This window comes from Euphorbia lathyris, chromosome 3 (assembly GCF_963576675.1).
Source record: "Euphorbia lathyris chromosome 3, ddEupLath1.1, whole genome shotgun sequence".
Taxonomy (NCBI): Eukaryota; Viridiplantae; Streptophyta; class Magnoliopsida; order Malpighiales; family Euphorbiaceae; genus Euphorbia; species Euphorbia lathyris.
In genome coordinates this window covers 74,263,879-74,335,967 of record NC_088912.1, presented here as the reverse complement: position 1 = coordinate 74,335,967, position 72,089 = coordinate 74,263,879, and the positions used below count along the sequence as shown (strand labels likewise).

The 72,089-nt window shown below is 36.4% G+C and overlaps 2 protein-coding genes across 5 annotated transcripts; both read right to left on the bottom strand.

Moving 5' to 3' along the window:
- Positions 1 to 41,149: 41,149 nt before the first annotated feature.
- On the bottom strand, positions 41,150 to 44,208 carry LOC136223862 (uncharacterized). Its single transcript, XM_066012034.1, has 3 exons — positions 44,097 to 44,208; positions 41,889 to 43,710; positions 41,150 to 41,719 (listed from the first exon to the last, which is right to left on the bottom strand). The coding sequence occupies exons 2-3, from the start codon at positions 43,707 to 43,709 to the stop codon at positions 41,531 to 41,533; spliced, it is 2,010 nt and encodes a 669-aa protein (XP_065868106.1). The 5' UTR covers position 43,710; positions 44,097 to 44,208; the 3' UTR covers positions 41,150 to 41,530.
- Positions 44,209 to 47,664: 3,456 nt separating this feature from the next.
- LOC136222266 (transcription initiation factor TFIID subunit 4b-like) lies at positions 47,665 to 60,671 on the bottom strand. Of its 4 annotated transcripts, none has more exons than XM_066009845.1 (16): positions 60,367 to 60,671; positions 60,013 to 60,278; positions 59,808 to 59,907; positions 58,292 to 58,719; positions 58,104 to 58,199; positions 56,135 to 57,019; positions 55,784 to 55,924; positions 49,846 to 49,970; positions 49,636 to 49,723; positions 49,400 to 49,535; positions 49,256 to 49,311; positions 49,131 to 49,187; positions 48,888 to 49,028; positions 48,726 to 48,791; positions 48,447 to 48,654; positions 47,665 to 48,367 (listed from the first exon to the last, which is right to left on the bottom strand). In XM_066009845.1, the coding sequence occupies exons 2-16, from the start codon at positions 60,049 to 60,051 to the stop codon at positions 48,192 to 48,194; spliced, it is 2,742 nt and encodes a 913-aa protein (XP_065865917.1). In that variant the 5' UTR covers positions 60,052 to 60,278; positions 60,367 to 60,671; the 3' UTR covers positions 47,665 to 48,191. The 4 variants fall into 4 exon arrangements, with proteins under 4 accessions (XP_065865917.1, XP_065865916.1, XP_065865918.1 ...); XM_066009844.1 differs by having other exon boundaries at positions 60,013 to 60,224; XM_066009846.1 differs by having other exon boundaries at positions 47,665 to 48,364; positions 60,013 to 60,224; positions 60,367 to 60,670.
- Between the last annotated feature and the right edge of the window lie 11,418 nt (positions 60,672 to 72,089).

Genomic DNA, 72,089 nt, shown 5'->3' with positions numbered 1-72,089 from the left:
ACTTATCCTGGTTCGACCTCTCTGCCTACGTCCAGTCCCCAGAGTCCTCCGGGATTTTTGAATCCAATACTGAGCTCTTTAAAGGTAGAGCACAAACCAATTACAAGGCAGTTGAATATGCAAGAGTACCTTCCTCTATTCGTCTACTCAACTCCTACTAAGTGCTACAACCCAGCACCTAGATTTCTCTACCACTGAAATGCTTACAACCAAGCACTCAGCTTTTCACTCTCAATATTCCTATTGATCACAGACTTGTTCTTTTTGAACTAAAGAACACTTTAGATGATTACAAATCAATCTAGCATTTACACATAGAATAGAAAAGTCGGTGTAAGATTCTTTTTGTATTTGAGTGCTTTTGAAACTTTATCTCTTGTATTTTTCTTTCAATGCTTCAGTGTGTATCCAAGTTTTTCAATTGTCCTTTTATAGAAGGAATTCTGTAGATTTGATCGTTTGAAATGTCTTAACCGTTAACATCAAAACGGCTCTTTTGGGGAACAATTTCTGGACAGCTTCAGACTGCACCGCCATTCCCTTTCTCTGTTTTCTTCAGGCGTCTAGTTTGTCTGTTTGTGCCAGTTGTCTTTTTCCAATAATCCAACGTCCCATGACTCTTGGAATTAGTCTTCTAGGTGTTTTCGAGGTTCCAATTATTGGTGCAGAAGATTGGCAGACTTTGTCTTTTAGTGAACGGATCCTTTATGCTGTCCTGACTGTTACTCAGCTTCGTTTGTTCTCATCGAGTATTCAACGTTCAAGCTGAGTTCCTTCTAGGTCAGCTTCGTTTTGTTTAACCACTCCTGAAGAAGTCTTCAACTTTAGTCAGCTTCGTTTTGCTTCTGAATTTTAACTCCACTCAGCTTCCATTCTGTCATGCTGAGTTCCGTTCTACTCAGCTTCGCTTGTGCTAACTTTTGTCCTGTCTTAACTTTATATGTTTTTGCACTCAATATTTAACAAACATATTAGTCCAAATAAATCAATGCATCTAAATTTTATTGCCTCTTAATCATGGATGATTTTGTCAAATCAAAATCTTGTGGAAAGGTGTTTCAACACACGGCACTAAGCCCTTTCCAAAGGAAGGAACAATTGACAACTCTCTCCTTTGGACCCCCGAAGATTTTATCTTTCCGATACTTACCACAAAGAAGGTGAACCCAAAGAGAGGAGGGGCATTGCCACATACGCCAAAGGAGTTTCATTAATAAAACTTTATTATTGTCCTTAGCTTTCCTAATGCCCAGACCACCAGAATCTTTCGGCTGACACACCTCACTCCAAGGCACAAGATGGATCTTTCTTCCCTCCGTAGCTTCCCCCCACAGGAACCTACGATTAATCTTATCAAGATCATTAAGCACAGGATCCGGAAGCTGACAAGCCTGCATAATGTGATTGGGAGCTGCACAATTAACTGATTGAACTAACGTGAGTCGGCCAGCGAGAGAAAGAGTCTTAGCTTTCCACGTGGCACACTTCTTATTGGCTTTATCCAAAGTATCTTTAAAGAAAACTTTAGACACTCTCTCACTCTGGAGGGGAATACCCAGATACTTCCCAAGAGATTCAGTAAGAGGAATACCTGAAAGTTCACTTAATCTTTTACAAACTCTCGGACTCATATTCTTAGAGCACATCATCCTAGATTTCTAGATATTAAGTTTCTGCCCAGAGGCCGAACAAAAACACTCGAGAATATCCATAATGACACTCAACTGCTCCTCATTACCTTCCAGAAAGATAAGGACATCGTCTGCAAAGAATAAGTGAGTCACCTAGGGACAGAATCTATTGATAGCCACCGGGTGGAAACTCCCATTATCAATTGCATCTTGAATAAGGTGAGATAACCTCTCCATAGCAATAACGAAAAGGAAGGGACTCATAGGATCACCCTGACGGATTCCCCGGCCCGGGGAGAACTCCTCAGACATATCCCCATTAACCATAACTTGAAACACATGAGAAGAAATACAAACCTTAATTAACCTTCTCCAGCTTTCCGGGATCCTAGCTCTCTCCAGACTCTCCATCAGGAAATTCCAGTTGATGCGATCATAGGCCTTCTCCAAGTCCAGCTTCAGAGCTACAATGCCTTTCTTCCCCTTTCTAATCTTCATCGTGTGGACCATCTCTTGGGCAATCACCACATTATCCATCATTTGTCTACCAGGCACAAAACTACCCTGATTCTAACAAATGATCGCAGGGAAGAATGCCCCGGATTCTGTTAGCCACAATCTTTGTAATTGTCTTATAAAGAACATTACAAAGACTGATAGGTCTCATATGTAAAAAGGAAGAAGGTTTATCAATTTTAGTAATCAGAACCAGGAGGGTTCTATTAACCAGCTCAATATCCTTCGACCCATTAAACACACCTATGATAAAATTATAGATGCCTTCCTTAACAACTTCCCAATGCTTATGGTAAAAGCCAGCAGGCAGACCATCAATCCCAGGAGCCTTAGCCGCCCCAATGCTGAAGATGGCTTGGTTTGTCTCTTTTCAGGATATAGGTTGAAAGGCATCCTTACTGCTTTCCTCACTGATCAGAGGAAAGGTAGCAACAGAGTGAGCCCTCTCCAGCTGGACAGGTTCCTCTTTGAATAGATCCTTATAGAACTCCAAGGCCAAATTCCGAATCACCTCATCTTCATACACCCAATCACCATTAGAATCCTTAATGGCATCAATTCTATTCCTCTGCATTCTGATTATGGTAGAAAGATGGAATTACCTGGTATTACGATCCCCATCTCTAATCCAAGATTTCCTAGACTTCTGAAACCAGAGAAGCTCCTCCTGCCTGAGCACAACTTCCAGCTCATTCTGAAGAGTTCTGAGAAGGCCATCCAAGCTGTGATCAAACCTCATCTCCAACCTACGCTGAATGCCCTCCATCCTGTTAAGTAACTTATTCTTCCTTCTAATAATATGCCCAAAGACATTCCTATTCCACCCCAGCACATTATTCCTATTCGAATGAGGTTTCTAATTCTCTTGAACGAACTCCTTGAACTTAGGATGGGACTCCCAAGCCAACTGATACCGGAACGATCTCTTTCCCCTAGGACGGTTACCTCTCAAAAGTCTAAACAAAATAGGACAATGATCCGAATGACGGAATGAGAGGTTTAACACAGAACTCTCAGGGAAAGAAGTCTGAGCTAAAACATTAGCGTAGACCTTATCTAAACGAACAAAGGTATTGTTACGTTTCCAAGTGAATCTATGACCAGAAGTCCCCAGATCGGAAAGCCCACATAAATCCATACTATTCTTGTGGTTAAGGCAGCGATTAACATAATGGTTGGAGCCCCCTCTCTGATCACTCATAAAGGCGATATCATTAAAGTCACCCGCCATAAACCAGGGCTCAGAGATGTTGCCACTCATAGAGTAGAGAACCTCCCAAAGCCGTTTTCGATTAGCTAAAATAGGGTCAGCATACACAAGGGTAAACAAAAAAGGATCATTACCGGATATCCTCACTTTGCAGTGAATAAACTGCTTATCCATGCAAATAATATCAAAATGAATCCGATCTAGCCTCCAGAAAAGCCAAATCCCACCAGCCCGGCCAGTTGACTCCGATCTAATACAGTTCCAGATCTTAAACTTTTTAACCACCTCATCTGTTTTACCTCCAGAATAATTTTACCATTAATATCATAAATATACGATTATATAGGTTAAATATTAACTATTAATTTAAAAAGAAAATAACAATGGAAGAAAATGAAACAAAATGATAGAAGTGGAAGAAGTCCAAAACGAGTTAACCAACTTAATTGGATAGCACCCACCAATTTTAATGCATTTGTTTTTGTTACCTGGTGTCAAATTTGTACACAAATTTATAATTGGTTTTACTTTTTTTTTTTTTTTTTTTTTTTTGCTGAAATTAGTTCAAATAAAAGGCTATTAAAGCTTAAGGTGCCGAATAGAAATATGTACAGATATTTGGGTGGTGAGTAAGAGATGTAAGAGATTGAGAAACACTGAGTTTAGAATTCTTTAGACCTATGGATTCAGAATGTGGTTGGTCATATGATGCGGAGCATCTCTTTTGAGGATTGAGTCCGAGAAATTCTATTATGGTCCCGGTCTATTGGACATTGTCAATAGAAACACGACAATTGTGCACTTTCTTTCCTTACACCAATCATCTCCCAATGAGATAGCATGATTTTCTTTTTTTTTTTGGGTCCATTGCACCGGTCCACCATAGAAGTCTAGGCGAGCGAAGTCGGAGGAGGGACCAAGCACGGACAATCAAGTGATTAAAGGGGCTAAAAAATAAATCCACGCTCCGCTTGACTTAATCTCACGCTCCGCGTGGAGCCTGGGTGATCCAGAGGAAATGCCACTTAAAAGATCAACATCCAATCCACGCCCTGCTTGGCTTTTCCATGCTCCGCGTAAGTTAAGTCACGCTCCGTGTGGATTCACTTAAAAAGTCTTACTCCTTACTCCAGCTTCCTCCTTATTTACAACTCTACCACTCTTTAATTACAACCCATGTCACTCCATGTTTATACCCATGTCATCCCTTTACCCTTATCCCATTTTACCCTTAACATTACCCTTTAATTAATTATGCAAGTTAGGCTTTTATGTAATTTGTTTTTTAGGGTTTTGAGATGATATAAATGCATCTCTTTCTTTGTAATTGAATTAACTTTTATCAATAATTTTATCATCTTTTCATTGAAGTTTTTGTTAAGGTTTTCACCTCCAACAATGGGGAATTTTTTATTTCCTACGGATTTAATTCATAAACCCCGGGATTAACTTCTCCAAGTTTACGTTGAAAAGAACCTCTTTGCTAATTTAAGATCAAAACTAACACGTCCCGAAACCGATCTGTAACTGTTGGTATTAGAGCCGATCGTTTTCCTAACAGAGACTTCTTTCGATAATGATTCAACCGAGTTTTTCACAAGCCTTAAAGGAACGGCTTGAAGCCGAGACAAGGGAGATAGAGCTTGAATATGCCGAGATGATGAGAAAGACAAGAGAGAACTTGGAGCAAGAAGAGAAGGAAAGACTCCAAAGAGGAACCCAAAGTAGCCGGAGACGGCAACGTCGAGTCCAATGAAAAAGAGATGGAGAAACCACTATCTCACCTCCTAAAGATTCATCCCAAATCTGTCCTCTATTGCACAAGGAAGATGTAAATCCAAAGCTTTCAATTCTTGATGTGGAAGTTGTGGGTATGCCTATTATTAGTGAGGATTTGGTTATTTGTGATGTTGTTGGTCATTTAAGTTCTCATTGTGGAGTTGTTGATAATGAATTTGTGAATGAGGATTTAAATGTATGTGTGGATGAGGAGGAAAGGGTGTATGTAGGTGAGGATGTTGGGGAAAGCTATGTAGCAAGTGATACTCCCCAAGTGTTTGATAAAATGCCTCTTAAGCATAAACTTATTTGTATGTTTGAAGAAAGTGAAGGTATTATTCTTGAGGAAGGGGAAAAGGAGTTTGGGCTTGTTGATCTCTTTGAGGAGCATGATGAAGTTAGTCTATGTGTGGAGATTGATGTCTATGGTGATGGGAGAGATGTTGGTGGTTCGACCATGTCGGGTTGCTGCATGTCTTTTGAGTCGGGCGACTTGGCACGTGAATTAGTCGGCTTGAATTATAAGGAGAAGTGGGAGGAAACGAGAGGTTATGGGAAAAGATGGATCGTGGACGAAGAGGGAAATGAATTTGAGTAAGATCATGAAGAAGAGGAGATTGATTGAGAGGAGAATCAATCCGAGAATAAGCTAGAAAGAAATGAGGATCATGATTATTATAAAGGTGAATTCCATGATGAGGTTGGAGAGAGAGAGAGAGAGAGCGCTTCCGAAGATGAAATATATGAGGATGGTGAACTTTGTTATAGTGTAAATGAGTTTGATTATGATGATAGAGCTTACCATGATGAGGATGCATGTCGAAGAGCTTACCATGATGAGGATGCACGTCGAAGAATTGAGTGGAACCAGTATGGGGACGAAGATGGAGTCTATTATGATGAGAGTGAGCGTCGGTGTGTTGAGTTGGATCGATGCGGGGCTTGTTATGAAGATAATGAAAGTAGATTCTATTATGATGATGAGTTGGATGATGTTGACCGGTCCTACAATGAAGATATTTATGAGTATGATAGAGGTAGGGTCGATCATGAAGATGAGTTGGGAAATGTTGGGTGGAACCGAAATGAAGAGAACTATGATGGTGAAGACGGTTGGTTCCAAGATGAAGATGAGTCGGGAAGTATTGAGTGGACCCAAGATGTGGAGAACTATGAAGGTGATGATGATGGCGATGAGCATAATGTACATTTGGGGGGTGCTAGTGCCTAGTGAAGAGAAGCATATCAATCGTCATTGATTATTTAGAACTCGGTGCTTAGTTCTTGAGAAGAAGTTTGAGATGGTGATCGACGGAGGAAGCCAAGTGAATATCATTAGTCGGTCCGTCTTGAGTAAGTTTAGGTTGGTTCCCGAGCCGCATCCTAGACCTTACCGTCTTGGTTAGGTCAACGAGGTGGAAAAGCTTCAAGTTACTCACCGGTGTAAGGTTCCTTTCACCATTAGAGCTTATGGGGATGAAGCTATGTGCGATGTTGTGGAGATGGATGCTTGTCACATGCTACTAGGTAGGCCATATCAATTTGATTGTAATGTCTCACATGCGGGAAGAAGCAACACCTACACCATACGTAAAGGCAGAGTCCGGTGCATCCTTACACCTTTGAAGAGTTCTCCTAGTGAGAAAAGAAAGGCCACTTTGGAAGCTTATCCAACTCGGGAATTGAATGTGAATGGGTGCATCGGTGGAACGGGTGAGACATTGAATTATCTTGACTTGGGTTCCATAGATGTTGGAATCTAGAGATTGAAATTGAAATTTTTTGGAATGCAGAGATGGATGTTGGAATCTAGAGATTGAAGTTGAAAATTTCGTTTCGTAAAATTTTGATCGAGAGTTTATATGGAGATAGAATTTTGTTATAAAAGGAATATTCATAACAAAATTTGATATTTTAGGAAATGTTATTCGAGAATAATAATTTAGAAATTTATGTTTTGGTTTAATGGTATTTTTTAAATAATTTATGTGTTTGGTATTTTAAAAATAAAAAGTTTTTTTCCCTGATATTTATTCATCTAAATGAAAAAGTCCTTAATTAACCGATTTCAATAACAACTTTGAATTTTCTTTTTTATTTTTTTTAATGTTGATATAAAAATGAAAATTTGGAGAAACAAATTATGAGTCTTTTATTAATAAAAAGTAACAACAGAGTTAACAAATCTACTAGTAGGAAGAAGATCAACTATATGCTTTAATTTGTAGAGAAATGTGTGTACCCTTAAATGACTAGTCTAGTCGTATCTTAGTTTTCTGTACACACATTGCTATGTAAGGGAATATTAATTTTCTGTCCATTAATAACTCTTTGTGCATGATCGTGAGCAATCATTGACGCAGCCTTCTAGTTCATCCAAATCTGAACAAACACATAATTAAATAGAAGTTTAGAACGGTGGAGAAACAAAAAAATTCACACAAAAATACGAGACGTTCAACATTGGTTTCAGACTGCTTAGATCGGGGGAGGAACTACAATTCCCACGACCCCGACTCTGGGAGAAAATTACGAAAATTATATTTAGGGACAAAAGATCCAGTCACTAAATATAATTTCATCACTTATCCGGGACTATAGTAGAAATTTTGTAAAAGATATAATCACTACAAGAAACTGAATTTTTATGGGGAAACATAATTCTCCACTAATTATTATATATTTGTGGGGAGTTTGGAATATATCCCCACAAAAGATTAATATTTGTGGTGAATTCCAAATTTCGTCATAGTTAATATATTAACCTGTGGCGATTTTATAATTTCCCCACAATATGTATATATATTAGTGGTGATTTATTCAAGTTCCCTACAAAAAATGAAAATTTAGTGCGCCACATTTTGGCTGTAATAAGAAGTATTGTAAAAAAAATATAATTATATATAACTCTTTGTCTCTCCTAATAATTTATATAATATTACATATTGTAGGATCTTCAGAAATCGCCACTAAAATATATAAAAATTAGTGGGGGATTTTATTTGATTCCCCACAGACTGACGAAATTAGTGCGGGAAGTTTAGGCGCCTAGATTTTGTTACTGTAAACTCAAAATTGAGAGCATACAGTAATGAAACCAATGAATTATGGAGATATAAGAAAGGAAAAGAGGAGAAATATTTATGATACTTGTCTTTGGTGATAAATTTGGAGTACACGGTGGAAGCAGAACTAGAGGTGCAAAACCGTTGGCTATCATTACTATTAGCAGTGGTTTGTTGAGTCGCCCAGATTAGGCACTTAGTAGTATAACTTGCAGGGCAAATGGGTGTCCATGGAGGAAAAATACATCCAATTAAACAACCCTCCATGCATTTAGCAAAACTCATTGCTTCTGTTTCCCCAAAAAATGACCCAATCACCACTACCATAACCACAAATGTAGCCATTTTGTTCTCCATCTTTTTCCTCGCAACTTAAAAAACCTCAGAGTATTGAAGTTTGTAGGTAGTTTTGGATGCATCACATGGTTTCGATATATTTATACATAGCAGTGTGCATGTATATGAGTATATATATATGGAAATAATGTTTATATGCTATTTTAAATATAAGTGATTTTGATGGGTTCATGTTACCTTATATTGTTGTTTTCATATAACTATGTAGTAGGTCAACCCTCACAGGGTTATAATAATAATAATAATAAACACATGGCTAAATTTATTTATTTTTTCTCAACCTCTCTTTTTATTAGATTTGTATAATTACTAATATAGTTAGTTCTTTAAATTATATTAAAAACTCAATTATATGTTCTTAAGCTTCTAAAGTTGTCAATTAGGTCATCGACTAATCGAACTCTGACCTTCTAAAATCATCAATTAGATCCTTAGTGTATGTTGAAACTACTAACTGGATCTCTCATTTAATTGAAATAAAAGCTCGATTCATTTTTTTATATATTTATCAACTCATTTTTGCCGCCCAAAGTAATTAAAAAGGAGTTCACCAATTCGAATGTCAGTGACGCCAACCAGCATGCCCTGACGCCTAGTGATGGGGCGTAAAGTCTAGTGGTAGAGTTTCTCTTACGACGATTGAAATGTGTATTGCGATGAATGTGCTATGTCTATGGATTTGGTCTTTATAAATTGCTCTAAACTCTACTAGACGCTACGACTACTTCTTAGGGGCAAGTGTACCCCGTCGTATCAAGTAATAATCCGGTTAAGACCGGGTATCGAATCCACGGGATTTATAATTACAAGTATTAGACGACTCGGTTTCGTATGTTATTTAAGCGGTAATTACTTTGGGGTAAAGTAAGACACAACTACAAACTACTCCTAACCTATTGGCGAGATAGATTTATGTAATGGAAAACTCCAAGGAATGATATGGGTGACGATAAGTTATAAACATAATATGCAATAACTCCGAATATATTCGGTTGACAATTTACTCTTGCAAAGACGACTACGTGTAGTTCGACCGACCCGTGAAGTACTTAGACTACGTGGTTCCTAGTCAAGGCGTGTCTAATGCTGGGGATCAGAAACTAGGGCCCGTAAGTTCCGTGGTGTGTCAATTCCTACGGTTTCCGGTTTGTCACTTCCGGTAAGGCAACACCTATATGAATCCCTAAAGATAGCCCGAATGGCGTCGAAAATCGCGTTCCCCTACACAATAATCAATTACGAGTATCAAAGCAAGAAATAAACATCAACACGTATATAGAAATGGAAATTGCAAATCATATATTATAAATATGGAAAGCGTGAATAAGGAATACAACCAAGCCTACTACATAGGAAGAGTGCAAGCTAGTTAGCAAGTGAAGAGGGAAGAATCGGCCCTCGGGACTAGCCAACCGGACTCAAGGCCGTCTCTTAGGACTTGGAGGTGGAACTCTCGAGCTTGGTGACGAATGATGGAGCGGAACGTTGATGGAACGCCGGAATAACCGAACAAGCTCTCGAGGTGGGAGAGTTTTATTACATAAACCGAATCTAAAACCAAAACTATACAAAAGGTAGAAGATAGAAAGTAGAAGGTTTTTTAAATGAGTGCTAGTCACTCTTATTTATACATCAAGTTAGGGGTAGAGTTGTAACTTCATAAGGTACAAGTATGGAGCAACATCATTGAGTGCAGAAATCCCATAATACGCCCGGCGTATGGTGAGGCACGCCCCGCGTATACGCCCATTCCGTCAGAAATCTCCTGCATATGGACCAATTCTGTGTCTAATTGTCTCAAATACGCCCTGCGTATCTGAAGTACGCCCCGCGTAAATGAGTCTCTGATCTTTTTACGTTGAAGAACTACCTTTTACGCCCCGCGTATATGGTGATACGCCCCGCGTATATGGTTTTACGCCCCGCATATATGGTTTTACGCCCCGCGTAGTAGAGTTGACTCCGGGAGACAGTGCAGTGTGACTTTCAGGATTAGGCCAATCATCTCCGACATGTGTCATACGCCCCGCGTAAGGTGTCATACGCCCCGCGTATGCTGAGTCATTTCCACATGGTGCCTGCGGATAAGGCAATTATTTCTGACACCATGTTTTACGCCCCGCGTAAATGACGATACGCCCCGCGTATTTGATGATACGCCCCGCGTATTTGATGATACGCCCCGCGTATTTGAGCAGATTTTCACTCATTCCTCGTACCTGAAATACAAATCTTTAGCTTGACGTTTTATTTTCTAATATTAATCAAAAATAAGGAAAATTAACCGAAAGTAAGGAATTTATTTTTATTTTGTTATTTTATTAAAACACTCTATTTTTGTACTTAAACTTATTTATTTCTTCTAAAATTAAACCGTAAATCACGCTAAAAGATAGGGACGAAACGCCCCTATCACCTAGCAGTAATGTGCCGCCCAAAATACATATCTGACTTCTATCAGTTCACCTGTTGACCTGAAATTAATCTAAAGAAAAAAAAAATACATCATTAAGAATATGAATATTGGTCAGTTTAGCCATACAAAAGACGAGAACATCATCTGCATACAGTAGATGGGTAGGCATATTGCAAGACCTATAGTAGGTCATAGGCGTAAGTTTCCACTGGTTAACGAGACTGCTCAATAGGCGGTTCAAAAAATCCTCAGCAATGCCAAATAAAATTGGCGAAAGCGGATCCCCTGTTTAACTCCGCGATAACAAGCAAAGTAACCGTGAGTCCCCATGTTCATCAAGATCAAGATACAAGACGATGAGAGAATATTGAGTATCCAATCTCTAAACTGCAGTAAAAACCCAAAAGCATGTAAAAGCTCCAGTAGGAAATTCCAATCTAAAGTATCAAAAGCCTTTTTTATATCAATTTTCATGCACATGTTACCCCAAAATATTTCCTATTCAAGAAGTTCACCCCCTTAAAAGTAATTGCAACACATTGATGGATAATGCGTCCTTTTATAAACCTGAATTGATTATCAAAGACAATCTTCCCTGCAACCTATGGCAGCTTGTTCGTTAAAAGCTTGGAAATAATTTTGAAGCTAAAATTGCTCATAGCAATCGGTCTGAACTACTCAATTCGTGAAGCCCCTTCCAGTTTCGGAATCAGTACTATAATGTTAGAATTAAGGCCAGGAGTGACAAGACTGTGACTAAATAACCATCAAACCATCTTGCAAACATCTTTACCCACAATACACCAAAAGGTTTGAAAAAAATGACATGTAAAGTCGTCAGGCCCCGGAACATTGCTATGGTTCATAGCAAATACCATTTGCTGAATCTCAGTGTCATCCGGGTACTGGAGAAAAATCTCATTGTCTTCACCCGAGACGAGCCTTGGAATGACTTCAGAAACATGGGGCAGATCCGCAGTAGTATGATTTGGATTGGTAAATAGATTGGAGTAGAAAGTAACAATGTGATCACTGATTTGGATGACATTAGTAGAAAGTACCTCATTAATATGCAGAGTTGTGCTTCCATCATTTTCCTTCCTGTGCAAAGCCATTCTATGAAATAAGGCAGTACTTTTGAAGAAGATGCATGTCAGCAGACAGACTCATAGCTACAATCTCAGTTTGAAAATTATTTAAAGTGGTTTTACTGCCAGTAATGTTTACATCGATATGCCCAAAAACATCCTTATTCCACTATCTCAAGATCGGCCTTAAGCCCCGTAGTTTATGACACAAGAACTGCATTAGGGCCAAGGCAAGGTGTATACCATCCCAATCTGTGTGGACCACCTCTTAGAGCCCTGAATGGGTGGTCCATATTGTTTGAAAATGGAATCAACGACCTTGAGGTCAAAGCCTTATCTAGTCTGCTATCAACACTAGCATGGCCCTATATGTCGTTGCTCCATCTAAAAAAGGAACCTGCTGCCTGAACATCCACAAGATCAGAACCCTCAGTGAAACTCCTATAGTCATGACAAGGTCTTGGAGTAGGGGCCAGCCAGTTTTTTCATGGGAACCCAGAATTGCGTAAAAATCACCAAGAACAAGCCAGTTGCCCTGTAGTGTTGACCTGTATGTCAAAATGCTCTCAAACAGATTAGTCCGCCTATTCTCCCAAATGCTACCATAAACCAAGCAAGCGAAGTGTGAAACTTCCTGCAAATTAAATTATATTAATACAAACTGCTCATGATAATGGAAACTGAATACGTGAGTCTCACTGATTTAAAGACCTGGAGGGATGACCTATCGCGCTAGGTAGCTGCAATATAGTCCATTCCAATACTTCTCCCAAAAGATGGAGAAATTGAATCAAACTAAACCATTAGCTCGGCAAGACACAAAAAATCCAGTTTATGACGGTTGCATAAATCAAATAGGTAGCGTTGGGTATCCAAATTGAGGATTCCCCGACAGTTCCATTAAAGGACATTCATTTAAACAACGTGGGATTTTGCTGACTCACTTAGGGTGAGGTGGCATTGTTGGTAGGGGTGAAAAACTCCTATATTTTAGACAATTTTTAGGGATTATTTTGTGCCTTTTATTGTCTTTTTATTTACTTTAATATTAATTTATCTTTATTTTGTCATTTTAGATTTTTAATTACTTTTTTAGTATTTTGTTAAATATTCCTAACTTTTGTCAAGTATTTTTTCACTTTTAATAAATTAATTTTTCATATGTTATTTTGAGCTTAATCTGTACCCAAAATTAAGAAATTAAATTACAAAAAATAAATCAATTTTGACTTGGTAATTAAAAAAGAATTTTGGTAAGATTATTAATTAATTTTGGATAAATTATCTAATAATATTTTATTAGATTATGTGCAAATTTTTAGAGATAAAGATAGAGATTTTTAAGATTCGGAATCAGATGAGTTTTTAAGTAGATTCATTAGATCCAGCCTCAAATTTGAATAAAAATCCTGCAGAAATATTTTGACCGATTTTTAGGATATTTTTTTATTATTATTTAAAGACTTGGTTTCTATCCTCAATGAGAGGAGTTCTCATAGATAATTAGTTTTATTTTTAAGCAATTTTAGTTCAAAGTATGTAATCAGTTTTTCATTAATTAGTTTTTAGTTTTAGAATTAGTATTTATAGAGAAAGAATCAGCTCATAATTAGTTCTTTGTAGAGATTGATTTGTAGTTCATAGATTTTTATTAGTTCATAGTTTTTAATCAGGCTGTATTAAATTTGAGCAATTAAATTTCAGCCATGGTTAGCCATTTTCTATTTTATTTGTAAGTATTTTTTTTTTAATCCTGAGTATATCTTGTAAAACTCCAATCCCTTTGAAAATTAATTCATCTTCTTCCATTGTTCATCTGCAAAAGCTTCATCAACCATTATTCCGCAGACTTTCAAGTTCTCATCAACGCCAAGTTCAGAAAGACGACCGCTTGAGTCAACATGTTCCAAAAGGGATTTTTACCCTCTTATTTCTATTTGCTTTTATAGATCTGTCTATGAATTCCGAATTGGTTGTATCCTAAGACACTTTAATTCTTCATCTTTAATACAATTATCTATTCAGTTTAGCTTCTATGTTTATGAGTCTTTAAAGTCTATGTATCATATTGATTGAATCATTAAAAAGTCTCAATATTTTCTAGGTTCATATTGTGAGTCTAATCCGACTGTTTAGATCGAGACTGTAGGTATTGATGATACCACAGTAATAGACCCAAATTTCTGAACCCTTAGAGTTAGTCAGAGCCTGTAACAAAAGGAATTGCGTGCTAAATACCCTAGGAGGATAAGTCGGTTCAATCTTTAAGTATGTTTATGCCGTATTGAATTCCTTATAATCATAAATCGAATGTTGTTTGAATGTTTGTTTTATCTTACCATTACCATCTATATTCTTGGGAATTTATGAATTACTCTGGATCACCTTAGGAGTAGATTAAAAATATTAGAACAAAACTCAAATCAATTTTCCACCGTCTAAATAACAATCCAAAACTGAGTAGTCCGGTAATTGCGGTATAAATCATGTGGATTTAATAAATGGACTTGTCTAGATTATTACTTGATAACGACGGGGTACACTTATCCCTTAGTGAGCTTTGAGCGTCAACTCGAGGCGCATCAACAGTCTCCATTTGATTTAAGTGCTTATCCTTTTTACGAATTAATTTTGAGATTACCGTGTGCCATTATGCTTCCTTTGTCTCAACTTGATCAAACTAGGAAGCATTTGTTAATCTCAATGCCAAAAAGTTCAGTTTGTCGTTAGAAAACTTATTAGAAGGAAGCATGTTAGCATTACTAGATGATGGGGGACGGTCTAGATGCTCTGTAATGTTCTCATCTCCCTCGCGAATCTATGGGCTGCCCAACAAAATACCCTTGACTAGAGCAATAACATCACCCTACTCCGTCGAGCTTTCGACCACTACTAGAGCGTTGCTGTCAATGGCATTAGAATAAACTAGATTTTATGGGGTTGTCAATGCTGTAAGAATTCAGAACTTAGCATTTGCAACTGGTATCACCGCCCTTGGTTTTTCAGCCCACATCTATCTTGATCTTCCACAATACCTCTGTGTCCTGTGACGTCTTGGGGATTTAAACAAGTTCCTCGTCTCAACCTCTTTATCATGTTCATTTGGCTACCAAGTGTCCTCTATTGTAGGTTTTATATTCCTTTTGCAGTCATAAGTCATATGACCGATGCTAGAGCATACCTTGCAGAAGCTTGTTAACTTTTCATAAACCGCCTTAATCTAGAACTACTTTCCTTTCCTTTCAACCCCCAATTGAGTCGGTAGATCTCCATCGAGATCAATACCTAGCAACAACCGAGCATAGTGTCCAAAATCTCCATCTAGAGTGGCTTTATCTAAGCCGAGTAGACCGCAAATACATCTAGTAATATCTGCAAGAATCTAGGTGTCCCACTATTCCCATAGCAATGAATAGAAATGAACCCATACTTGAGCATTGGTGGATTTCTCTACATATGGATCAAAATCAGGCAACCATGGCTAAAGTTTGAACATTCCTAGCTTTATGGCAACAACCCCTCTCCCGAATGCTAAGTCTTTAGCCTCCTGTGATCACAGGAATACCTGAAATTATCCCCGTCCAATCGAAATAAGACACCATGGTTCCTCGAGGCCCCATATTGTTGTCAAAGTGTCTATTAAGGTCAGCAACCCTCAAGGGGGAATGCCCTTTTGAGAGAATTAGTCTACCAATTAGTGAAAAAAAAAGTAGAGAGTGATGCGTTTCTCGTATGCGACCTGCAAAATGTTGACTAATTTGACACCACCTATATCAGAGACAGTGGCCATTGATGGAGGTGTTATGGTGATGTCTTGCTGCAGGATGTGCGAGTAGGAGGGTGGCTGTTGTGTCAATGCATTCTGCACTTTCGAGTCTATTGACTTGAGAGCGCTATCGTAACGAATATTTGGATTGAAGAGAACTTAGATGCCCAAGTAATAATCAAGATGAGAAGGGTCGGGGGATTTTGGCCTGCCATGGTGGCGTAAGAGGAAGAACCGAGCAGAACAAAGTAGGCGATGCTTAGTGGCTATGTCATCTCCTCTATCAATTTTTCCAAATAGAACCACTTCTATGAATAAATTAAATGGGTAATCGAATTCCTTCTTGTTGCGTGGATTACTTACGCTTTTTAGCAGAAGAAATCAGACTGTGATCTTGTATTATCGGTCACACAATTCATATTTCAAATGATGCAAGTATTTGGCATATGGAAGTTTAAGTATATTAAATCATAGTATATTAAAATGGAAGTTTAAGTATCGATCCACAAGGAGAAATATGGGTAAATGTATTAAATTCGCTTAGATTTAAATGAGAAAAATTTCTAAAAATGATTTTTTAAAAGGAAGTTCAAGTATCGATCCACAAGCAGAAATATGGGTAAATGTATTAAATTCACTTAGATTTAAAAGAGGAAAATATCTAAAAATGATTTTTTTTTGAGAGTTTTGATTATCAAAAACTGAATTAACTAAGAAATAGTAAATCATATAGTCTGACATCACAGATCTAAGGATAAATAAACTAATATGATAAAGGTTTATGGAATAAGCTAAACATGCAGAGCATAGGGCAATCTATGATTGAATTGGTACTTTCGTTCAAGAACAACAAAGTTATTCAAACAAGTATTCCTCCCACATTTCTATGGTCAATGAATCTAGCCATACCTTTATGCATTCTTGTAAGCAACATTCATATTAACATAGTGAGATATAGATTTATAATCTCTTATCAAACCTATCATCTATCTAGCATTTTAAGTCGATATCTCTATCCAACCTTATGCTAAACATCTTAGATAGTACTCTATAGTGATTATCTTTTTCTCAAATCAACAATCAATAAGCAAGAAGTGTTAATGGTCGAATAACGGATACTTAATTCATAACCTAAGCATACTCTTTAAGTAAATACCCAAAAGAACATAAACCTTACCCAACTTCACCTTTGACTCTTACTCCATGTTAATGGACCTACTCACTCTTTCTGATAATGAAATTACGAAGAACAAGTAGATCACATTAACTCATATCCACATAATATAAAGAATAACTTAAAAGCTCCAATGAATGATAATGGCAGAAATAAAATGGACTATTATAAAAAAAAATGTACTAGAAAATATTGTTTAAGATGGAGGTGGCATGTATGCCCTAAAGGATCCAAAATGATTCCTTAAATCAATTACTTCCCCAAAAAGTAAACCTTTGCCATTAAGTAAAAGGCTAGTAATGTACCAAAAATGCCCACATCAGAATGAATTTCTGCTGCAAAAACAAAATTGTTAAACATGTGGCAACCCTACATGCCACCACACCTATTACATTGTCTTCATGTTTCTTTGTCCCCTCCTTTACACAATTGTCTCTGTACGCCTCATTTTCCTGCCCAAAATTGTCTCTTTCTGTTCAAAACGCTTTTTTATCCCGTTTATGACTGCGAAAGTAGAAAGAAACACAATAAGCCCATTTATATTGGCCCGATGATATTGAATTATGAGTTTGCATATCCTATTTTGGTTGTATTTTTAGCTGAGATTGATTCACATCACCAAACAACTTTGGGAAGAAATGTGATAACTCCACGAACTAAATGCAAACTCAAGTATATGTTACGAGTACTTATTTTTGTGGATTGTAGAGGAAGTTCAAGCCTATATTTTTATATGCTTCAAAAGAATAGATGGAAATCTCCATTCTATAATCTATTAATTCAAGATGATTGCACTATAAATTAGGTTTAGGTAGGTAAGGGATATTTTGGTCTTTTATCAAAATACCCAAAAATTTAGTCGATCTGTAATTCAGTCTTAACCTATCCATTTCAATTAAGGGAGGATACGAATTTAATCTGATTATAATGTTAGAAATCTTAGATTTCGTCATAATATTAGATAAACACTAATTGCCCAGATGTTCGAATACGAGGATTTTCACAAAGTGCAATTGATCTATCAAAGAACCCAATTCAACACAGCAGGATGAAACATGTCAGCATAAGACATCACTTCATTAGAGACCATGTACTCAAGGGTGAGATAAAGCTGACCTATGTCCCAACGGACGAACAGCTTGCGGATATCTTCAAAAAGCCACTGGCTCGTGAGCAGTTCAGCATACTGAGAGAAGCCATTGGTATGTTTAATCCTCTTCAGTAAATTCCAGCTCTTAATATATATTCATGCTGAGTGAATTAACATGCTGAATGATCCATTATTTGCTGAGTGAATTGATGTATGCTGAGTGTTTAATGCTAAATGAATGAACATCACATACTGAGCAAATATGTGCACTGAGTAGTTATCTCAAACTGAGCAACCAACTACTTAATCCATCCGTTTGTATAAAACTGACTACTCAGAATATAGAACGTTTAGAATCTAAACGCTGAGTACAAGATCCGTTGCATTTAATGCTAAAGCACGCGAATAGCCACCTAGGATGACGTATGCGCCGAATGTGTCATAAAAGCCTGAATCATTGTCGGTTGACAATCCCAAGGCAAAACTGACACATGGATTCTATAAGATCCACCTTTCACCGCTATAAATAATGGGTAAATCCCATTTTTATCTCTTTACACTTACCGAATTCTCTGGCATAAGCTCTCTCTCTCTAAAAACTCTCAAAACTTCCAAACCCCTCTCTGAAACTATGACTAAGATTTCAGTGAACATCTCCGGTGTCGGTCACCCTAAGACTAGTTCCGATGAACCTTCTAAGCATACTACTCTGCCTGAAACGACTAAGGCCACTACACCGAGCAAAGGCAAAGCTGGCCAAGCTACCTCCTCTAAAGGAAATCTGACCAAAGTAAGAACCTATACTAAGGTTTTCGAAGACGTTAGAGAGTGGAAGATAGACTTCTCAAGATGGTTCTCTGAGGCTTTCGTAACAACCGAGCAACCATTCTGTGAATAGATATCGAAGAATGGATGGACGGAGCTCTTCTCTATCAGAGATTCAACTTACCCTGACTTAGACGTAATGACAATCAAGAGAGCGTATCTTGATCCATAATGATAATAATAGAGTTTTTCGGGAATCACCGAGAATTGTGTTTCTCCTGCTTAACCCTTTAGACGTTATAGATTTTCTAGATGGGGTGACTTTTTGATATGTTAGAGAGAGGACCAATTTTGATTTGTGCGCAGTAAATATATCTTCCATCAAGATATCTCTTCATCTATAAGACACATTTTAATTAATGAACCAATAGGATTCAACTACCTTTTCGTTAACCGAACAATAGGATTTGTCCTTTTATTTTATTAAACCATATAAGTATATAATATGCTAGGAACATATATTAATATAATGGAAAATCCAACATATAATTCCAACAATTATTGATACTGTCTAGGGATGGCAACGGGTAGGGTACCCGCGGGTAATGTCAATCACAAATACTTACCCTTTTATTTTTTAATTACTCGTACCCGTCCCATTACCCTAACGGATATACTTTTTGCATCCCATACCCGTCTATTTAATTCACGAGTACCCACGGGTACCCTTACCCGTTAGGAATCAATAAATAAAACAAAAAAATATTACAAATTTAACAAAATATAAATTTAATAAATCATCTATCTAAAAATTGAACCTTGATTAATAAGAATAAATTAGTTTAGTACGATCACTCAATGGTTGAAAAGCAAAAGGTTGGGGTTCAAGTCTTACGTCTTACATAAAAAAACAATGATATTTATTAATATATAAAAAAATTTATGACGGGTAACGGGTACCCCAAGGGGTATTCCCATACCCATCCTATTACGTACCCTAACGGGTAATGGTTTTGATCTCATACCCTTCTCATACCCTTTTATACAGGGTACAGATAGTTCTAATAGGGTCGGATAGTGTCGGGTACCCGCAGGTACAGTACCCATTGTCATCCCTAATACTATCAAACAAGTTAAATAATTTCGATGAAATTGGATTAATTCATTGAAAAGAACTGATACAATGACTCATTCTCTTAATAGATAGGACATATACACTAGATTAATTTCAACCACTCAATATAAGATAAATGATTGAAATTTAGTTTTTAAATTTTTGCAATTAATTATGAATTTATAGAAGACTGAATTCAAGCATTTATTTATTTTGTATTTAATAATCGAGATATCGACTTCACCTCTCCCATATTCACTTTAAACATGAGATGATCCTAATTCAATAAAAATACATATAATTACATTTTCAGACACAAATCATTGTATATACATCATCCATTTTTGCTTTTATATTAATTTTAAAAAAAAAAAAAATTGAAACCTTAATTTTCTTTTTGAATTTTTATTTTCTTCTCTCCATATAATGAACATGATCTTAATTTTTCTTCATTAAAAAAATATAAGCAATTAAGCAATAGTATAAGATCCTAATCTGATAATATTGGAGGTTCAATGAATCCATTACATTTTAGTATCAAGCCTTCGTTGTTAGATCTAGCCCTAAATGGAAATCTGATTAACTCTTAATCTATATATATAAATGATAGTTAGGTGCTAATAATGAGCATAAAAACCCTTCCAAACCTATCAAAGAATGCCAGATACTCATATCCATAAATGAAAAAAGAAAAGGAATTTTGAGGCCTATAAATTAAGGGTAGAAATCAAAATATGATCATATTAAAAAGTCTTAAGAGGTATAGCAGAGAGGTAGAAATATGAAGGGATTAGTAATATTAATGATAGTATTTGTTGTAATAAAAGGAATAGAGGGTGAAGGTCCAATGAATCCTCCAAGTCCAGGTATGAATGGAAACACTTTTTCTGCAGAGTTTACATAATCATAATCATTTAGTGCTGATTTCGTGTTTATTGTTAGGGATTTATGGTGAGCAGTCGATATTCTCATTTTATAAATGCTACAAAGGATGTTATTCTCCATGTGTTGCTTCGTCGTCGCCTGCAGCATGTGCTTTTAAGTGTCTCAAACAATGCAAAGTTTATGATTCTTCTTCTTCTTTACCCTCTCATTTCTACTGCACCTTTGGTTGCTCTTCCAAAATGTGCACCAACATTAGTTCCAAAGATAATCCAAATAATTAACTCTCTTCCTCTTTTATTTTATTTTTTAATTTAAAACCTGTTTGGTTTATATGTTGTTTGATGTTACCGTTTATTTATTATTTATTGTATGGTGATGTTTTCCAGATGAAGTGAAGGTGGAAAGCTGCGTGGGTGCTTGCGCTACTTCATGTGACAAGAATTATAAGCCATGATCGAATTTTTAATTGTAGACACAGAAAAAAAAAAGTTAATGTTAGTCCGAGAATTATTGATGTAAGCTAATAAGTCTTAATTTAATGATCAATAAAAGCTGAGAATTATGAGTTTTGTAATTGGATCTGGTTGAATATATATATATATATAGAGCTCTTTCGTTATTTTTTTGGCAAAATGGTTCTCTAAACTCATAGTAGAGCTCTTTCGGTTATTAGGAGAGAGGTTACTTAAACGGTACATGAAAGAATCTCCAACCATTAGCACGGGAAATAAAATTTGGATAAACAGAATATGCTTTCAGCAGATATATTACGTATTACCAATTAAAATGAGTATAGTTTATCAGGAATTTTCACATGCACCTTAATGAGAAAGTGAATTTGCTCATTCACCGTTAGATATAGGCTTATTAAATCTAAGCATCAGGATGCTTTGAATCTCCACCTTAAGATTCTAATAAACCTAGATCTAACGGTGAATGAGCAAATTCTACATGCTTATTAAGGTGCATGTGATCAAGACTATTTATTTATATATCACGTTTCACAAAAGAAAATCGATCCATAATACAAATTTTTTATTAAATCTTTATACAAAGTTGCATTGAAATTCAAGGTATTAACAGTTTAACCGTGATTTAATGGTTTTTGTTTTTGAGAGGATGGTTGGAATCTACAACCTCTCACCTTTAAGAAAAATTGTTAATCATCGATAATTTATTTAATCCATTAAATTAATTGACCTCAGTAACTGAATTTTGTAAGATGTTTTTATTTCATTGACTGTTTATTCAATAATTTATACATGTGATTTTACTAGTGAAAGTGATTGATGGTCTAAATATGTAATTAATTAATTAATTCATATATAGGGCAATTAATATAAAGTTATTCTTGGACTTTACACAGAATTAAATCTCGCCAGTAAAAAGGAAAAAAAAAATCAACCTTAACCCTGAAACTTGCAAAGTGGAGCAGTTTAATTAACCGCTATTCAAAGCATACCGAACTATTAGGACTTAGAGCATTTCTAATGGAGTATAATGAACCACTCATTATATTTTTTTAATAAACTCTCTCCTATTTAATTGAGTTTAATATATTGAGCTTTTATCAATCACACAATGTTTATTGAGTTTTTTATTATTTATATATATACTTTTTTATTTTTAAAATAATATGATTGATTTAATTAATTGGTGGATTCATTATGATTGGTTTAACTAATTGGTGGATCCTTTATGATTGGTGGGTCCATTATGATTGAGTGGTTATAGAGTTTAACCATTGGAGTTAGATAGTTTAAAATGATATCGTGAATTGCTATTCACCGACCCCTAATTACCACTTACCGCCCCCTAAATGACCATTTCGCCCTTCCCCCTAATATTTCAAAAACATAATTCAAACTCCAAACACTAATTTTCCTCCTCACTTCACACCCGAACAACAATCATGGCTAAACGTGGAGGCAAAGGAAAAGGAACAATTATCCCCCCTATAAACGTTTGATTATTTTCAATTCGTAACATTTTTTTATTTCGATTTCTGTCCCCGAAAATCAGGGACAGAAATCGCATGGATTTTGCGAGGGCGGGTCGGGTCCAAGACCCGCCATACTTCTAAGAATGGCGGGTCCAGGACCTGCCATCCTATAAAGAAGGGCGGGTCCTGGACCCACCCTTCTCTAGGAACGGGTTTTGTCCCTGAATTTCGGGGACAAAATCCCATTGTTTTTATTTTTTTTACCGTTCAATTTTTTAAATAACTTACCGTTCAATGTCTATTTTACAGTGTGACGTTTTAGAGGCTTCCGGACATCACCACACTTCTAGACGTGGTATCACGGCCTCTGCCCGGAGGGAACGAGGAGTAGAGAGGCTCATGGCGGATGCTTAGAGGGCGCACGAGACAGTGCATCGGCCTATGAGTGACGACGAGGATTATGTCACCATGGATGATGGTGAGGATTATCCTGAGGTCGACCCTATCCCAGTTCGTCGGACGGCGAAGGGGATAGGCGGTCGTTTTAGTCGTGCCGAGTCATCTGGTAAATAATTTACATTCTTCTTTTATTTTGTTATTAGTTTACTTTAATTATTACTATAGAACTTAAAATGTTTAAATATTATACGTGTAATATAATTGTAGGGAGCAGTAAACGCTCAAGGGATGCTGTAAACGATGACTGGGTTGTGACGGATCTGGTCCTCAGTGGACCAATTGATGGTACTGTGATTCCCAGCTTCTTGTGACATGTTGCTTCTAGGATGTGGAGCGGGCAGCTGAGGTCACAGCTCAGGGGCCATACTAGAGGGAGATTCTGTAGGAGACTGACTGAGTGGTATAAGGGCGTTAGCCCAGAGATCAAGGCGTTTATACAGGGATCGAGACTGTCACACCTCCCATTTACCATGTACGCGCACATTGATATTCCCCTTATATGTGCTTTTGTGGAGCGGTGGCAGCCGCATACGTCATCATTTCACATGCCATTTAGTGAGATGGCGATTATGCTGTATGATGTGTGGGAGATTCTACGTATCCTAGTGGATGGGCGACTGGTGTCTGCTGATATTGGGGGGAATAGTTTCAGACGGTATTGATGGAGTTGTTTGGGGTGACTAGGGATGTGCTGATGGCTTCCCATTGGAGAGGTGGAGGGGTATTTGGCAATTCAATCGTCTATTTATGCTCTATAGGTCGGATGTCTGATTCTGAGGCGATCGGGTGGATGTTTTTTATGTTCGGTTCCACCTTGTTTATAAACAAGAGTGGCAACCAAATCCGACCTGCATGCTTACTATAGGTGCATGATGGGGTAGAGGACGTGGCTAGATACTCCTAGGGCACAGCTACATTAGCATACCTATATCGGCAGCTAGGTATTGCTAGTAGAGGAGATTATGGATAGATAGCGGGATGTCTGACTCTTCTTTAGGTGTCGATATACGAGTATTTCCCATGTTTCAGATCTCAGCGAGAAGGACTCACACCCCCGATCGGACGATCCCCGAGCTCGTATATGGGTCCCGACACAGTAGCCCAGGACAGAGGATCGATTGAGAGATTTGCATCTTCGTCTTGACAGATTGACTACGGTAGAGGTACGATTTCTACTTGTATAGCAATAAATTATTTAAAATATATTAATTTACTTTTATATTAATTAACTTGTATACGTGTGTAGGTGATGTGGATGCCCTACGGTCCTGATATAGTGACCTGTACTCTTAGGACTATTTATAGAGGATGGATACGATATCGGGATGTCATAGAGCCGTATATGCCCGATCAATGCCTCCGTCAGTTGGGGTATGTCCAGACTGTACCCATGCAGCCTTTCAGGGCCATGAAGGTTGTACGTCCTTACAGTAGCGGTTGGTATCGGGTAGAGCATCCAATTGTGGTTGCTAACGATGGTTGGGGATTTTTTCCAGCGGCGTCTACGCTCATGTCTAACGATATCCCACAACTCTAGCTATTCTATCCCATTGTTCTCGTTGATCTGCATACAAGAGGTCCCATCCTTCAATGCTATGGTGACGACATCTGTTCCAGTTAAGTAATATAGGAGGCATAGGAAAATCTCTAGATAAATCTAGCTGAACATAATGTTCGTACGTATGACCTAAGTGAGCTATAACAATCTCTCGTTGTGGTCGTGTAGCAGTTGAGGGTGCATACAATGGTAGCACAGTACCACATGCAAATAAGCTCGCTCCATTCCCGTACCCAAAAAAAAATACAGCAGCATTATATAATGAAGCAATTGGATACAGGTCATCCCAAGCTGTCATCCAATGTTCTATTGTACAAGGCCCACCATCCTAAGCAATCCGCCCAACTGTCGCTTCAATCCTATTATAGTAAACTGCCTCGTATAAACTACGTTTAGCAATTATTTCATTTACTATAGCCGTTCTTACAAAATACCAACTTTGTTGATCATCGAATACTCGATCCTCCACAACACGGAACCCGCAGTTGCCATCACCTGTGACATCGAGATACGATTCAATATACGGCTTTATGAGTTCAACGATTTTATCGGAATTATAGTAATCTGAAATATCACATGCAGTCCTAGCAGTACCTATAATAATATAATTTTAGACTTAATAAACATTTAATGTTGAAAAAATATATGTGTGTGTTCACAATAATAAAGGAACACAACTGATTCTATTCAAACATGGTACGTACCAGTTGATCGGTTAGAAGAGCTACGCCCACGACTCCGAGACGAATTGGAAGACTAGGCCCGTCCACGATGACTGTCACGGTACTCCCACGCACTCGGCATACGTTTGGTTGATAAACTCCCAATGACAAGTGTCTTCCAAAATGGATGTATCTTAGAAATACTAACCAGTTTATGTGAATGAAACGCTCGGCTAAGCTCGCATGCACATGGGATCTGGTAAGAGGTTCTCAACTTGTGACCACAATGTTCATCCACTTCATTGCTTAATTTTTTTTCATACGCAAATATTCAGCACCGAGCAATTCCAAACAGTGGTGGGACACTTTGCACGTCAAGCATTCGAACGGAAATCCAGAGTGCAATACAAGTTTTTTCTGTCTTGAAGACTCAAGATTACCCCTGATACGAATAAAAATGTAGTATCAATCAAAATATATATTACTAAATGCAAATATAATAATAACAGTAACAAAATGGAATAAAGGTATACCTGGTATTGATTACTTGCAATTCAATTTCGTTGTGAACCTTGGTCCAAACTGTATCGATGGCTCCAGTAGAGGAATTCAGCCATTTTTTTAAAGAAGAGTGTTCACTCTCCACTCTACAAGTAGTTGTGTTGCCAAAATGTAGGAAATCTTTTGTCCACACAATAACGAACTTCTCTTTATGGATTAACCACGTGTTCTCAACATAAGCTATCACATGACCTAGCATTCTTATTGTATCCTTCATCTTGGCCACATGCAACTCATATTCATCTACTATTAGAGAATTTATTATTTTCTTCCATCCTCCATTCTTGAATTGTGAAGCAAATGTCATATCTTCACCCATGAGTTTGTAGACCCTATTTTCTACATTCTTTTTAATATCCAAGTACATAACAAGTGTGCAGAATCTGGGAAAACCTCTCTAACAGGCCTCATCAACCCCAACTCTCTATCAGTCAAAATAAATGTCAGGTTCACATCAAACCCGATCAAAATTCTCAAACACTCCATGACCCAACGATAGCTCGACTCAGTCTCGTCCTGCATAATCGCATCTTGAAATTGTTGCTGCATGGAGTCATCCCAACAATTTCAAAAAATGGCATTCTATACTTGTTGGTTTTGTAGGTTGAATCCATGCCAATATACCAGTAGTATGTCTGTAATAAATCCACAAAAGCTGGATGTGCCATAAATACATGTGTTAACACACCAGTTTCTGAATCAGCAAGCGAAGAATGATAATACTTATTCTTGACGGCAAGATGGAAAAACTGACTAATCACATCTCTACCCTCAAACCCATCCTTCGTCAACCGATCTCTGTAATTGTATACATGCTTTATTGTTGGGTTATCTTTTGGATGTTTCTTACGAAGTGTCGTTATAATAGCACACGACTTTGCTTGATACAAACTCATGGCACACACAATTTGCTTCGCTGCAGGACTGAGTTTGCTTATCTGTCGGTGCCCCTCTGGATAAACCGTCAATTCATGGTTATGCATACCCTTCTCCCTGACATAAACAACGATCTCCCAACCTAAAAAATCTAGCACTTGTCTGACTTTTAGCCAGAATTGACAGCCGCATGATTTAGTTTTTGTTTTCCTACATAAATCATCTTCTAAAGGACTAGTCAATCCTCTATACCGTTCGCCACGTGAACATCTCGGAAGCTTTTGTTTACCTCCGTGTTTATACGAAGATATAACGATCTCAAAACAATTTTTTATTACAATGTCTTTCGCCCACTGAATTGCTTCCATACTTGTTTGAAATAATGTGCTTGTTATGAAACATGGACTATAATCGATCCCGTCTCCAATCCAAACTCCAGCTGCCTCCTGGAAATGGATGCAATTTATTAATATATAAAGTCTAAAATGGGAAAATCGGGGTAAAATTAGGGTATAAATGGGTCCGGGAACCTCCTACCCATAGGCAGGCGGGTCCAGGAACCCGCCCACACTTAGAGGAAGACGGGTTATGGACCCGTCTTTCTCTCAGTAAGGGCGGGTCCGTGACCCGCCATCGCTAAAATCAGAATTTTTTTAAACACAAAAATAAAACAACAAGCTAGATCGTTACCTCGTCTTCGAAATCCTCGTGTTCCGGAGTTCTCAAATCCATAATTTTCAATTTTGTGCTTTGTTCGGGAGAGAGAGAGAGAGGTTAGTTCAAAACTTTTTTGGGAAATAATCGGAAAGGCATAATGGGTATGTAGGGGGCGGTAACAGTAAAAAGGGAGCGGTAAATAGCAACACCTTTATTAAAGTGATGATGTGGCATGTATATTGAGTGGTTGTGGGTATAAACCATTGGAGATGCTCTTATCAAACCAAATAATTTGGATTTAGTTACATAAAACTGACCATTACTATTAATAAATACATATGTCTAAGATTAATTATTATTATGTAAATGTAATCACACCTAAACCTATGTTGAAAATATTAAGAATAATTCCCACGTCTGAAAGATACGGATAGAACGAGAAAGATAAGGATAGATCGATTCTAGTTCTTGTGGGATCTTGATCAACTATGGAAATACATTCGACTTCGCATTGGGAAAGTAGAGAAAGATTTCCTCATAGCCCTAAAGCGAGGAAGATTACTACTGTCGATGCAAAGGCCACTGTAGCAGACAACACACTGCATCAGGTTTTGTACCTTGACCAGGTGACGCACAATTGCATATGCATCATCCCATCTTGCTAAAGTAGTCATCTTGCAATTATCCAGCCTCTTGTGGAATCTTTTCAATGTAGCTTTTTGGGCCGGTGTTCTAGGAGCAATTGGCACGAACACAGTTCACACCGTTGCTGACTTATCAACAAAAAAATGAAGAAGAAGTTAGTGTACTTGTACATAAACTTATTTCTTCAATCAAAACACGTTTTGATCGTAGTGGGGACCTTTAAAAACACAATAATAATTTTATAAAACTTTGATAAATTTTTCTTAATTTTTGGTAAAAAGAAAAAACAATTTCCACTGAGTTTTATCCTTTTAGAATATCTAATACGGTAAAATTAAATATTCCGATAGTCAAAAATTACTAAAAAAATACCAAAAAGTCCGAAAAATTATTTATAGTTAATCTGCCAAAAACAGGGAAAACAGACATTAGGAGGTGCTGCACGCGCCTAACGCGCCGCTCACGCACGGCGTATGCGATGGCGTGTGGGGGCCACGTGCTGTCCTCCCAAACTCCATTCGGGCTTCGTAAGATGTTGGTCCTAGGGTTTTGGGGTATTCTAGACATGATGGGTGGGTCGATTTTCTTGAAAAACGTGCCGAATTTTTTTTTCAGAGGAACAACAGACAAAAACGAATTTAAAAAGACATTTTTTTCAATCCGTGATTAGATTTTTCGAGAAACATGCATCTCAAGGCTGATTCTAAACTTGAACAATTTTGAAAAAAACGAAACATAAAAAAATAGATTCCTTTTGAGTTTCAATCATTTGTAGAAGATCAAAAAACATGTTTTTTTTATAAGATTTTCTTGATCGGATCAAAAACTTATTTTAGATTGATAAAAAGATCAAAATAAAATAAAATAAAAACATGTTTATACCAAAAAAAAAACCAAAAACAAAATCAAGAATATATATAAACACATCAATACAATCATTCTTAGAATGATCTCGCAGAATTTCTTCATATCTATTGATACAAAAAAAAAACCACAGAGTACAAGATATGTGGCTTTGATACCAATGAATGGATTAACGGCAATTAATCCATTTGAGATATACGGGTTCGGACATACCTTATTGAATAGCAGAACCTGTAGATCTCTCAGAGTAGCGAAAGAGGTAGCGGAAGCGGATCTTAGCACTATGATCTTGTACCACCGGTAACAAGCAACCACACAACGTTAGCCAATGAAGACTGAATAATCCACAGACTAAAGTGAAGAAGAAGAAGAGAGAGAGAGAGCGAGTGAGTGAGTGAGAGAGTGAGAGAGAGAGAGAGAGGAGACGCAGGAGGAGGCAATCTTTTTCTTATGTTATTTTATGTGGTGATTAAGGTTAAGCCTATTAATCCTAACATTTTGAATTTGTTTATCATTCTAAATTTGTTTAAAGTAACATATTGCATCCATGAACTTGTTTAAAGTGATATGAGCATTAATTTGTCTAAATCTTCATATTGCTCGACCATTTAGGACCCAATGGATTAATAATGCCACTTTAGCCATTTATTTCTACAATATTTATTAAAATTTAAAATGAAAATAATATTAAATATTTAATTTAGTTTATATCATAAAAAGTACATATTTATATTTATACTATTCATAATTCATTATTAAATTCATATTTATATTTATACTATTCATAATTCATTATTAAATTAAAATTAGCTTAATGATTAATTATATTAATGTATTTTAATTTTTGTAATTCCAATTATTATTTTTGGCACATATAAATAAAATTAGTTTAATAATTAATGTATTCACATGTGTTCGTTGCAGTAAATGCTTCCATTTACAGCAACAATATATAGTTGTTGCTATAGATGCTTTCATTTATCCCAATAAACTTATTGTTGCCAAAGTTGATACTTTTTTCCACAAACCCAACAAAAGGAGCCAAAAATTTATCGCAACAGTCTTTGGTAACAACACGAAAAATTTCGTTGCTAAAATTCATTTAGCAACACAATTTTCATTATTGCCAACACTTGTTGCCAAAAAGTAATTATTCTTTATAATTAGTTTTTAGTTCATATCAACACAAACTAACTTGGAATACTAGTACGTCGGAGAAAAAGAAACTACTGGATAAAAAGAATTTGTGAGTATAAATTTATTTATTAATAAATATGACATTGTTTTCATAGAACAATTTCAATCGCTCTCATTTACTATTTCCTCAAACTACATTTGCAGTAATCCAAGCGAGCTGTAGATATTCTTCGAACAGTTATTGGTACATGAATCCATACTTCGCTCATCTGACACATTAATTAACACTGACATTAGTTTATACACTTCAATTTAACTATATATATATATATATGGAGAAATAGGGAAATAATGGCTTAAAATATGTTCATCCTCCTCAAAATAAAATATTAGAGAGAGAAAAAAGAAAGTTAGAATAGAAGAAACCATACATACATGCGCAATTAAGTAAGGCAAAACCAATGTAAGGAGATAGAGAAATAAGAGACTGCTCTAGCTCGGCTTGAAGAAATTCAAAATTCTATTTCCAGTGAAGGTCTCAATGATTCACGTTTTGATGAAGAAATGTCAGCGCAACAGGATCTTGATCTTCAGCTGTACAGACAAGAGCTATTATACAGAGACAAAAGCAGAGAAAAATGGCTTGCTGCCGGGGATAGAAACACTTCCTTTTTTCACCGGGCTGCCAAAATTAGGAAGGTACAATCCTCTCTTAACAGCCTTCTAATAGACAACGCATTGATCAATGATGAGAATGTAATTACGCAGCATGTGGTCCATTACTATGAATCTCTCTTCACTGGCAGCCTGAGGCATGTGAATTATGAAGCGATTAGATCGGTTATCCCTCACACTGTCACTTATTTGGATGATGAGTCTCTGACGCAGCGTCCCTCATGTGGGGAAATTCGCAAAGCAGTTTTTAACATGAATAAAGACAGTTCGCCAGGTCCTGACGGATTTAGAGGTATGTTCTACAGACACTACTGGGATATAGTTAGCAATGATGTTTGTCAAATGGTCTTCAGTTTCTTTGACTATGGTTACATGCTGCCTGGAATGAACTCTAGCATCATTTCTCTCATCCCCAAGATTGAGGGGGCCAACGAAATACATCAATTCCGTCCTGTGGCAATGGGAAATTTCAGTTACAAGATCATATCGAAGATTATAGCTGACAGACTTGCTCCAATTGCCTCCAGGATCATATCTGACAATCAGTTCGGTTTCATAGCAGGTAGGAGCATTCACAATTGCATTGCTGCAGCTTCTGAGGGAATCAATATGCTGAAAAAGAAGTGTTTTGGGGGCAACATGGCCCTTAAAATAGATATCAGAAAAGCTTTTGACACTCTTGATTGGAACTTCCTGCTTGCTGTCCTTGAATCTTTTGGGTTCTCGCTGAAATTCAGAAACTGGATCTGGAAATTCGCAGGTCAGCTAGAATATCAATTGCTCTTGGAGGAGGAATAAAGGGCTTCTTTGGCTTCTCTTGTGGAGTCAGGCAGGGCGATCCACTCTCTTCTATTCTGTTCGGGATTGCTGAAGATTTCCTTGGTCGATGGATCTCTAAACTGTCTATGGAGGGCAAATTTGACCCAATGAGGTATACCAGTACAGCTGCTTTTCCTTCACACCTTCTTTATGCTGATGACATGATGATTTTTGCCAGAGCTTCAACCAAAAACATGAGATGAATTAGAGACTTTTTTCAGTTATATGAAGAATTCTCCGGGCAAGCGGTCAATTGGAATAAATCCCAAGCTCTCTTTGGAAATCACATTAGCGCAATGCGCAGGGTCAGACTTGCAGACATTCTGGGTATCAGGCTGACCGCCCTTCCATTTATTTACCTAGGCGTTCCTCTGTTCCAATGAGCTCCTAGAGCTCGGTTCCTGAATCCAATGATTGACAAGTTCCTCAACAAGTTCAGTCTCTGGCGGGGTCAGTCTCTCTCCTTTGCTGGTCGGCTCACTCTGATTAAGTCTGCTCTAACTGGTGCCCTAGTGCACTCGTTCCTTCTTTATCGCTGGCCTGCAGCGCTAATTGACCATATTAACAGAGCTATCCGAAATTTCCTGTGGACTGGGGACAGGGATCGCAGGAAGCTGATTGTGGTTCCTTGGAAAACTTGCTGTCAGAAAACTGCTAACGGAGGTTTGGGTATCAAGAATTTTGGTAGCTTTAACAATGCTCTTCTTGCTAAATTCAGCTGGGATCTCATTCAGGGAAATGGCTTCATCATCAATTTACTTCGACTCCGTCTTTTTGAACCTTCTGGGTTGCCTAAACAATATATTGCAAACTCTACCATCTGGTCTTCGCTCCGAGCCAACCTTAAGATGATCAGTGAGGACTCTCTTTGGTGGTTTGGTGAACACTCACCTCTTAACTTCTAGACTGACAGGTGGATCGCGCCAACGATTGCAGACCAAATCAATATTCCTAAAAAGGAGCAAGCCAGGATGTATGAACCTATTCAGAATTTCAGACTTAATGGTTCTTGGATCAACTTGCAAGCCCTCCCTGCTCAGGTTCAAGAAAATATCCATCATATGAAAGCTTTTGAAGGTACTGATCTGTGCATATGGCAACCGTCGGATGCAGGAAAAGTGACGGCTAGTTCTGTTTATAATCATCTTGTTCAGGGAAGTACAGTCGTTTGGAGCAAGTTTATCTGGAATCCATTTGTTCCTCCCAGACGTGCTGCTGTTTGCTGGAAATTACTGAATGGTAAACTTGCTCTTCAATCTTTGCTGCAGTCATATGGGTTTTCATTGGCTCAAAGATGTGAACTCTGCAAGCTCAACGAAGAAACGGCTTCCCACCTTTTTGTTGCTTGCGAGGTTGCAAGGGAGTTTTGGGGATTAATTTTTGCCTTCTTTGAGATCAGTTACAGCATTAACACTGGATCTTTGTTGTGACTACCTGTATTTGGTTCATTTGGCATATACGAAACCGAGCTATCTTCGAAAATGAGCTTCCTTCAATCCAAAATCTAAAATATAGACTTCTGCACATGATTAACGAACAAAGCGGCTCTACTGCTGCCAATGCTCGTCCGCCTCCTGAGCCTGACTATGCTGTAGTTCACTGGATTGCCCCGCCGATCAGCTGGCTAAAAGTAAACACCGATGGTGCGTCGAATCCCACAGGTAATGCTGGAGCAGGCGGAGTTTTTCGAAACTCCAGGGGCTTTGTAACTGGTTGTTTTGCTATCCCTATTCAGAACGCTACCGCCATCATAGCTGAACTCAAAGCTATTACTTTCGCTGTCAATGCCGCGTGGGAAAGAAACTGGCACAGAATCTGGATAGAATCGGACTCGGCTTATGCTGTGCAGATGTTAAATAATCAACAGGCCGAGGTTCCATGGAGAATTAGAAGAGATTGGCAAGTTTGTCTCAATCAGCTATCGTCTATGCATTGGAGAGCTACTCACATTTTCAGGGAAGGTAACCAGGAAGCAGACAGGCTTGCTAATCACGGGCAATTTGCACAGACTAATTGCTGGTGGCACTCGGCTCCTCACTTCTGCCAGGCTCTCGTTTTTGACGACTTATGCAATGTTGCGCATATTCGTATTTTGTAATTCTTTTGTTTTATTCTTTATTCTTTTCCTTTTCCCTCTCCCCTTTCTGTAACTTTTCTTTTCTTTATCAATAAAAGGGTTGTTGGTTTTGCTGGGGTGCCAACCTAGTTGGGATGCCCAGCTTTCCTTCGCGTACCAATCTTTACGCAAAAAAAAGATAGAGAAATAAAAGCAGGATTTGCATTAACACATTTTTTGGTGCATTTGTCGAGACTTGGAATAACTTTACTACGATCAACATGGAGGTCTTTATCCAAATTAATGATGCATGGAAGGAAAGATTCTGAAAATCATGTAGCAAAATCTTTTTGTTCCTAATAACAACATCAATAGCATAACCTCTATTAGCAAAAAGCTCTTCATACTCGTTTTTTACTTAATTATCTCCTCACCAATCTATTAATTCAGACGAGTAAAAAATGAACAATTAAAATGTTTACAAGAAGAATAATATTTAAGAAGAAATAGAAGATGATAAATTGAAATTTTTTAATAGTAAACTCCTTTATATAATAAAGGCCACATACTTTACATGATATCACCTTTGTGTGTTTTTTCTTTCTTTTTTTAAAGCTGCCTTTTAAAGGTTAGTCAAAGATGGTTATTTTTTGTTCAATTACAAATTTGAAGTATTACATTGGACTCATCTCACAGAACTCATGTGAGAGTTATCCTCACTCATTATGTGATATTATCATTCTGTTTTGTTTTTTAACACACCATAATGTTTTTTAAATATACTTTTACGGTTTAGTCAAATATGCTTATTTTTGTTCTTTTTTACAAATTTCAAGTATTACGTAGGGCTCATCTCACATAACTCATATGGCAGTTAACATCACTCATTATGTGATATTATCATTTTGTTTTTTCCTTTTTTTTAAGAGACCATTATGTTTTTTAAAGATACCATTTAAGGGTTAGAAAGATAGAAATTTTGATTCGGGAAAGGACCGTACTTGTTCCTTTACCTTTAAAATTTTATTCTTAATGGTCGACTTTGCCATTATAAAAAGACAAAAAAAAAAATCTTTTGTATCTATGAACAATTTGTACGAGACAAATTTTTACAAAATTACAAAATCCTCTCATTCTAATAAAGAGCTATTTTTAGATGAAGTTGCGCACCTAAGCAATATACCAATGCATGATGACCCCCAAAATATTTCTAAGTAGTATATACAAATAGAAAATACTTTCCTGGTTGTTCCATGATGTGCTTCAATTGGTGTTTAAAGCTGACACATGTTCATGTTTTCATGTTGTTTGTTCTATGAGGCGCTAGGGCCGTCTTCAGTATTTTGGAGGCCCTAAGCATATTGTGCATTTTTTTCCATATATAAATCTAATACTATTTTATAAATATTAAATATTAAATAGTAAAATCAATAAATTATTAATTACAATTCAAGTCATATAATAATAACATAAAGCTAAGAAATTATTATTCTTCTTGCTTTTGTACATGTAAAATCGAGTTTTCTTTTATATATTTAAAATCAAGTTTCTTCTCACCAGTTATGCGAGAAGCAAACAAACGACAAAGTATTAATTTCTGGAAATTAATCTTGGACGGCTGAAGTCGAACCTAATTGCAAGATTCTATTGAAAGAAAGAGAAAAATTTATCTTCGAGATTAAAAATTGGTTGAGTTGCGTATTTATTATGAATTACAGGCTTAAATTACTATTTGGATATCGATTGATCCAAGGAATCTTATCATTTGACGCTTGATTTATCCAAAATTTTATCATTTGGCCACTGAACTATCCCAATTGGTGAAATTTCAATGCAATTTGGATGGAAACTTAATAGAATTATTGACATATATATGTTGATATTTTGATAACTAGACTTGATAAATTTTAGTTTAGAGATTTGTTTTCTTGTTTTAATCTCATTAATTATTTGGGTAAATCAACTTTAAAACGTACAGCATGTTAAGCACATATGTCAAAATATCACCACATATCATAAGGAAACAATTTTATCAAGACTTCATCAAAATTAAGTAGAATTTCATCAATTTGAATAGTATATGGTCCAAATGTGACCAAATGATAAATTAGTGGCCAAATATTAAAATTTTAAATAAATCAGAGTCTAAATAACATTTTATACCAAATTACAAATTGTAATTTATAAGTGCATTTCGTCTTGTAATTAAAAAAATAAAAAAATTTAAAAATCACTACAATAACAAAATAATAGTTTATACATTGTTTCCAAATATGAAAAAAAAAGGTTCAGAAAAAATCAGTACAGTGTTGTCAAAAGAAAGAAAAGAAATAAGAGAAAAAATGAACCAATAAATATTGATCCAATGAATCATTAAAATTGAGTGAAATTTCATCAATTTAAATAGTTTATGGTCTAAATGTGATCAAATAATAAATTAATGGCCAAATATTAAAATTTTAAATAAATCAGAGTCTAAATAACATTTTGCACCAAATTACAAAGTGTAATTCATAAGTGAATTCATCTTGTAATTTACTAAAAAAAAAACTACAATAACAAAGTAATAATTTATACATTCGTGTTGTTAAAGAAAGAAAGAAAAAATAAGAGAAAATGTAGGAAAAAATGCTAATCCAGGGAATCAAACCCCCACCCTTATAAACACCTCCACTTTGTCTTTACCATTCAGCCCAATAATATCTTTTGTTATATATCTAAATCTATATACCTTTTAACCATAATTTTTTTTAATAATTATCAAATTTTAAAAAAAATCTGATCGGAGGCCCCATAAGTCAGAGGCCCTAGGCGGCCGCCTAGGTGGCCTCCCTCTAGAGCCGGCCCTGTGAGGCGCACATAGTCCACGTCACTATTCTCTAAGACCAGATATGGTTTCAACCTTTGCCCATTCACTTTGAATATTTCATTGGACTCGTTCTCAAGTTCAATAGCTCAATGAGGGAACATATTGACAACTTTAAATGGCCTAGACAACCTAGAACGTAGCTTTCTTGGGACCAACTTAAGTCGAGAATCATAAAGTAATACATGTTGTCTTAGTAAGAATTCTTTAGGCTAAATGTGTTTGTCATGCCAAACCTTGGTCTTTTCCTTTTATATTTATGTATTCTCGTATAAGAATAGTCTGAATTCATCCAATTCATTCAATTGCATCTTCTGATAGCAGTTGTTCTACCAAAATTCAAAAATATTAATGTTTAAAAATCTATGTCTTCCTTCTCAACTAGGAGATGGTAAGATTTTGCAAACAACAGTCTACATCGAGACGTGTTGATAGGTGTCTTATAAGCAGTTTGGTAGGTCCAGAGGGCATCATCCAGTTTTTTGGTCCAATCAGTGCGATAACGACTTACCTTCTTATCTAGGATTCTCTTAATTTATTTGTTGAAGATTTCCACATATCCACTAGTTTGTGGATGGTATGGATTAGACATCATGTGGGTGACACCACATCGTCGAGAAAGTTGTTTGAATTGTGCATTATAGAAGTGAGTACCTTGATCACTTATTATAACTATTAGGGTTCCAAATCATGTGAACAGTTGTCTCAGAAAACAAACATCTACTCTAGCATCATTAGTGTGTCTTTCTATTACTTTGACTGACTTGCTCATATAGTCTACAACTATTATGATGTATATGTTCCCATATATGCTAGGAAAAGCCCCCATTAAATCTATAAACTGATGAATTCCTTTGTCCATCAAGTGCAACTAGGATTCACCACTACAAATCGATAAATCCCCACTTGCATTAGGAATGACTTGAACCCGAGCTTCTTATTTGGCTCAGTGCCTTGGTTAAAACCTCAACCCTGTATAATATCAACCCGACCCCCATCTATGTGCAAGATCCTACAAACCATGCATCGACTACATGCATTGGTTACATCCGCGTGGGTGACAGTGGATCGAAACAAGAAAAGATGGAACCATGCTTATCAATTAAGAGCATCTTCAACAGCCTCTTAGTTGGGCTCTTAAGTTAAAAGTTGAGGAGTGAGAGTTAAAAATCAACTTCAACAGCTTCTTAGTGGCTCCTCGAATGAGCCTCTTCATTCTCTCTATTAATAGAAAGTCTCTTTCCACCTCTTAGTGCATCCTAATTCATTTTTTTATTTATAATTTATTATTGAGGATTATATCTCCTCTTGCTATTGGTAAATGTAATAATAATTAATAGTTTTAATAATAAATTAATAAGTAAGGAGTGAATACAAGAAGTATCGTTGGAGATAATATATCTTAATGCCTCTTAAATCACTAAAAGTCAATTATTTATATTATTTTTAGAGAGTGCACTAAAAGTCTTGGAGATTCTGTAAGGAAAGAATGGGTTGTATTTAGATAAGTTGGGTTTGGAATCCCAAGGCACATAAAACAACATAAAATGCATGGGAGACCAATAAGGAGAGATGTGAGCTTCACATGCTTTATGCCCTTCAAAAATTTATTATCTTTTTTATATATATTTTTCTAAATATTTATTACTACCTCTGTTTCATATTACATGTCTTTTTAGGAATTCTTTTTTGTTTCATATTACATGTCATTTTATATGATCAGTACATGTTAAGTTATCTTTTTTTCTGTTATAAAATGCGGATTTTCGAAAATTAATTAGAATAATAGACTTATTATAGAATAAATAAATATTGGAATCAATAAATAAGGGGTAACAATGTTTTTTTTACAATATCCTTAATTTCTATACAACTATCTAAAATGACATGTAATATGAAACGGAGGGAGTATCTTTTACCTCTCTTAGTTTTAATGTTTTTAGAATTAAACATCCTCATCGGACAAAAATAATTATACACGCTTAACTATGAAAAAAACTACCTGCTCAAACGTGAAATGTGCACATCTGTAACACTCTAGACGTCCAAACATATTTTATTTCATATCTTTTCATGTGTGTTGTAATTTTAAAATATATATTTTTATGGTCTTTTTTAAGAGGATATGTTCCAACCCATAACTTCTCACTTCAAAGATGTACAAACTTAGTTACGCTCCTTTGGAATTTCAAAGTGTATTTAAATCTGTCATTCTCTTAAAAATACGGACGTAGCATTTGTATAAATATAAATATAAGGAAAAAGCTTAATGTATTAAAACTTTGGACAAATAATTCTATTATCACTATAATATAAAGAGATGTTTATTAGCATATTAAACTCGTTTAAAGTAATTTATTGGTTTTTTGAATTTGTTTATCCTTCTAAATTTGTTTAAAGTAACCTATTACATAGATGAACTTGCTTAAAGTGATATGGGCATTAACTTGTCTAAATATTCAGATTGCTCGACCATTTAGGACCCAACTTGTCTCTTTTTATACTTGCATATGAAAGAGACAGAGTCGAGAGACCCAAAGGTCACGCTAGAACAGACAGTCGCCACGTGGCCCTCTTCCTCTTTATAGCGCCATCATATCCACACTTAATTAATGACACATGTCTCATCAAAGCACACCTCATTAATTAAACAGGATAAAAGACGGTTTCAAAAGTGCCACCTGGCCTCATCAGTTTCCTTAGTCTATTTTAAACTCTAGGGAAAACATGGGACGTTCTCTATTTACTCACATTCAATGGTGCGATCACCTTTCAAAAGATGGGGGTAATTGATAAGGTAAGTAAACCGCAAGCTAACCACCAATGCAACTTAGCCATTCCAACAAGCCTATCATTGAACCCTACTAGGCCCTAGACACACGCTAGTAATTAAGTTGAGCTTTCGAGCCCCTATAAAAGGGAAATGCACACTACTGGTAAAGGATCCAAAGATCTATCTCTCTCTCTTTCTCACTAATAACTCTTAATTTATATTCAATTATCTTATTTTCTAAATCACTAACTTGATCATCGGAGTGTCCCTAAAAGACACATCCCGGTATAGGAGGCGAACCATCAAAGATAGTCTTCACCGAAACCCCACTTCCTTATTAACATGTATAATTTCCTTTCATCAAACTACCCTCAAAATAAGCATTTGCTTGTCCTCAAGCAAAAAGAAAGAGAAAAGAAAGAAAGAAATATGGAACAATTGAGTTGGAAATTACTAGAGCTAACTGAGATTTTCACCTTGAACTAAGAACAATGATAATCAAATAAGAGATCAAAATGTTTGAACAAAGCCAATTGTTTAACTAAGCTGAAATCAATATAAAGAATCAATTCTCACTTAACTTAATAATACATTTTTGTATAAAGAATTGCCTCTGAAAGCAAAGTGTTTATGCTTACTCAAGGTGTTTCAACATAATAAGTTTGTTTCTCTTGTCAGCACAGAAGTCCATAACAAATACCATAAGCTTGCATTTTGGTCTAATCTCCAATACTTGGATTGTTTTAGAAATATAATCAAATACTGACTTCGAGGAACAGCTGAATGGAAGCAATACATTATACCATTCTTGCTTTTATTAAGGCTCAAACAAAAACACTCTATTTCAGGTTGTCTGTTAAGCATTTTGATTATGTCAATTTTGTTAAGTGTAAATCGCTTAGTTCTATGGTTGACTATTGTTCTGAACTGCTAAGTCATTATTTCATGTGTTCATAAATATTTCTCATTGTGATCTAATGATTGTCTTTCTTAATTGCTTAGTAAGAGAAAGAAATATAACAAGAAGATATTAAAGTAAATATTCCTAGTATTAAAGGATAGGATGAGTGTTTGTACAGACTGTTCCAACTATGAACACAAAATAAATAAAAACTAAACTCCTTTTAAAAAAAACTCATTCGCCTACTGAATTTGTTCAACAACAAAAACAAAAAGATAAAGAGTTTTTCAAATATTTGAGTGGGCTACACCCTCACTCGATTAATCAGTCATCATGTTCCTTTTCCCCCACTAGGCTTAATAGAACAAAATCATATTCAGCTGAGCTATTTCTCTCTAGAGTAGCACAATTTCATGCATGTTCTACCGGATGGCTGCTCGGTTAAACTGGTCGTAATTGTATATGACATTGATAAGGCCGATCGCTTGGCACATCGATAATTCCTCTAGGTCCTGTTGGGTTCTAGACATTACTATGGTGTCCAATTGTTCCTTGATGACCACTCTTGTTCGGTCTACTCTCCTCATTTTCCTCTTCTAGCTGCAGCATCCATTTCCTCCCAATCTTATAAGCAATCCTCAATTTACCCATAGCATTAAAGAGCTCCATATCATGCATAAAGGTCAGGGTATAATTTGTTGGGTTGAACATCATGTTCAAATAGCTAGCATGGTAATGAAGGACCTAAAATAGATGTGCTTTGATCAGTGGGGGAACCAGGACCCAGATGACCCGGGACTCAAACATATCAGCAAAAAAAAGTTCAAAACGTCAAAAGAAAATTCGAAATTAAGTAAATATTATTACATGTCTATTTTTTATAACTGAATCCTATGTTTGTACAATTTTTGACAACGTTGCAGAATAGGTTCATTTTCTATGCTTACAAACATATCCTTCTCGATGCATACCACCATACTGTCATTCAAATATTTATCTCCTATCTTGTTATGCAAATCAGTCTTGATAATGCTCATTGCTGAAAACACTCGCTCAACAGTAGCCGTCGCGACAGGTAATACCAAAGATAGCTCAATAAGTCGATAAACTAACGGATAAACCAATTGTCTATTCATCGCAACCATCTTAATAGCAAGCTCCCTAATATCTTTAAGTTCAGATAAATTTTTATCATTTCTCACATCAAAGATAAAATTGTTCAATTAATTGATCAACAACTCTCGGTCCATTTCTGAGAAATCTTCCGGATAAAATTGAGCAAGGCGAAGAAGCTTTGCTTGATCGAAGCTTGAAAATGCGCTTCTCGGATCAAGACAACTCATGCATAGAAGTAACTCCGTATTTCCTTCTCTGAAACGATCATCCATCTCTTTACCAATAATAGCAATAACCTAATAGACGAAATAGAAGCAACTTAATGAAGTCGTAAACAAAATAAGTATCCTAAATCTATTACATGAATTCCTTTGTTATAAAATAAATTAAAAGCAACTTAATTCACATAAGACACTCAATCAATTTTAAAGTCAAACCAGTAAAAAAAAAAAAGAGAAAACTAACCTCATATAAGATTTCATGACGATATATGTGGAAATAAGTAACGCCTTGTCCTTCACGCCTCGATTTACCACGTATTTTCAACGTGTCTTCCATATCAGGCACATCAATAGAGTTTTCAATACAAAATTTGGTTACATCTTCTAAGAAAATCTCCCATTGATCATCTCTCATCGCTTGCAACTGTAACTTCGTAGATCGAACTATTGTCATAGCATTGACAATATTCTGAGGCTTTTGTTGTAAAGCTTGTGATAAGTCATTGGTAATTCCTAGAATACCTTTCATCAAATGCAATATAAACACAAATTCGAATGACTCCATTTTTTCAAGCAAACCCTTGGCAATCCCTTTTTGCTCAGGAATACTAGCATCTTGACGTACATGATCAAGCACTTCAACAATTGACGACCACATATGAAAACAACGGACTAATGTTCGATGATGTGAACCCCACCGTGTATCTCCCGGGCGTGTTAAGGAGGTTTCTTGATTCTTTCCTTTGCCAGAAGAAATTTCACCACTTTCCAAACCCTCAACTAACTTTTCATGTTGCTTTTGCAGAAGCATGTCTCGCCTTTTACATGAAGCTCCAACCAAATTCACAATTCGAGATAAATGATCAAAAAAATCTCCCACATAAGGTGACCATTTTGCTATAGCAACCACTATTAATTGGAGTTGATGAGCAAAACAATGAATATAATACGCAGATGGATGTTCTTTCAATATGATTGATTTGAGACCGTTGAATTCACGTCTCATGTTTGCTGCCCCGTCATAACCTTGGCCTCGTAATCGGGATAGTGAAAATCCATGTCTAGAAAAGAGTCTATCTATGGAAGTTTTCAGCGATTGAGATGAAGTATCAGCCACATGTTCTACCGAAATAAATCTTTCAATCACCTCACCATGCTTGTTCACATATCTTAAAACAACAGCCATCTGTTCCATTACAGATGCATCTCCAGACTCATCAACCATAAGTGAAAAAAAGCTATCCCCAAGCTCAGCAAAAATAGCTAATCTTGTCTCAACTGCACAAGCACTTACCAATTCCTTTTGTACTTTCGAGAAAGTAAGCTGATTGTTTTTAGGAGCATTACCAAGTGAAACTTTTGCAACTTCTTCATTTTTAGCACAATAAAATTCAAGTATCTGAAGAAAGTTCCCCTTGTTCGAAGAAGTAGAAGATTCGTCATGCCCGCGAAAAGCCAAACCTTTGTGTAAAATTAACCGTATAACATCTAACACTGCAGTCAAACGGGTCCGATAATTAACCTCCATTTCATGTCCTTGTGCAGATAATATGTGTGATACACTTTGCCTCTGATTTTTGAATGCTTGACATTGTTTTTTAGCTTCATTGTGGGAGCTACCAAAAGCACCGACATGTTGTCTAAATACGTCTAATGCCTTCTTCCAATTGCTAAATCCTGTTGTTGTAAACACGGCTAATCCAGAATTATCCCTCCTATTCGGCCTAAAGAGATAACACCACAAACAATATGCTTCATCTTTAGCAACACTGTATTCCAACCAATTAAATTCTGTGAACCAATGCTTTTGGAAACTTCGATTTGTTTTGTTAATACACCTTTTTGGATAGGTAACATCAGAGGGTTGACAAGGACCCTTAGCGAGATAGGCCCTCCGAACTTGGTCTCTAATATTTGGATAGTAGTTGTCAATTGGAATTCGAAGCCCCGGATCTGAAATAAGATCTTTTGGATTGAACTCGATGGATACTGTCTCAACAACAGGCGTTTCTAAAAAAGTATCATTTGTCGATGTCCTTGGTCTTTTAGTTACGAATTTGTCCATTCTGAAAAGACCAATATGCAAGTGGGGAACCATAGTTTTAGAATTAAATACAAACAGCAATTCAACTAAGTTTTTATCAAAAACAAAGTTAAACATGAAAGGATTAAATACAAGCAAACATTGCATTGTATATCCCACAAATTGTATCAAAACTTGTATCAAAACAAGCAGGCTTGATCTTATTGCATAAATTGTATCAAAACTTTAAAAGGTAAAATAATAAACAGAGTATGCTAAATCCCACAAAAAGCAACTGAAATTGACACCGAGAAAACCAAAATTTATGAACCCCCAAACACTAAAAACCCCCAAAATTTATGAACCCCCAAACATTAAGCTTTTATCAAAAACAAAACAACAATTAGGGATTAGGGGGTGGAGACTGACCGGAAGTTAGTTGCGTGGCCGACCGACTGGACTCTTGCTGATTCTGCGCGTATACTTATTACTGGTTCTCAACAATTAGGGCTTAGGTGATTGTGGAGCGCTTATTACTGATTCTGCAGCTCAATTTTCATTTAAATCAAAACGAACGTCGTTTTGCCCATTAAGTAAAACGACGTCGTTTTGATATAAAAAATTTCCCTGTCGGCTGTTGGTGCTCGAGCCTACCCAACCCCATGTTCCGCCCCTGGCTTTGATGTTGTAGCCCCAAAATCAGAAAGATATTTCCCAACAAGTACTCTTCTTTCATTCAACATACACCATAGAACAAAAGGTCACTAGTGGGAACACTGCTCTGGTTGTTCCGAGCAAAAAAAGTTGCAGCTTGCATTTAACAGAGATGATTCTTTAGATTGGAAGCTTTAGAATCACTTGGGTTGTAGCAGTCAATACCGCTTAACTCGTTCCAGAACTCTTGGGGTTTGAATTCTGGAGGAATCTTTTGCAGACTATTCATATACTCTTCACTGGTCTGTTCTTCTTTTATAGCTCTGAGATACAGGTTGAACATGTTGGATCCGATGCCTATTACATGAAAGGTGTATTGTGTCTCATCCTTTTGGTTTGCTGTGAAGGTGGCCAAAAAATTCAAGTTTCAGCTACTTCCAAACTGGTGGCAAAGCCTTCTAGTCTTGCTCATGAACCTCCTTATCAAGCCCCATTTTCCTAAGGCTATCCCAGCAAATCAGTCTTGTCGGACCAAAGGGCATCTCGCTAAATTTTTCAAATTTAGCTCGGTGTTCTACATTTTGGAAAGATGTGGCTCCAGTGATCATCATCGGAGGAGCGCTTTGTTGTGAAGTAGATGCTCCCTTGCTCTTTCCTCCTTATTTCTTAACGATTGATCCTCATCGAGTTCCTCTCGGGATTCTTTTTCTTCCTGAAATGGTTAGGATTCTAGAAGAGGAAAAAGAGCTTGAAATTGATTGAGCCCAAATTTGCATGCGAGACAGCAATTGAAATCAGACGTTGCTTCTTTTCATTTCAAAAGAAAAGTTTTAGGTGTCATAGGTTAGTGATCTCATGTTTGTCTTTTTACATCCGAAAAATAACCGCAAACAGCAACAACAAAAAATAGATAAAACAAACCGACTTTAAAGAGGAAAAAAATAGAGCGAGTGAAACTGCAAGATATGATGTGATTAAATAGGCCCGAGAACTGCCAAGTGGAGGTTGACGAGTGGGCATTGTGATGGTTCAAGCGGTGAAATTTGTAGGGTGGTTATAGTCTTGTAGAGTGTTTGAGTGCCTTTCTTAATCCACTAAGATTAATGAATCTTAACAGTTACTTTTTGGCACGAAAAGGTTGATTTGACCAGGATTGATTAAGTTTTAGATTAAAATTTAACCTGTTAGGAAGATAGAAGTTTTGATACGGGAAATGACCGTACTTGTTCCTTTACCTTCCAAAATTTTACTCTTACCGGTCGACTTTTCCATTGTATGAAGACAAAAAAAAAAATCTATATGTACGAACAATTTGTACAAGAGGAATTTTCACAAAATTACAAAATCCTACTCATTCTAATAAACTGCTATTTTTAGATGAAGTTAGCAATATAGCAATGCATGATGACCCCCAAAATATTTCTAAGTAGTATATACAAATAGAAAATACTTTTCTAGTGATGTGCTTCAATTGGAGTTTAAAACTGACACATGCTCATGTTGTTCATGCTGCTTGTTCTATAAGGTGCACATAGTCCACATCTCTATTCTCTAAGACCAGATATGGTTTCAAACTTTTTTCCGTTCACTTTGAATATTTCATTAGACTCATTCTCAAGTTCAATAGCTCAATGGGGGAACATTTTGACAATTTTAAATGGCCCAGAACACCTAGAATGTAGCTTTCTTAGAACCAATTAAAGTCAAGAATTATAAAGTAATACATGTCTTGAGAAGAATTCTTTAGCTAAATGTGCTTATCATGTCAAGTCTTGGTCATTTCCTTGTACATTTGTACATTTGTGCTTTCTTAGAACCAACATTCAAAAATATTAATGTTTAAAAGGCTCTTTCTTCCTTCTCAACCGGGAGATGGCAAGATTTTCCAACAGCAGTCTATAGGATGACGTGTTGATAGGTGTTTTATCAACTGTTCGATAGGCCCAGAGCGCATATGTATTGTACTGTACGGTCTTTCATTACTAACTTCGCACAAGGTAAGGAACTGTAGCTCAAGGGAAAGAAAAGTAAGGGCTCAATATAGGCTCTTACACCGGCCAGCCAAAACCATCACTAGACTATACCATAGCTCCGTAACTTCTCAATTCAAGTAAGTAAAAAAAGGGGTTACGGAAGGACAAGAAAGCAAGCAAGAAAAAGGGTTACGAAAGCAAGAAATAGACTAAGAAAAAGGGCTAAGGAAAGGATAAAAGGCTAAAGGTCTAATGTGTTAAGGGCTTTCCTTGTATCTCGTCCAGTGCGTGTAGGTCATGTTCTTTATTACTTAATTTCAGTAACAATCAGTTCAGTTCAATTCAATTCAGTAGCAATCAGTTCAGTTCAGTTTCAGTATTCAGTAATTTATCATTATTTATTATAATTATAATTATTTATATATAATTTATTATCATTTTTATTATTATTTATCTATAATTTATCATTATTTATTATTATTACTGTTTATTTATTTCTAGTTTATCATTATCTATAAATTAGATAAAAGTCAAGAAATGATAGTTTATTAAAGTATATATCGTTTAATAAAAAAAATTAAAGTGTGCATCCATATTATAAATTATTTCTCATATTTACCCAATTCATCAATGTTAGGGATAAAATTGCATTATTTTAGACGTTAGGGGTAAAATTACTCCTGACCCAAAACGTTAAGTGTATTTTTGCACTTTAATCCTTAATTGTAATAAAAAGTTAAGAATTTGTATTCATATAAAGATTTGTATTTAATTTCATAGGCTTTAAATTATATGTAAATTTGTGTTTGTATGTAATTTGTATTTTTAATTCAAACTAGACTCATTTTTATTTAATTTCATAGGTTTTTATCGAGCTAAGATTTTATCAAGCCGAGCTTTTATTTGATATTCAATTTAGTTTTATCTTTAATAACATATTTATTTATTATTGATATTATTATTATTATTATTAGAACCATTATTATTATTATTATTATTATTATTATTATTATAAGCTTATTAATGTCCAATATTATCATCAAAATGATTTTAAAGTCTAATATCATCATTATTGTTAAGTTCTTAAGCTCGGTCGCATTCAGTTAAGTTCGGTAGCATTCAGTTAAATATTTAGTAGCATTCAGTTAAAAAAAGAGCCTCAATCCAATTGATAAAACCATTATAATAAAGATATATAAATTGAATCGGTTCACCCCCTAAATATATTCTAATATATGGTTAATTGGTTATATTTTTATAACACCCCTAAATGTGATAAGACGAGTGCGGAAATGATGTCATAGGGATGTCATCCCAAATGTTTTTGGCATTTTACACGATTATCACACTGAATATGTACTATAAAGACGTACATAAACGATACAACACAAAGAACTGCATATAACTAAAATCACAAACATACAGTATAATCAGTCTTGCAAAGAATAGAGATTATACATATGATATAACAACAGTGAAAACTAAGACATCTAATCATCATTACACTATAACCAAAAGAACAACTGCAACCGAACTCCATAATGCAATTAACATTCTGTCGCAATAATATTTTCATTACTTAGTAATCTTACGACCTACTAAACATGCCCAACAATCACCACACTATATTTGTATTTAGCATAAACCTTCTTTAACATTAAAATTACAGGAAAAATCTCAAGTTTATTTGGCAACCTACCAATCAGCAAAGTTCGAATGATCATATCCTTCCGACTTCTACGCCCTGTAACTCTGTAACCTGAATTTCTATAGAACTTTCCTGAATAAATCAGTTCTGCTATAAAGCGGTACCTGCAGGGTGCTATACCATACATTTCGTCCCATGCTAACAACAAATCAGAATATTGCTTAGGATCAAATTGAGTTCGATGTCGCACTATTCAGCTGGAGTATCAGAACGGATTCTCTCATACAACCGATAAATCAGGGTAGACTTTGACATCTGGGGTTCTCTTTCCAGTGCTGTAATGACATCTTTAACAGAAATGCTACGAGCTACTCTAATATGCGGCACACTTGCTTGGTTCCTTCCAAATTTCCTAACAGCCCCTGCTGAAAGGGTAAAAGTAAGGTAAAAACAGAAGAGCATATAGTATGGTTAGCATATGCTCCAACCAGGTCTCCCACTTACTTGATGCAGTCGTAGGACTCCTTTTATCTGTGTCTTGATTATCCTTCATTTTTCTTCCAGATGTTGACTTCTGGCTCACATCTTTATGCCGGCGGGTTTGCTCAGCCATCAGTTGCCATTTTGACAGCATGTCATCTCCACCAACAGCATTTCGGGCAGCAATATTCGCTGCTGTTGTCCTCATTTTGTCATCCTCTTCCTTGTTTACCTGGAAAGAAATATAGTTTATATATTTAATCCAATAAAGGCAAACTGTTCTGTTACATGTCCAATTTGTACCTTCACCGCTTTCAGACGATTTTCATCCTTTTCCTTATCGCCTTCTATTCCATTATCACCCTCAGGCTGCAGCCAAGCAGACAGTCTCCCTCAGTTTTTTTGTTTCCGCAAACTTAAAGGAAAGTTTAACAAACAAGTCATAAATGCATATAAAGTACCCACTTCATTTACTTTACGGAGCTTTTCTGCTTCAGCCTGCTTTTTCTCCCATTCTTCTTTGGCTTTCCTGTTCATTGTCACAAGTTGCTGCCGGACATCCGAGGTGATTACAGTACGGTGCCTAGGCTTCTCAGCATCAACCCGCTGAAAATATCCAATTAAAATCAGGAAAAGTATAAATAAAGAGTCTTTATTAAAGACAAGAAACTAGCAAGTCTATTGAAGTGCAATCAGAATGAAATTGACCTGCTTTGAAAGCCTGATCAGGTTACTTATAAGTCCACGCAATCTTTCCTCCACACACTGAAGATGGAATTTATAAGAAAATATACCATAATTGTGATTTAAGGACTAAGAACGTAGCAGCTCACCAAGGACAAGCACCGCTCTACATCATTGTTGATATTTTTCAACCCGCACTTGAACACTGTAACATATGGCATTATTGACATTTACAAAGTGCATTAAGAATAGATTTAGAACCGATATACACTGATGATTGAAAATTTATTAACTTATCTCCGCCAATCTTTTCTGCAGTGGAACTTTCTGCAAAATCAGCCTTTCTTCTTCTTCTTGTACAACCCTTCGAGAGGCTTCTGAAACCCGACTTTCCTCTTTGGACCCAGAAAATAGCTGTTCTTCCTCTTCCTACAATTGTCAAAAGGGGAGCGTTCTGAATATCTTTAAAAGAGGACACCATTTATCATACACAAATGCATACTTCTAGAATGGCCCAAAAAAAACATACCCTTAGATTAACTCCACTGACAGCTGTTACATCATTGAGTTGGTCAATGCTTTGGTCCGAGAAGGCCCCAGATACTTTTTGCTTCTTGCTGTACGGAACCCAAAAGTTTTGTGTGAGATAAATCCAACAAAATGATTCATGAAGGGTGAAAGAAAATAACTGGCAATCTAAAACTTCTCTCAACCCATATGACAGAAAAGGTCATTCCACCTTGATGCTGGTGGTGATGAACCAAGTGCTTCAAGTGGCTTCTTTTGGCCAACAGAAGGTTTTTTGGGAGGTGTCCTTGCATTACCTCCAGCAGAAAGAGCTGCAGATGGAATCCTAGGGCCTACCTGACAAGTGTAGAAACAAGAAGAATTTTAGTCATTATAAATAAAACAAAGAAGCCACGTCCAGCACCACCATAAGCATCTCTCATATTTGTGCCTTGAACAACATTTTCAGCTTTGAATTTCAGTCCAAAGAGTGGACCCCATCAAGTTCAATGGCAGTAATGACATAAAAGGTATATTCACTAATAATCTTACAACTTTGGACAAATCATGAATCCCTACTGCCCAAAATAAGCTTTAAAGATGATATTTTTGTGACGTGTAAAATTTTCTTATCTAGCAGACTTTATCATCTAGGTTGATAATAAAATAAAGCAAAAAATTTAAATAAAAATCTTGAAAACGCAAATAGAAGTATATGGTAAGCAAAGAACTGCCATGTTGCCATGTTGAAGGGATGGGTAAACAAATCTAGGTCTACACTTACATTATAATGAGAAACAAGCGAAATCTCGATCTATTCACCCGCTCCAGAACCAAATTGCAGTAGAACCCAAACAACATATAAACACAAAAGGCAATGAACCTGATGCATGAAACTAAAAGCAAAGCACTAAGCTCTAAGCACAATTGACACCTTAGTGATTCGAATATCAATTCAATTCTTATCTAGACAATAAGAAAACTATACAGATATCTAGAGACTAATAGCTAATCCTTTATATTTATATACATGTGGGTGTGTGTGTTTTGTGTGTGCGTGAGCTCTCATATCTTCCAGGCTAAATGCACAATTAAGCCCTTGAAATATCAGGGTTTTAAGTCTCTCCAAATTAACCTTTGTGAAGCATCCAATCTTGCCTTTTTTCTTTGGTCAGTTGCAGCTAAAAAGCAGTCTCTTTCTCTAGTTCCCCACTCGTGTCTAACTAAAGTGGCTATTGATGAGAAGGTCCTTTTTGTATTTTTACCTGCATAGCTTGAATGAAAGCAGCGCTTGCCCACCTATCTATATTCTCCGCCTGAAGTGAAGGCTGGCTCGGTTCTTTCGTGTCAAAGTGTGCCTTTGAAAGGCTCACCTTTCCTTATGAAATTCATTTCACTCCCAACGCCACGGGCTTTTTATTCGCCCAGGTTAATAAGGTGGTAGTCCTATTATGGGGGTATGAACCCTAGACCTGCCACTTCACTTCTAGGATAGGCACCTCTCAAGGCTTGCTTGTTTATGTTTCCTTGGTCGGGGAATCCATCAAATCAAGGGTCCCAAACCAGGTATGTGAGCGAGTCCGGTACGAGAGTTCCTCCGGCGTGTTCATTCATAGAATAGCACGGTAAGGGAAGCTCATCCCAATAGCCAGAGTTCAAGATTGAGGAAGCGGGAACGTGAACTTGCCTTGAGATCGTGAACTCGTGCTTTCAGCTCTGTTTCATACGCTAATGTGTTCTTGTTCCGTTAGCAGGACCGGACTGAATCCCTTAACAATTAGTATCAAAGTAGACAATCCACCTAAAAGCCGGACCCAACTGAAAAACAGCGCTAAAGCTTCGTATTATAAATCCAATTTTATTAAGAAAGGTCCAGGGATCCCCAAGTTCTGTAGCTTCCGAAGGGTCCAGTGATCCACCAACAAGAAAGAGTGAAAGTTATGAATTAAGGGGGTTTTAAATCTCGTTCATGTAAGCTTCTTCCCTGCTGGCACACTAGGAAAATCAGTCTATCTAGCGTTAAGAGCTGGGCTGTTAAAGTGAAGTGGTAAGCGCAGTAGGAGCTTGCATTGTTCGCTGTGCGCTGTATCGCTTCCTTCTCAGCTATCAGTGCGGTAATGCCTTGCATCGCACTATTGCCTTTTTTCTGCGTTTCTATATTTACACGCAATAGCTTAGTTTACCAGGGTTGCATCTTTTTCCAATTCGGCGGAAACTTTCCTTTTATTTTTAGATCAAGCACCTTACTCTATCGGAGTGCAACGACCCTGCCAGTTCCTGCTTGACATCAATGGTCTTTTTTTTCCCACAACATCACAATACCCCTGCACTGCCCTCCGCGTGCAAGGCATGCCGAATTCTACCCCTGCCACCCCAAAGATCTCTAGCAGTCCTCCTTTCAAAAGAATGACGCTTGGTTTCCTAAAGAATCACTATAACCGCTTTACATTTCTTAACTAAGCTCTTCACCACGAATCTCCTCTCCCCAACACATCTTACTTAAACGCCATATACCAGCATAATTTGGAAAGACTTAATTTATTATAAGTTAGCTAATATAAGATGTTTGTATATGGCGTCAGTTAGTTAGTATAACCAATTATATTGGTATTTCTTTAATCAATCCTTTTTATGCATTAGTTTGGAAGCGGACTTCTAAATTCAATTAATTCAAATGGTATTGTTTGAAGAGTACGACAACCCAACATAGAGTAGTGGTGCTTGATTTTCGAAGTAGGAGATGTATGAGAAAACGAACACCACAAGTGGAGACTAAGATTAAGTGGTGGAAACTGCAAGGGGAGAATCAACAAAAATTTGTGGATGAGATGGCCAAAAAAGATATTTGGACTTGTAATATGGATTTAGATATAGATTCGATATGGACTAAGATGGAGCATAGTATAAGGGAAGTAGCGAAGGAAGTTCTAGGTGAATCTAAAGGTAGCATGCCACCGGGTAAGGACACATCTTGGTGGACAGAAGAAGTACGACAAGCAGTAAAGAGTAAGCGAGAATCCTATAAAATATTAGGGAAGTGCAAAAGTGATGAGAACTACGAAAAGTACAAAGAGGCTAAAAGGGAAGTAAAGAAGGTCATACGAGATGCTAGAGCAAAGGTGAATCGAGATCTGTACACAAGATTGGATATGAAGGAAGGGGAAAGAGACATATATAGAATTGCTCGGATGAGAGATAGGAAGACGCGAGATCTCGGAAAAGTTAAATGTGTGAAGGATGCGGACCAAAAAGTCCTAGTTGGAGATAAGGATATCAAGGAACGATGGAGGTCCTATTTTGATAACTTATTTAATGGAGATCGCGGACAAGAGGTTGGAGATATAAGTATCCCTCACGATATGATAAATCGTGAATGCATACGGAAAATTCAAAAGAGTGAAGTCGAAATGGCATTAAATAAGATGAGATTGAAGAAAGCAGTAGGACCTGATGGCATCCCTATTGAGATTTGGAGAAGTTTGGGAGAGAGGAATCGAATGGTTGACGACGTTGTTCAACAAAATTTGGAGAAACAATAAGATGCCATCCGAATGGAGGAAAAGTATCCTAATCCCGTTGTATAAGAACAAAGGCGATGTCCAAGATTGTGCCAACTATCGAGGAATCAAATTAATGAGTCACACTATGAAACTGTGGGAGCGAGTGATCGAACAAAGGCTAAGGAGGACGGTGAAGATCTCGGAAAACCAGTTTGGATTTATGCCGGGAAGATCAACTATGGAAGCCATCCACCTAATGAGACAATTAATGGAGCACTATCGAAATAAGAAGAAAGACTTGCATATGGTTTTCATTGACTTGGAGAAGGCATATGATAAAGTACCAAGGGAACTACTTTGGTGGGCCCTAATAAGGAAAGGTGTTTCACGAAAATATATTGACATCATAAAGGACATGTATGAGGGAGCATGCACGAGTGTACGCACCAGTGTTGGGAAGACTGAAGAGTTCCCTATTACGATTGGAGTGCATCAAGGTTCTGCACTAAGCCCATTTCTTTTTGTCATCGTTATGGATGAACTAACGAGTTCCCTTCAAGATGGTATACCATGGTGCATGTTGTTTGCGGATGATATTGTGTTGGTTGATGAGACGAAAGAAGGCGTGGAGAGGAAGTTGGAACTATGGAGAAAAACTTTAGAATCTAGAGGCTTTAAGCAGAGCCGAAGTAAGACAGAATATTTGGAGTGTAAGGTTAGCAGCGATAGGAGTAGGGAGGCAGGGACAATCACCCTAGATGGGAGAGTTGTTCAGGCATCGGATTGCTTTCGGTATTTAGGATCTATTATCCAAACGGATGGAGAAGTAGACAGAGATGTTGCTCATAGGATTAAATCTGGTTGGGCGAAGTGGAAGAGTGCTACGGGTTTCCTTTGTGACCCCGGCATGCCAAATAGATTGAAGGAAAAATTCTACCGCACGGCAATCAGACCAGCACTGTTATATGGTACGGAGTGTTGGGCAGTGAAACACTGTCACACTCATAAGATGTCGGTGGCGGAGATGCGTATGTTGAGATGGATGTGTGGTCATACGAGAAAGGATCGGGTGAGTAATGAAATAATTAGGACAAAAGTAGGGGTTACATCTATTGAGAATAAAATGAGGGAAAACCGACTAAGGTGGTTTGGCCATGTAAGACGAAGAGCGCTTGATGCGCCGATTAGGAGGACTGAAGAGTGACAAAGGGATGTAGTAGTGAGGGGTAGGGGAAGGCCTAAGCAAACTTGGAGGAGGGTGATCGAGAGTGATATGAGTGTATTGGGGATTGAGGAAAATATGGTAGTGGATAGGAAAGAGTGGAGGGAGAGAATTTGTGTCGCTGACACGACTTGATTTCACGGTTTTATATGATGGTTCATGTTAGCCGACCCCGAATCATTTCGGGACTAAGGCTTTGTTGTTGTTGTTGTTGTTGTTGGTATTGTTTGAAGAGTGGCAAAGGGATGTAGTGGTGAGGGGTAGGGGAAGACCTAAGAGCATCTCCAACAGCCTCTTAAATTGGCTCTTAAGTTAAATTTTGAGGAGGGGGAATAAAAAATCAGCTCCAACAATCTCTTAGTGGCTCCTCAAATCACTAAGAGTCTCTCCATCCTCTCTATTAATAGAGAGCCTCTCTCCACCTCTTAGTGCCTCTTAACTTCATTTTTTATTAATAATTTATTATTGATGCGTCTCTCTCCTCACACTATTGGTAAATATAATAATAAATAATAATCTTAATAATAAAATAATAAATAATGAGTGAATATAAAGAGTATTGTTGGAGATGATATATCTTAGTCACTCTTAAATCACTAAGAGTCAATTATTTATATTATTTTTAGAGAGTGTACTAAGAGTCTCTTGGAGATGCTCTAAGCAAACTTGGAAGAGGGTGATCGAGAGTGATATGAGTTTATTGGACATTGAGGAAAATATGGTAGTGGATAGGACAGAGTGGAGGGAGAGAATTTATGTTGCTGACACGAATTGATTTCACGGTTTTGTATGATGGTTCATGTTAGCCGACCCCGAATCATTTCGGGACTAAGGCTTTGTTGTTGTTGTTTGGTATTGTTTGAACTCAGGAACACAAGTCATCTTCATAGATCTTTTATTTTTCATTTCAATTTCTCTAATTATTGGACATATATGCATAATTTATTATCGTTTAAAAATAATAAGATATCAAGTAAACAAATGTCAATACACATTAAGCCCATGAACTTTTAAGGTTTTAAGGATTAAGCCCTGATCTTTAATTTTCACACACATCGAGCCCTTCACTAGCGGCTTAGCTAATGGAGCCGTTAGTGAAGGGATCAATGTGTGTGAAAATCAATGTTCAGAGGCTTAATCTGGAAAAATAAATGATCACGGCTCAATCCTTAAAACCCTGGAAGTTTAAGGGCTTAATTATATATTTAGCCTATTTTCTAAGAATATCTACATGAATATATGAATGGAAACATAAATTTCAAAAAAGATCTGATCAACACAATTTCTAATCTCAGTTTTCCTAGACAGCATCACCAAGAGTTCTGCTCTAGTGCTCTTACACACAAGCACATCTTTATTATTATAAAGATAATCTAAGTGACATAAGTAAAAAAAGCAAAGGAACAAGGAGACCTCAAACAACTAAATGCAGATCAACATAAGGTTACCTGGACATTAGGGTCTAGTTGAGTCGCAACTGAAGGAGAAATAGAATTTAATTGCATCCCAGCCATCGATGAAGGAAAACCAACTTTAGAGGACTGCTTCTCTACGGAATCTTCCTTTAAATTTCCTGAGACTGCATTCCCCTGTTCAATTCATGCAGTAGGTTTACATGAAAATCTGAATAAAAATATAAATTTTAAAATAAATTTTGGTCTAATTATCCTTGTCCAGTTTCCCTTAGCAGCATCATTATCAGTCCTGTTTTTAGAGACTTTAATTTTTGAATTGAGTAACATTTCTATGGCTACATTCACAAAAATACAAAGGAATAAATGCAGATCAAAATAAGGTACCTGGACATTGGGGTCTAGTTGAGTAGGAATGGATGGTGGAATCGAATTTAAGGGCACCCCAGACATAGGCGTAGGGAAACCAACTTTAGAAGACTGTTTTTCTAAAGACTCGTCCTTTAAATTTCCTGGCAGTGCATTCCCCTTTTCAATAGATGCAACAGACAAAGAATGTGAAGTAGACAACTGGGATTTTTGCAGTTGCTCAGAAGATTGTTCAACTGATTCATGTTTTACATAATTCATTGATGAAAAAGGAGCAGAACTTTGCTCTTTATTTGAAGGGGGTTGCCATGGGGCTGAATTTTGTTGAAGCACTGGTTTGTTTGCAAATTGGGAAATAGGACCACTCTGCACTGTGCCGGGATCCGTAATTGCACTTTGCCTCTCAAATTTTGGAACACCCATCAAATTCATCGACTGTGTTGAACCTCCCATTTGAGCTACCCCCATGCCTTGATGTGAAATTTGCATCATTTGCAAATCATGAGGTTGTGGTTTTGTGGATGATCCTGAAGTGTTGACATTCGTTCCTGAATAAGGGTGAAAAGTACCACTACTGCCTCCATACATTGGAAAAGAAGTCTGTGGGAAGTGCAAATGCTGCTGCTGCTGCTGCTTGCTGTGTCCTTGCATTGATGTTGAAGAGTGCTCCCTGTCTTGATTGACAAGGCCAGGTCCAGATGACGGCAATTGACCTACTTGCATTCCATGAGAATCCAGTTGGCGTTCAACCTCACGAGATTTTTGCGTATTACTTTCCACAGGTTGATAGCTCGTATCAGCCTGCACTTGAACTGCTGAAGATGCACAAGAACTAGTGGGCATTCTCAAATTTTGTTGATGTACAAAAGCTTGAGATTGTAACTGGGATTGGTTGGAACCTGGCTGCAAACACATGGCATGCTGGTTATGATGAAAAACAGAAACACAGATATGGAAAATAGGATAGTTTATTCATAAACTCTCTGATAACTAAGAAGAAACTTGGAAAAGAAAAGTGGCACTGCCATAGAAATTTAAAATAAAAGATAAAAACAGAACAAAATTGAATAAATTGAAAATCTCTCACTTATCTAATCCTAGAGCGGAGCCAAACTCTACTTGTTTTCAAGTCCAGCAGACTATAAGCTCAAAAAAGGGGCAAACAGCAATTCTATACCACCCCTTGCTGAGCGCTCTCCCCATAAATACTACTACTCCAGCTCTCTATGCTTCTAGCTAAGCATAACTAACTCCCTATACTCAACCTAACCTCTTAACTCCTAGCTCATTCTCTATCAGATTGCTTTCGGCAGTCATTCTGTTGGATTCCGGCGAATGAATGCTGAGCTCTTCTAGTTGGGTTCCCATCTCTTCCAACTTCGCATATTGGTGGTCTACTCGCGTCTGAAGCTTTTGTTCATCATTCTTCCCCATCATGAATCCGGCAGGTCGAACCAAATAATGGGAAACCAAACAATAACAGGACAATAATGTAAGGTAATAGACTGAATGCAGCAAAGTTTAATAGAATAATGGGAGAAATGCGAGATCTTTATTACATTTATAGGAGAGACTAGTAAAATAAACAACAAGAGCTATAAATGGACTGAGAGTAACTCCCTAGCCCCCACAGAAAAGGTATTTTCCCTCTCTACCCAAACTAGAGCAGACCCCTGCTAAAGCAGAATAAAATTGCCAAAATAATTCTTCCTGTCCTCTCTCACTAACTACCCAGCTATTTGTATCCCACGCATAAAATGACAACTCAGCCCTTTCATTGGGCAACCTTCTTTCTAGTGTAAACCTGCCAAGTCTTGGGTCGTTCATTCCTGGGCTGGAGTAATTCAGGCCCAATTGCAGAATCTCTATCATACTCAACCTAACCTCTAACTCCTAGCTCATTCTCTATCAGATTGTTAGCACAATAGCAGCAAAAAAGAACTCCGAATGTCATTATGATTATATCAAGATAATATCGGTTTATTACCTGTGGCTGCAATTGTGCTACTGCCAATCTAATCACTTGGTCCCCTACAATGTTTCTCATAAGCCTGACAAATTGTTCTTTTGCAATTTCATTTTTCTAGCAACAATAACAGAAGAGAATCAGAGGATAACAAACAAGGTATCAAGAATAATCCATGGAAAAAAAAAAAAAAAGTGTCGAGGCACCACCCTCAATTTACTAAATAAAGTTTGAAGCTGCATCTCTCTGTCTTTATCAAGGTGGGGCTTCAACGCAGGCAGCAATAACATAAATGGTATCTGATTCTTTAAGTTACCAGGCCGCTCCATAGAATGTCTTTCAGATATCTGCATGCCAGTTGTTCGAGGAGTCTGAAGGGGAACCTGTGCTGCCTCTCCTTGTCGAAGATTATCTTGAGTTTGTTTCTGATGTAATGGAAGACCTGGTTCCTGTTTGACATCATTCTGCAGTTGCTGACTCTCAAGAGCAGACCCATGCCGCTTTAGATCCATTGCAAACGAATTCTGGTCTTCTTGTTGTGGTTGTTGACCAGGGCTGTTAGCATTTTCATCTTGCTTGCTAGGTTGCCAATTTGGATATGGAAGACTGGAAGTTTGATTGGGTTCATTGGACAAAACTGCATCAATTTGAGTTTGAAAAGCCACAAAATGACCGGAAAATTTCTAAGCATGAACCAAAGAAAAGAAAAGAAAAGAAAAGAGCACAGACATTATTCTTATCTTGATATGAGTCGTATATTGCAATTTAAATGATAAAATCTAAAAAAAGAAGACATTTTAAAACTATGATCAATAAGCCCTCTAAGTTGCAGCAAAGAAAGAAATACTATTATTTCCTGCATTATTACTTAAATATAATCCAAGATACAAACAAAAAATACATAAACAAACAATGAAAGTAATGCCAAAAACTGAAAACATTCATAAACTCCCAGAAAATATTAATTTAATCACAGAAGCTCATGATATCGTGAAAAAACTACATCCCCCTAACATTTTCTTTGTCCCTTGCTCAGTCTGCCTGCCCCATCCCTGAGCTTCCTTGATATTCTTCTCCTTGTAGTGTGCAAGGACAAAAGAAAAGAGCTTAAGATCCCTTATTCCCCCATATCCAGGACATGTCCCTGTGACATGAGTTTAACACCATGCTAACAGCCAGAGACTTACAATCTCATGAAAACCATAAACAATACATGACAAAAACTAAGAATTAAATAGCCCTACAATTTCACTATTTCCACATCCCACCACAATCAATAATAATTGTGAAGGAAATCACTCAAAAGCGCACTTGAAAGTTGGCAGGGGTCCTAGAGCATAAATTTTCACATATCAAAATACAAAAATAAAAAATCAGAACAAACTATCATCTATTTGACACTTGGATTTTTGTTTCCCACTTTATTAATTATTGCTGGTTCTTTTCAGAGTTACAACTATTGCCTAGGTTACTTCACAAGCACAAAACAAACGTCTAAGTACAGTGGAATAGTGGTAATTTGTAAATAACTAGATACCTACAACAACTGCTTAACTGAGTTTCAGCCTCCTAAATAAGAAACATAATAGATAATACCAGCGCAACCAAATATTTCTCTTGGCCAAATTTCCCTAACATAATAATTTGAATCAACATCCCAAAAATCCATTTCATCACCACTATCTTAAATCAATTCGGAGGCCCATAAACAATTGAGGACTTTACCTGAATCAGAAGCCAGGGAAGTGGAGGCATCGCCTCCAATATCCCTATTCAAGGCAGCCTGAAATGCCTCTACGTCAGCACCGGAATGCATACTTTCGTCCTATGAGCATGTGAAAACAAACACAAAGAATTGAAACATTATTTTTCCAACATCTAGATTTTAAGAACAAAGAGATACTGCATATGCAAAAAATCCATTTAATACCTCATCTTCTTCAAGGAGCTTCATAATGGAAGGGTCCATGATGTGCCACACCTGTGGCTGACGACCAGCCGGTGAGTCAAAAGTTCACTCTTCTATTACACCGGTGAAGAGGAGAGATTTCCTTTACAGAAGCTTATGTCCGTCTATATAAAGCACAGGTTAGTGTATTAACCGAACAGCAAAACGTCAATTTCCGTTCGGTGCGAGACCGGCTGTAGAGTAGAGGAAGAAACAAGTCAAGGTAACATCAATTATTTCCTGCGCATCTGTTTATTCAAATCATCCAGAATTTCACATTTCATGTCAATACCTCAATTGAAGTTTCAATTCCATGAAATTAGGCTTCATACTTACATGGATGAAATTGACTCGGTTATCTTAAGGAGAGAGGAGGGATCGAGCCTCAAATGGCCAATGGCTTCAATAAAGGTCGACGAGGGACTGCCGTTGTGATTGCCTTGTGCGAAGCCTCAAAACCAGGAAAGGGAGCGGGGGCTAGCGAACAAGGAGTAGGGAGCCGATGAACCTAAGTAGTGATGACGGTGGAGGTGGTGCAGTCGAGGGAGGTGGATCGTGGTGATTGGGGAGAGGACTGCGGCAATTGAGAAGAGAAAAGTAATGGGGAGTTTGGGATTTTGTTGGACAAATTGAAACAGGGAGGAGAGTGTGAGCAATTTATAACTAGTTGTATACCAATGCACCGATATTATAATTTTATTTACTCCCGGTAAGAAAAATATACATGAAAAAAATGGTTTGTCTTTAGCAATGCTATAGCAACGTCCAGGTATCATATCGGATTGATACGACGTCAAATCAGCAAATCAGATTTATAGAAAGATCAAGGATCGGTAAATCAGATCAAATGACGTAATAAATAAATAATAAATATATATAATTAATTTAAAATTATTTTTATAAAGATAGAGTTTAAATATATAAGGATAAATAGAGTTTAGAATAATTTTGAAATACATTAATGTATTTTATACCATGAGATCTTTTTAACGGATATTATAGTCTCAAAACAGACAAGTGGTGAATGGGAAATTGATACTTAAAGTGAACATTTGAAATGGTTTTGAAGATAATAAAAATAAATTAAGCTTGTCTATCCTACGTAGGAAAGAAATGAGAACCTTCGTTAGTAAGTAAAGTACTTTTACAAGCCTTTAACCAATTACTATGGGTTTGTATCAGTTCAATAATAGAATTTGGTAAAAGCTTAACTTACTTTTTATTAATTACAAGATGTCATTATATACACGTTTACAAGTAACTTCTATATCCTATTTTTAAGAGATTAGATCCTATTTTCAAAAGATATCCAATATATTAAGTCTATTTAATCTAAAATACAATCATGAATATCTTAACACCCCCTCTTCAAGATGCACATTGTGAAACAACAAATCCCATCTTGGAAAAAAAAATAGTAAGTTGCGGTGCGGATAAAGGTTTGGTGAAGACGTCGGCTAGTTGAAGCTTGGTGGATATGTGAGGAGTAGAAAGAAAACTTGATAAAAGGTGCTCACGAACAAGATGGCAATCTATGTCCAAATGTTTAGTGCGCTCGTGAAAAAACGGATTTGAAGCAATATGTATGGCCACTTCATTATCAGAATGAAGTGGAATTGGATAAGAAATGGGAATGTGAAAAACATTTAATAAATAAGATATCCATTTGAGCTCGCAAGTGGCACTAGCCATACGACGATACTCAGCATCCGCCGATGATCAACTAACAGTTTGTTGCTTTTTGGCTTTCCAAAAAAATAAGAGAATCTCCTAAAAAGATGCAATAACCGCTAATAGATCGTTGACTTTCTTTACAACGCCCCCAATCGGCGAGACAATAGCCAGTTAATTTAAAATTGTTAACAGAACTATAAAACAAACCATAATGCACCGTACCTTTAAGGTATCGAAGTAGGTATAAGACTGTGTCCATGTGGTGTGAACAAGGACTATCATAAATTGACTGAGTTGTTGAACAGTGAAGCCAATGTCGGGTCGTGTAAAATTAAGGTAAAGTAATTTTCCGACAAACCTTCTATATTGGTCAGGTTGTGAAAAGGCCGATCCAATAAAAGGGTTTACATTTAGACGGGTTGCATCGGACAAGTAGAGGGATTAGCTTGACTAAAGGCCAACATCAGAAATTAAATCTGATATATATTTCCGTTGAGATAAGAATATACCATTCTTATCCCGAGCTAGTTTGATACCGAGGAAATATTTGGCATGACCTAGGTCTTTAATGGTAAAAAAGCATGAAAATAATCTTTCACATCAGTTATGGAATTTTCAGAGTTACCTGTGATGAGAATATCATCAACATACACGATTAGAAGTATAAAAGTATCATCTTTACAATATGTAAAGAGACAATGATCAGAGTCGGCTTGATTAAAGACAAAAGAAATAATTTTGGTAGTAAATTCTTTATTCCACTGTCGTCCGGCTTGTTTTAAACCTTATAAAGACTTTCTAAGTCTATATACTTGACATGTTTTGGCTTTGGTATATCCTTGTAGTGGATGTAAGTAAATTTCTTCATCGACAAAGCCATGAAGACAAGCATTATTTATATCAATATGATGAACAGACCAAGCTTTGGCGGCAGCTTAGCAAAAAATAAATGGACAGTGACTACCTTAGCAACGGGAGAAAAACTCTCAATGTAATCGATGCCATATATTTGATTATACCTCCGGGCAACGAGACGAGCCTTATAACGATCTACCGATCCATCGGGTTTTTGTTTGATACGAAAAACCCATTTTGTAGAAATAGGTTTTTTTTTTGGAGGTAAGGATGTAATATCCCAGGTACAATTTTCTTCCAATGCTTGAATTTCCGCATGTCCTATTTTGCCATTTTGGATCATGGCATGCTTGAGAATAAGTTGAAGGGTCAATGGAAGATTCAACTTGTGATAAAAATGTGGAATGTGAAGGGCTAAATTTTGGTAATTGAGGAAGAGAAAAAATTAAAAAAGAAACAGAGAAAGATAAAGTAATATGAGCTACAAAATCTTTGAGCCATAAGGGAGGTTGAATGATTCTACCACTCCTTCATTGATGAAATGGAACCAAGGGTGGAGAATTATGTTCCACATATGTATTTAAAATAGTATTGTTCAAAATGTCTTGAGTGGATACATGGGAATTAGATGAAAAAGTAGGTGAAATGTGTGTAGGTGAAATAGGTGAAGAGATAGGATTAGATAGGAAATGTGATGGTAAATGTGATATATTTGGAATGCTTGGGGAAGAGCAAATGTTTGGAATGGAATCCATAATATTTGAAGATCGTAAAGAGGATATATTTGGAGTTGGAGTATGGGGTGATGAGTCACAATTATTTTTATGTTGGAAAATGGGTAAGATAGAGGCTATATGAATAAATGGAAAATGAGATGCATTTGGAGTATTTAAAGTAATTTGAGTAAGGAAAAATATCCCCAAAATTTTTTACATCTCGTGCAATGTGAATACGACCCGTGCTGGGATCAAAAATTTTGTAAGCCTTATGATCAATAGCATATCCTAAAAAAAATCCTTGAATAGCCCGAGGGTCTAATTTATCGCGAGAGGGGTGTAAATTAGGAAAAAAACATTTACATCCAAAAACCCTCAAAAAATCATAATCCGGGTTTTTAGAATGTAAAGCTTGATATGAAGTTTTCCAATCCAAAAGTGGTGTAGGTAAAATATTTATTAAGTGAGTGGCAGTTAATAAGGTCTCTCCCTAAAATTCTTTTGGTAAATGAAACTGAAAAAGTAACGCACGGGTAACCTCTAAAAGGTGTTTATGTTTGCGTTCAACAACCCCATTTTGTTGGGGTGTGTAAACACAAGATTTTTGATGAAGTATTCCCTTGTTTTCAAAAAACCTTTTACACGTGTTATTGATAAATTCGGTGCCATGATCGGACCTTATATGCTGAATTTTTACTGAAAATTGTGTTTCAATCACATTAATAAAAACATTTAAGGCATGAAAAACCTGTGTTTTATTGAGTAATAAAATTGTCCATGTAGAACGAGTATAGTCATCAACTATGGTTAGAAAATATTTTGCACCACTAATAGAGGCAAGATTATAAGGCCCCCAAACATCTATATGAATTAACGAAATTTATGTTTACTTGTGATGGATTTCGTAAAAAAAAGGGCTCCTTTGTTGTTTAGCCGTAGGACAAATATCACAATACTTTGTATCCAAAATGTTCTTAACAACAGGTATGTGCTTCAATTTAGAAACAGATGCATGCCCCAAACGGAGATGCCAAACAATGTCTGAAACAGAACTAGTTACAACATTACTATAGTTCAAATGAGAAGAGAATTGATCAATAGTTGATGTGCTACTATGTTGAGTCAATATGGTAGGTGAAAAAGAAGATTTATTTAGGATATAAAGGCCTTCATGAAAAAAACCCACAGTAAGGAGTTCTTTAGTATGTTGGACCTGCACCAAGCACACATTAGATAGAAAATTGACAACAAGTTTTGAGTCATGAATTAATCTTCCTACAGAAAGTAAATTGTATTTGAATGTAGGTATATGAAGAACGTTAGTAATGTGTAAATTTGGCCCTAAAATAACAGAACCAACATGTTTAACTGAATTATTACTTCCATCTAGTAATTGAACAGGATCATTCTGATTGCTGGAAATAATATTATGAGTATGAAAAAGAGCTATGTCTCCGCACATATGCGAAGTCACTCCGATATCAATTATCCAAAGTGAAGTTTTATGATTTTTCAGAATAGCAGAATTGAAACAATATTCAGTAGAAGAAGAAAAAAGAACAGAAGTATTACTTGCATAGCCAGAAAAATTAGACATTGGATGTGGACCTCCATCCGGATAACCAGTCTTACTCTTGTTCTTCATAGCCTTTTGAACCTTTTTCTGAGCAAGTTCAGCAAAATCAGCAGGCAATTGAGCTATTCCAGCGGGTAGAGTTGCACCATTACTATAGGATTCCTCAACAAAGTCATCCATAGGTGTATCAAAGTTAGCAGATACATGATTCGCCTTAGATTTGATATTTTTGGATTTTTTCTTAAAGTCCTGAAACCATTTAGGATATTCATGGATCTTGAAACATGTTTTCTTCTAGTTAGGCTTGTCACAATTGGTGTAAAACCTATTTGATTTGTTGCCAGAATCCCGTTTCTTTCCTCTACCAGCAGATGCATTAGTACCAGGCCTAAAACCAGAAGTTGCAGCTGCAATTTCAATGTTAGAAAGATCAATATGAATATCTCGTTGCTTCTGAACAGTTTGAACCATAAAATAGGCCTTGTGTATTGTAGGCAGTGGATCCAATAACAACAATTGGTGACAAACATTAGCAAAATCATCCTTAAGTCCCATAAGAAACCGAACTAGCTGATCTGCATTACGAGCATCACATGCCTTTTTCACAACAGAACAAGTGCATAATCTGGATGCTTCATAGCTGCAAATAACATTTGGACATAAAAAGTTAGTTCATCCCACAGTCTCTTAAGTTTGGTGAAATAAATGGCAACCGACATGGTGCCTTGCCTGAAATTGCTAATTTCCCTTTTTAATTGATACAACGGCGGTCCATTGGACTCGCCAAAGCGTTGTTCAAGTTCTAGCCAGATATTTCGAGCAGATGATGCGAAAATAAACGCTTCCACTAAATCATGTGAAATAGAGTTTAAGATCCAGGAGATTACCATGGAATCAGCACGTTTCCATTGTGGAAATTCCGGTGAGTGCTTATCATGTGTAAAGTCATCGCAAACAACAAAGTTTAGTTTCTCCTTACTTGATAAGGTGAGAATCATAACATGGCTCCAGGAAACATAGTTGAGACCGGTGAGGGGAGAAGTTACGAGACTAACACCGGGATTATCGTCAGTGGTAAGTTGGAGCTGGTAGTTGTTATCATGAGAGACATGTTGAAAAGTGGATCTAAAAGGAGGAGGTCTGGTTGGACAATTCGCTGGACGACCGCCAGCTGAACGTGTATGGCGACCAGACAGTACTGGTTATGCGAAAGCTTGAACCACCGGCGGCAGTTGTGGAATAATCGGAGTTGATTTCTCCACTAAGAATCCGATGAGGAATCGAAGTTGATTTCGAAGTCTAAATGTTCAGATTGACTGATGTTTGCCATGGACTAGGTAGAGAACAATAGAGATTTGTAGGAAATAAGAAAAAAAATACAGATAATAGAGAAAAACGAAGATCTGTAAAAGAAAACTAAAAAATGAAGACTGGTTTTGAATCGTCGGAAACCAGAAAAGGAAATCAAAAGTCTGATTTGAGAAGATGAATAGTCTTTTATCGAAAAAGGAGGAAAGTAGTTGTACTCCTTGATAAAAGTAAAAGATATTTGTATGCAGCAATTTCTTGAAAAGAAGTAAAAAAAAGCCTAATTTCAAGGAACAATAAGTGTTGTTGCGTAAATAAAGGAAATGGAGTAAAAGGGAAGTTAGGTTTTTAGGAAAATATCTGTTCTGATACCATGTGCAATAATAGAATTTGGTAAAAACTTAACTTACTTTTTATTAATTACAAGATGTCTTTATATACACATTTACAAGTAACATCTAGATCCTATTTTTTAGGGATTAGATCCTATTTTCAAGGGATAGAACTAATCCAATACATTGAGTCTATTTAATCTAAAATACAATCATAAATATCTTAACAGTATCGGTACAAAACCGAACCAAACCGAACTGAAAAAACCGAATATCGAAATGATCAAAATAATTCACACCGAAACCGAACCGAATAATAGGTAAAACCAAACTAAAACCGAACAAAAATATAAGATTTGGTTTGGTTTAAACCGAACAAACCAAATTAAGTTAAAAATAAAAAATAACAAATAAAAATCACTCTATTTTCTCATTAAATTTACTTCAACAACAACAAAAATTAAAATACTTCCAAAATATATCTATATTGGGTTATTATCTCTACAATAATAAAAAAAATTAAACTTGTAAAATAATATATATATATATATATATATATATATAAGAATGCAAAATATGTGTAATTCGGTGCAGTTCGGTTTTTTTACATTTTTTGTCAAACCAAATATAGAAATACATTTAAAATTAAAACCGATGTCGAACCGAATTGTTAAAAAACCAAACCGAAAAACTGAATTTAATTAGTTCGGTTCGATATGCGATTTAAACCGAACCGATGCACATCCCTACCAATTACTAGGAGAAATATTCTATCACGCAGAACGGGGGTACAGTCGAATCACCACCAGGTTAGGGGTGTACCCGCACGATGTGGGCGACATGAATATATGAAATGTAAAATTACCTTTAATCAGTTATAAGTAAAAAAAATAATTATTTAAATTTTGATTATACCGTAGAATAAAAACTGCCTTGTGTTTCTTTCTCAACTTCCATTAATTTTTTGAAGAACCGCCCCCTTTTATCAAAATTTCATAATCTATAAAGTTTCAAAACTTTCCTCTTTTTACAATCCACTGAGAGGAGGAAGAATGAAGAATTTTATGTGTTTTTCTTTATTCTTATTTTCTTTTTAGTGAGTGTTCATAATTGTCTTTATCTGTATCTGAACTGAACAGTCTTGATCACATGCATCTTAATGAGCATGTATAATTTGCTCATTCACTGTTAGATCTATTCTCACATGCTTCTCACCATACAAAAGAAATTTTTTTTTTTGAGTTAGCCGAGTTAAAGGTGCAGCTATCTTGGAAAAATCTTGAACAAATCTCCTATAATAGCCGGCTAAACCCAGAAAAATACGAATTTCTGTCACTGTAGTAGGTCTCTTCCAATTGGTGATTGCTTCTACCTTTTTAGGATCTACTTGAATTCCATCTTTGGACACTACATGTCCTAAGAAATCCACACTTTCCATCCAAAACTCGCATTTAGAGAACTTAGCATAAAGTTGATGTTCTCTCAAAGCATGCAATACCATTCTCAAATGGTTGGCGTGTTCCTCCTCGCTTCGTGAATCAAGATATCATCAATGAACACAATCACAAAGCGGTCTAAGAATGGTTTGAACACCCTATTCATTAGATCCATAAAGGTCGTTGGTGTATTGGTTAAGCCAAACGACATTACCAAAAATTCATAATGTCCATATCGTGTTTTGAATGATGTCTTAGGTATATCTTCACTCCTCATTCTCAACTTATGATACCCACACCGCAAATCAATTTTAGAGAAGTGACACGCACCTTGCAACTGATCAAATAAATCATCAATTCGAGGAAAAGGGTATTTGTTATGGATTGTCACCTTATTCAACTGTCTATAATTAATGCCAAGCCGTAGCGATCCATCTTTCTTCTTAACAAACAACACTGGAGTACCCCAAGGAGACACGCTAGGTCGAATGAAGCCTTTATCAATTAAATGTTGCAACTGTTCCTTCAACTCTTTCAATTCTGCCGGCGCCATTCTATAAGGTGTCATGTATATTGGGGTAGTACCAGGAACTAAGTCAATACAAAACTCAATTTCTCTTTCAGGAGGTAACCCTGGTAATTCCTCGGGAAAGATACCTGGGAATTCATTAACAACGGGAACATTCTCTATTTTACCCTCATCTACCATTGTGTCCTTGACTAAGGCCAAATATCCTTGGCACCCTTTATGCAACAACTTTCTAGCTGTGATGGCTGATATCAAAATCGAAGAGGAAGTACCCTTATTGCCTTTGTATTCGAATTCAACATCTCCCGGTATGTTAAATCTCACCACTTTCCCACGACAATCTAAAGTGGAAAAATATTGAGATAACCAATCCATTCCCAAAATGACATCAAAATCAATCACATCTAGCAGAATCAAATCTACTAGTAGATCTCTTCCTTCTACCGTAACAGGACAAGAAGAGAACACAATATCTATTTCCACCGAGTTGCTTAGTGGAGTAGCAACAGGTAAGGAGAACTCGAACCTTTCTCGAGTCATATTTATTTATTATAAGAAAGCAAAAGCAATAAAAGAATGAGTAACACCAAGATCCAAAATATTATAGCATCCCATGAAACATTCCAAGTCTCATTATCTTGTGGAGTAAGAGTGAATTACACTCTAGCATGTCCTTGTTCAGATTACGAATTTCTGCCAATTGTCCCATCTCTACAAACAATACGACTCAGTTGACCCAGATGCCTCCCATGCACATTCTGAAACTGATGATGTAGAAAGATTGCCAATTTGCATAAGAAGTTTGGTCTTGAGGCACTAAATTAAGACCACTGAGAAAAGGGGATTGAAATTCTTCTTACGAACCATATTTAGCATATTCCCACACTGCTTATGAAATATCTACTAGTTGTAACATGATAAGGACCGTGATAATTTATGCCATATATATTATTATATTTTTCTGATGCTTGCAAATTTTTTTTTATAACGACGACTTCATTAAATAATTTCTTAAATTTATCCTACATCATACTTTCCATTTAAATTTAGATTATCCTTGAACCATGTTCATACATCACTCTTTAAAGAGTATTCTACCATAAAGATAGTAAGATAGTCGTCATACTTTTCTCTACTTAGTTTAACTAGTCCATAGAGTCATCTTTGACACCATCATATATGGTATGCAACATTCTGAAAAACCTTTCAACTGATATGAACCGCAATACTTCCACCAATATTCTATCATCTTATCAAAATTTGTACAAGTTGAGTTGAGGTGAATAGTTGTGTGTGTGGTACGAAGGTTAGTAGATGATCAATAGGGTTAATAAGTTCTAGGTTCGTTAGAGATATGAAAGAAAACGAACCAAATTATGGATATATGTGTTGCACTTAGGAATTGAGGGCAAAATGAGATAAGCTTTAATGTAAGGCATTTAAGTCACAATTCATAAGAAAATATAATAACAGTTTGGTAGGCCAAAGTTTGAGGAGAAAGGTAATGCTAATAGAACAGATAAACGACAGTGAAAAATAATTGATTGAATTTTAAATCGCCTGGATTTCTAGAGAAAATGATTTCTTCATGCCGAACTTATTGGTTCAAATGAGATTCCACTTATTTAGTTCTCTAGTTCGTTTGCCTTCTAAATCCGCATCTTCATCTCTAAGAAGATAGTTGGGGATCATTCCCCTCTTTGCGAACAAAATCTCATCATCAAAATTACATGTAATTGCTTGATTTAATAATTCGATACTATTTTAGATATTGATTGTCTCGTTGTGTAAATAAACAAAAGGGTATTAGCAATTAATAAGACTCTTACGGTACGCTGAATCTAATTAAAAGAAGACTATCAAAGACGGATTCACAATCCTAATTCCGCAGTAACCAGCACTTCAATTACCCTAGGTTCAGAATTTCTAACCTAGGCTCTGATACCAACTTTGTCACGACCCATCCCACGGACCGTGACCGGCGCTAGGGAACGGGCAAGCTGAAGCTACCGGAACCCGTAGCAAGCCTTAATATAATATAAAATCAACCTTACCAATAGTCTTAACATAATTTAATATTAAAACCTTCAATAATAAACACACACATAATTCTCAAACTGGTACTGCGATCTAGAATATAAAATTTAACATAATTCTTAAATAGTCATACATAATAAGATAAATGTGCTGCCCGAAGAAAGATCGTGGGCTGCAACAGACTTCTAGTTACCTGAAAAATTAAAGGAGTCAAACCTCCCATAGTGAATTAATTATATGCAATGCATGAGTAATTTAACATTTATGTCACACACAATAATAATAATAATAATATATAATATATAATATAAGTGATCACACAATATGCTTTTCATAAAATTGTCTTATAAATAAATAGATAGGTGGTTTAATACGTGTGTTGGACCCTAAACCTCAATACCCAATCTAATAATCCACCAATAATCAGCATTTCACTCATATCCAATAACTGGGGGACCGAGAATAACTCAACCGATTCCGTACCCAGCCTCACTTAAATCCAAAATCCACATATCATATAGCCCGAGAATATCTCAACCGAGCTTATCCATATATCATAACATTCACAACATTAGTATCATCAATATCCAATAACCCGATAGTACATGTGCGCATAAGGTCCTGATGCCGCTCACCAATAAGCATGTTCATAACACGTATTTATCCACAATTAATTACGTATAAATTATTATAAACAATAAGACACTTTTATAAGTAAAAATAATATTTTACTTCAAATATCATGAAATCATTTATTATGGATGCAAATGCTAAATTAAAAATGCATAACATATAATTAACTCACAAATTGCTTCTAGCCGACTGTCCTAATTTTCAGGTATTGCTGCTCCTCCTACTGGTGAGTATCTAAAAGAGATAACACTATTTTTAGAATTTATATAAGTTTAGGAAAATATTAAAATTTATTTTGTCTCGTTTTACGGACTGTCTATCGAAAATTCGGCAGAGTCTCCCCTATAAAATGAACATCCTCCTAGTAACAACTAGGGTCAACCCTGCAATAAAATACACTTCTATATTCAAAAATATCCAAAGTCCAAACCGGTACCCATAGACTGCAATTATCAACCCGGTTGGACATCAATCATCCGACAGTTACATAACTGTCAGTAATTCCAATACTTGACTTCCAAAATTACTCATAATCAAATAACATATATACTTATAATTCATTTTCATAATACCTATATCAACCAAATTAACTAACAAATAATCTTAAGAGCATAATTAATTAATTATGCTTAGTCCAATCTCCCTTCAACCTTTATTTTTAAAATTATATATTCTGGAATTTATTTAAATAAGGATCCAAAAATCATTTTTAACTCAACTTAATTTATTTTCTTTAATTTCACCCAACTATATACTTTTGTAATTTATAGAGACTAAACGGTAAGGAATTTGGCCAAAGTCCAAGAATTAATGTTGCTCCAAATAATATTTAGAACATTCTGAACTTAACCAAATAATTTTTCTGCACTTATTTCGTATGTCACTGGAAAATATCACCGGTGTTTGGGATCCGCCTATCGAAAAAATTAAAGTTGATTGTTTTGCGAAATTAATTATGTCACT

Coding starts and splice junctions, on each gene's coding strand:
- LOC136222266 (XM_066009845.1), bottom strand. CDS start 60,051: ATGGACCCTTCCATTATGAAGCTCCTTGAAGAAGATGAG. Junction 49,188..49,255: donor TAGAGCGGTGCTTGTCCTTG/GTGAGCTGCTAC, acceptor TTCCATCTTCAG/TGTGTGGAGGAAAGATTGCG. Junction 48,792..48,887: donor AGCTCCGTAAAGTAAATGAA/GTGGGTACTTTA, acceptor GCTTGGCTGCAG/CCTGAGGGTGATAATGGAAT.
- LOC136223862 (XM_066012034.1), bottom strand. CDS start 43,709: ATGGACAAATTCGTAACTAAAAGACCAAGGACATCGACAAATGATACT. Junction 41,720..41,888: donor GTCATGAAATCTTATATGAG/GTTAGTTTTCTC, acceptor TTCGTCTATTAG/GTTATTGCTATTATTGGTAA.